General features: G+C 43.0%; 2 protein-coding genes across 2 annotated transcripts; one reads left to right on the top strand and one right to left on the bottom strand.

Moving 5' to 3' along the window:
* The first annotated feature begins 7,310 nt into the window (after positions 1 to 7,310).
* LOC147628675 (uncharacterized) lies at positions 7,311 to 8,323 on the top strand. Its single transcript, XM_086814220.1, has one exon. The coding sequence runs from the start codon at positions 7,324 to 7,326 to the stop codon at positions 7,972 to 7,974; it is 651 nt and encodes a 216-aa protein (XP_086670346.1). The 5' UTR covers positions 7,311 to 7,323; the 3' UTR covers positions 7,975 to 8,323.
* A 10,476-nt stretch (positions 8,324 to 18,799) lies between these two features.
* On the bottom strand, positions 18,800 to 48,091 carry LOC147628674 (protein PLASTID MOVEMENT IMPAIRED 1-RELATED 1-like). The gene is made up of 2 exons (XM_086813891.1): positions 44,248 to 48,091; positions 18,800 to 20,142 (listed from the first exon to the last, which is right to left on the bottom strand). The coding sequence occupies exons 1-2, from the start codon at positions 47,127 to 47,129 to the stop codon at positions 19,140 to 19,142; spliced, it is 3,885 nt and encodes a 1,294-aa protein (XP_086670017.1). The 5' UTR covers positions 47,130 to 48,091; the 3' UTR covers positions 18,800 to 19,139.
* Positions 48,092 to 72,089: the final 23,998 nt, after the last annotated feature.

Here is a 72,089-nt window from a genome sequence, read left to right as displayed (position 1 = left end):
GATTAGAGCTAGGCATGGACAAGTAGGAAGAATCTCTCTTTATTTACACCCAGCACCACCATCTTCACACAAGTGGTCGGAATAGAATTCTATTTGGACAGGGCTGTAGACCTAGGCAAGCACCACCTCCATGCACAGGCTCACTTGGAATAGGTATATAGATTGCTAACTATAGCCATTCATGGTGGATAAGTGGCTTGCTTTAAGGTTTGGGATCAAGTGATTCAGACTCTCCATTTGGAAGTCATGGGTAGCCAGGCAAGCACCACCTCCATGCACAGGCTCACTTGGAATAGGTATATAGATTGCTAACTACAGCCATTCATGGATAAGTGGCTTGCTTTAAGGTTTGGGATCAAGTGATTCAGACTCTCCATTTGGAAGTCATGGCCAGGCATAGACAACTCATGCGATTCAGCTCAAAAATGCTTAATTTTTAGCCTTGTACCCTTGCTTATCTTCATTTTTGGAGTGGTCTGTCAGATAGGTCAAATCTTGTTGCAATGAGACACGATTTGATATGCGATATGTCCAACTACTAATCTTCAGTCTTAGCAGTCCACCTGCTATTTTTAGCTAGGCATAAACGAGGAAAAGAGCACGGTTGCCAATTTTCAGCAATTTCCAAATTTGGCAGTTTAAGGTCATACCAAACACAAGCCAAGTACAAGGTCTCTATAACATCAAGAAAAAGTCTGAACTCAAAAAGTCTCTAAGCTGAGAGAAAATGCCATGCGTGGACAACTTTTGATCAAGCGTGGATAACTTCTCCAGACATGGTCAACTTGTACGGCTCATAACTTTTGACTCATAAGTATGATTGGAATGTTCAAGTAGTGAAAAGTTGTCTACTCAAGACGAGCTTTCCATTGATGCAATCACTTTTTCATTCTAAGTTTTTCATCAAAAGTTATTGCAATTTAGGTGGGACTATAACTTTTAATCGACCTTCTACTCATCCTAATTTGCACCCTTTCCTACCCAGTCAAAAACCGGACTTCCCAACCACATTGGAATGCTAAAATATAATATAATAAGCTACTCAAGTATACAACCGATAGAGTTTAGGACTTACTTGATGATGTAGCCATAGATTGGGTGGCCATAATAAAGTCCACAGCAGTTGAGTCTCTAATCTTCTTGTAAGCTTTAGTCGATTCCCTCCCTCATCAATCCATAGACTTGATTGCTATGCAATGTAAATCAACCAAATAAGTAAAATAAGTCTCTAGAAAATAAATCAAGTCCATAGCAGTCGAGGTCTCTAATCTCCTTGTAAGCTTTAGTCGATCCACTCCCTCATCAATCCGTAGACTTGATTACTATGCAATATAAATCAACCAAATAAATAAAATCAGTCTTCAGAAGATAGATGTAGCATATATAGTTGTGTACGTGCTCGTGAACTCCATGAGGATTCACAATAGGGACCTCAAAGGGTATGTTGTATCAAAAAGTGCCTGTGAGAGCACGGAAATATTTACCATTACCCACCACATACTCACCTCATTCGTTTTGAAAATAGGAATGATAGCTTGCAACTATACTAGTCCGTCTTCTTACCACAACCACCAGAGAAGTCCAAGCCACATACGCAGCCACATTTGCTTTACTCTCCACCTCTTCTTTGTTGCCAAATCATCACCTCCAAAGATATGCTATATGGGGCCTAATTGCACCTGTAAGCACCACACTGATACCAAATGCATTAAGCATATATTGTGGATGAAAAATCCATCTTACTCACCACAAAAGATATGCATGCATACATGCGGAATGGGAAAGAGAGACAAAGCTCTCATGACTAAACTTGCAATCTTTTCGTAAGTTAGAGCAGACAAACCTTTACCCAACAATACCTTTTACCGTTCCATTGTCTCCTCCCAGGTGAATCAGCCTTCACACTCAAATTTAAATGTCAAAAGACTTAAGCAAGGGGGTGATCAGCCATGAAACCATATAAGCAAAGCATGCACTTTATTGAAACAATAAGCAGAGAATTCAACTCAATACCCAATTATAACAATCCCAATCCAATTGCTTACGATTCCCCTTTCAAAATGGGTAAAACTAAGATAAATCAAACACTCTGCTTTCTTTGCATAATATAACAGTGAAGTAAAAATTGTCCCACTATGAAAAATCCTAAGCTAAAATGCAAATCAAATATAAAGCTAAAGGTGCCTAGAGTACCACTAATTATATCAATAATCCTACTTAAGAGTCTAACGGTGTTTACAAAATCGAATTTCGAGTCTGGGAGCTCAAGTGCTTAATTAATTTATATATTAGTTTGTAAAATATATTAAAATACTTCTAATGCAATGCTAGTGATTAAAATTTTTAATTTTTGATTTAACAAAGAGATTAAAGATTAATTAGATCTATGTTAATTCATTGTATAGAACTTACAGAAAAATAAACAAATCTTATGAAAAAACACCTGATAAACATAAATCCTAACACACATTATCTCGAGAAACATCAAATCAAATAAAAAACACTAAATCAAACAACAAAAACAAAAAACAACTCACTCTAATCCATGAGTGAACCAACCTTATCCCCTTTTATCCTCTTCTCCCACTCATTGTATTTTCACACAGTGAGCTCACAGAATCGAAAAAATACTTGGACAAGTATCTAAAGCTGCCACATGCTAGGATAACAACCATATTCCCGAGCACCCTATTTACCAAATGCTTAAGAAATCAAAGAGAAATGCATTATACACACACACTCCGGTAGATCAAACTTAAGGTTTAGGTTTACCGATTAATGTATCATGGGGTTAGGATTGTACCCGTATTCAGTCTCTTGACTAAGGACAAGTCCCTCTCTGCAGGAAGATAAGAGGTGGAGAAGAAAGCTCTCAAGTTCACACTCACTCTCTCACTCACATGAGATAGAGGAAAGAAGAAGCAGCAAGAGCTCTCAATTCTCACATAAGGGAAGTGCCCATTCTCATTAAATGAGTTATCCTTTATACAAACTTAATAAGTGACCAAGCACCTGGGCACGGGTGGCCATTGAGTAAATCTATAATCTAGTGTGTGCTAGACTACTAGTATACATGTGAACTTGATGCCAACATTACACTTAGCTCGGTCACATTTTGTTTACATCGTGTGTGGCTTATTAAAGAGAAAAAATCATAAGTTGTGCATTATGTGCAAAAAACCACTCAAGCAAGAAAAATTAAAAGAGACCCAAATTAATAAACCTTTGATGCTTCCAAAAAAATTCAATAGGGCCGGTCAAAATTGTCTGCCTAGTTAACCGCCATAAATGGGGTTAATACTACCATAAAGGATTTTTATGAAACCATACAATACATGTATATATTATCACATTTTTAACATGATGGACTAGAAGAGATGTTGGGAAAATAGCCTAAAAAGGTTTGGATCGCTATAGACTTGACCCTAAAGGACGAAACCGAATTAATAAAGTTAATCGAGGAATACTAAGATGTGTTCTCTTAGAGTTTCATATCAATGACCTCTATCATCAATCCCAGTTCTTGGTCCTTGCAAATTTTGCAAGATAAAGGCTATCAATGAGCTTGAGTTTGTATAGTGGTTTTTGAAATTTGGTTTACATGGAGGGGCTGGTTTTGAATTCCAAATTAGGGGGTGTAAGAGGTTTTTTCCCAAAAAGGCAAGTGGGAGGCAAAGTCAACTCTTTCTGAGACCCTCTTACACATGTCATAAATGCCCCCCAAAAGTGGATTCTAGCCAACTCGCAAGGCATCTTCACAAAATGAATACACATTAGCCACTAATGAGTTGTGGAAAAAAATTGATTAAGAGTTAATCTAAGATTAATTCTTTCAATAACTTTTTTTCTTTTTAGATTAATTAAGAGTGCTAATTAACCTTTAATTACTAATTGATTTACACAATTAAGCATATGTTTGGATTAAGCAATGAATTGCTAAGGCATGTGAATTGCCTAATGTGTGAATTAACTAATAATTCTCTTATGCAAAAGAAAGCGTGTGATTATTGGGTGCAATAATGCATCAACATGTACTCTATGCACTCTTAATCTCTTTTTCTAAGCTCACATTAACACAAATACCACTAAAACTTCTAATTTTTAGGTTTTTGCACTCTTTATTCTCACTTATCAGTGTTCTGATGCAAAAAACCAGTCCAGTCATCATCACCAGTGAAATTAGTAAGAATTAATTATTTTTATTATTTTCTTTGATGATCACTCTAATGTGCTCAAATACAACAAAAAAACGAATTGGAAGTGTCAAAATTAGTATCTAAAGTCTTTGTGAAAAATACAACAGAGAACAAACTTTCACTAAAATGCTTCCTAATGCTTAATGGAATTCAAATGATGCATTCTAAGCCTAGATTAATCTATGAGGATACTAATTTAACCATTTAAATCAATCTAAACAGAACAAAAACAACAAATTAAGCAAAAAATAAAGGTAAAACACATTCTTTACAAAACAAAAAAGAGTGTAAAAAACAACCAAAATCTCATACAACCAACTAGTATGGTTGGTGAGATTATATAGGTGATATATGCCACCAATGGTTTATAGGCAGCAATGTACTAGAGGCATGGCATAGTTATAACACCAACTATGGTTTACAAGCTATGTACTAGGGGTATGGCATAGTTATAGCACCAGCTATGGTTTACAAGCTATGTACTAGGAGTATGGCATAGTTCAATCTTTGCATGTTATAGTAGGAGAGTGCTTTCCCTTAAAGTATATACTCTTACCTCTTTAGTTTATGGTTATAGGAAAGAGAAGAAAATCTAGCCATCCATCTCTCTTGTGTGCTTAGCTACTCGTGTATGTGTGTATTTGCTTGCAAAAGGAGCATAAGCTCTCCCTCTCCCCTACATCCTTCTCATGGTATCAAAGCGCCAGTTCGTGTGAAGAGCTCAAGAGGCAAGCAAAGGAAGTGATACATGGGTAAGAGTAATCCCATCTCTTTTCCTCTTTGGTTTTGGAGTAACACCTTTGGGTAGCTATGAGAGCTATAGACAAACAAGGAAGCTCGGGGAGTTCACTATATGTAAACCCTCTGTATCATGTGCGTTCAAGGCCTACTTTAAAAATCCCTTATCTATGAATTTTTCATAAATATAACACACCCTTTTTCTATTCAACATGTGAATACCCCTTTAAATAGTACCCTTATGTATGTAAGCAATGTGTGAAAAAGGGGATTTTAAAATCCCTTCAGCTGTTGAACCCACTTGCTACACTTACATATTTATGAGTGCCCCCTCCGAGAAGGGAAGTCACTATCTCAAATTTATGCTTCTTCCTAGGTGAAGGAAGAAGACCCTGTTGTTCATAGTTAACTTTGTTTTACACATTTCAAGGTGTCTCGGGCCTATTTTAGCTTTGTAAGTTTTTGCCAGCGCACTTTGAGAAAGTGTCAATTTTGATTGTGTATGCCTAATTTTTGGTTCAAAGAAAAGCTCCTACAAAAATTTGGTTATAGGATGTCTGTGCAGAGATTCTAAGATTTATAGCTTGTTGTTGGATGTATGTTTTTGTGATTGTTCCATGTACAGTTACATATACAGACAATGCCTGCGTTGAAGATTATAAAGTTTGCTATAAATCAAAGCCCAAATGAAGTCATGTGAAGCCTAAAATCCATGTCTGAATAAAGCCCAAATGAAATCATGTGAAGCCTAAAATCCATGTTTGAATCCTAATTTTTCAATGCAATTTGGTGCAAAATGTATATCAAACTATGGAGAATGGTGCAAAAAAAAAACATTTTAATCTTTAGTTTTATATGTTCACTACAATGTTTGCCTAGCACCTTGCACATGACCTTGGTACCCTTTTTTTTAAAAATGTCTAGCCTTGGGCCTAAGATCTTCCCATAGTTACCATTTTTCACCACCCATAGATGCCTTCCCATATGCGTTTATTTATTCGCTCATAGGCAATGCCGCTGAGGAAGCACCATGTGGGGTTTTGAACCCAAGACCTCTTAGTCCTAGATGACCTTGGTACCTTGTAAAATGCATGTTAATCAAAATATTGATAGTAATAGCCATTGCTTTTTTTTACTCGAATGTGTTGCTATAAGATAATCAGAGTCCCCCAAGACCCTTGCTAACCCTTTTAGTGACTTTTTCCTCGATTGCATGGTGTTAGACTTCTCTTTGTTTTGTTGGATGTTGTCTTTCTCCTAATGTGTCTACTCTGTAAATAAAATCATCTCGCTCAATTTAGAAAGAGGAAGACAAAAATAAAACGATACATATTATTTATTTGTGATGATAAAAATTCCAAAATTGAGAGAAACATATTAAAAGAGTCATTTATTACATTTTCATGTGATTACAATACCATTATTCCTCTTTTTACACAAAGGAATATATTCCAACATGTGGATGTTCTCCTCGTTGTCACTATCATCACCTTCACTATCTATAATAATGTTATTCTCTTTCACTATATCTTTACTAGGTGTATGTGTTTGCTCTTCCTCGATTATTGCAGTTGTTAATGAAGCGCCAATTCTCCACCTACCGCCGTTGCTCCCATCTTCATTTGGCCAAGTGAGTGGTGCCGTTCTCTTCCCACTATAGTGCCTGGAGACCATGACATTTCCTCCTTGCCCTCTGTGCTACTCGATGTAGCACAAGCCTTTGAAAAAGCCCCTTCATCGCCTTCTAAAGAGGCCACTTCAATGTGTACAGACCATGTCCTTTTCTCCTTGCCCAATGTCGTTCTCCTCAACAACATTGCCAAAATTTTCATTGCCTTAGAGGAGAGAGGGAGAGAGGGGGAGAAAAAATCATGAAAAATAAATGAATGCAGAGATGTAACTACCTCGAAGAGGAGCGAACGTTTGGTATAGGCCAGTTGATTTTGGTGGATTAAAATTCAAGATAAAATTATAATCAAATCTAAGTTGCGAATCAAAACCTTGTTAGTTCCCAACAACTTGGAAAAAAAAAAGCATCTCCTTCACCCATTAATCCATTTTTTTTCACTTGTTCTTTGTAGGCCCCATGTGAATATGCAACCTACATTAAGGGATTATTGAATAGGTAATTATGTGTGAACATGTATGTAGCCTTACCTTAATTTCAGTGTATGTAACCTTACCTATATTAAGTTAAGGGATTATTGAATAGGTAATTATGTGTGAACATGTATGTAGGCTTACCAAAAATTTAAGTGTCGTTTGTTCATCTGGGCGGTTGGTGAAAGGGGAGCCGTTGAGATGACCGTTAGGATCGTGTGGATTAGAATTTCGAATTATAAAAGCATTCCATTCTACTGCCATGGAAGAGCACAAGCAGAAACCCGCTATGTTGTCTTCTTGCCAGAAAGGCACAGACCACCATCAGGTGGTGCACCTGATACACTGGCTCAACTACCTCCTTTTCATGGCTGCACTGGTCTCTATGGTGCTCATTTTAGAGATCCGCAGGCCCCCCACTCCATGGGGGTGGAGCTTCATCCTGGTGGCCATCATGTCCATGCTCTCCGCGACCGCTGCCCGCCTCTCGAGCTTTGACCACACTGCCCACTTCTTCATCCACCTCTTCCTCATCTTCTCCTCCCTAGCAGGACAGGGGGCCTCGTTCCTCGTGCTCTTTGCCCGCACAGATCTCAACTTGCAGTACCTAAACTCTCATAAGAGCATTCCCTGTAGCCGGATCTTGCTGAAATCTGATGCTGTACTCTTCATCTGTATGTTCTGCATCCAATTAGGGGTGCTGATGCTCGCCTGCGCAGCATATAACTGTAATTTTGACGACGATTATGTGGATTTGGAGGCAAGCAAGAGGAAGAGTAGGCTTGCAAAGGTGCAGCAGGAGGCGGCCTCCACAGGGAGGGCGGAGAGCAGTGAGAAAGATGCTACCGAGGAGATGAAGAGAAAGATGGGTGACAAGTACGGCCAATGGGCTGCAGAAGGAGGGCAGTTCTCAACAAAAGAAGTGAGTGAATTTTTATGAGGGGTTTCTGGCCCAGTTTGCACTCAAAGGGAATGAGGCCAATGGTTCAGAAAAGGATCACAAGAGATTCTCTCCGTCTCTTTTTGCCGCCAAGACCACCGTTGATGTGCCATACCACAACTGTGCTACGCATGCATGTGTAGTTATGGTATGGCACATGCAGGTCTGTTCTCATACATCCATGTATGTGCGTGTATGATGTCTGGGATGCCACTCTTCGTCATCATCGTCGTCTTCTTTCTACTTTGAACTTTTTTGGCCATTTTTTTTTTGTATCTAGAGAAAAGAGGCAGATCAAGATGATGTAAAAATATGAAGACCTTTTCAATACTAGCCCTGCTTTCTTTATTTTTGGCATTTCGTCGTCGTCACACTTCATCGGCGTTTCATTCTTGGTACAACCATACTAACCAAAAGATTATATACTTGGTAGGCATGCGCTCTCTGCGCTCTTGCTTCAACTGAAAAAATATTATACTTGGTAGCTGGGTATGACATTATGTTAGTGGTAAGGCATGAGAAAAGAGATTACACTTGGTAGGCCTGCTTGTTCATACTTGCTTCAAATGAAAAAAGATTATACTTGGTAGTTGGGTACAACCATACTAAACAGATTGCCTCCTTAGAAGTGTATTGTTAGGGTATGAACAGGCATAAGAAAAAAGATTATATTTGGTAGGCCTGCCTGTTCATACTTGCTTCAAATGAAAAAAGATTATACTTCGTAGCTGGGTACAACCATACTAACCAGATTGCCTCAAGTGCACTCATGATGGAGTACCACATGCACTCAAGGGAGTACCACCATAGCCATAGAAGCATAGAGCTCCAAGAAAATATGATTTGATTAGTCAAAAGTGATTAATGCCCCTAGTTACAATATTCACTTATATACTTGCCCACCTTTCCACACTCATTAATGTTGGGCCTCATACTTGCCCGGCCATATCCATGCCCATGAGCCTCTCCTTATGTACAAACTCAAGCCCCTTTCATTACAAACCATCCCCACCCAAAGGTTTCGTCCACGAAACCATGTATACAATAATGTATGGGTTGTATGAATTCTTCTTGACTTCGCTCATCATGAATGTAGAAGTACATTTGTTGCAATTCTAAAAATGTCTTACACAAGGAAACTCCACATAGAGCTGTTCACTTATTTGATGCACATATGGACTGCCCTCCATGATATCCATAATTATGCCCACGGAGTCTTATTGAACTTGATTGATGAGTAGTGAAGTATACCAATGACCATGGCTATCCATACACTAAATTTACAGCAATGGCATCCTTCATATCATCATCCAAATCCACACAAATAGCTGTCCAAAGACACCGAACAGCTATACCACTTCATCCACTTTGATTCATTGCTTGTAGAAGCTCCGGATAGTCTTTCATGAAGCCTTCGGACTGCCAAGAAGCTTCTTCATTAGGCAAGCCTCTCCACTCCACAAGTTACTCAACAATAGACCGATTATGAAGGTGTCTTTTCCTCATTCCAATCACCTTCTCCGCCACATATTGAATCATTCCCTCTTCATCCATTGGAGGCAATTCATCAATCAATTCCAATTGAGGCCCCACATACTTCTTCAAATGTGACACATGAAACACATTGTGGATCCTTGTGGTAGAAGGTAACAACAATTGATAGGCTACTTCACCAATTCTTGTTTTGTGTCTTAGCCATGTTCTCCTTGCACCTTTGCAATATTGCACACATCTTCTCAATCTCTTCTTTGGCTTGAGGATTCACCTTTTCCTCATTGAATGTAATTCTTGTTTTGTGTCTTAGCCATGTTCTCCTTGCACCTTTGCAATATTGCACACATCTTCTCAATCTCTTCTTTGGCTTGTGTCTTAGCCATGTTCTCCTTGCACCTTTGCAATATTGCACACATCTTCTCAATCTCTTCTTTGGCTTGAGGATTCACCTTTTCCTCATTGAAGGTACATGCACCTTATACCGATACATGGCTTCAAATGGAGACATACCAATACTCATGTGATAGGTATTGTTATGGGCAATATTCAACTAAGTACAGCCATTTATCCCATGAAGATTGGGTGTCATAACAATACTCATGTGATAGGTATTGTTATGGGCAATATTCAACTAAGTGTAGCCATTTATCCCATGAAGATTGGGTGTCATAACAATAGTGTCTCAAATAGATTTCGAGCCACTTGTTCACCCTCTTGGTTTGGCCATCCATTTGTGGATGATAGGCTGTACTTGGAGTGAGTGTGATCCCCATGGAATCAAAGACACACTTCCAAAAATGGCTCATAAACTTGACATCCCTATCACTCCACCACTTGATTTGGCATTTCATGCAACCTAAACACATGCTCCATAAATTGTTGAGCCACCATAGAAGCTACATATTACTCATTTGTGGGTATGAAATGAGCCGCCTTTGTTAATCTATCCACTACCACATAGATGCTATTCCACCCTTGCTTAGTAGTGGGCAGCCCAGTAATGAAATCCATGGCTATGTAGGTCCAATTTCCTTCCGGAATAGGCAATGGTTGCAACAATCCTCCTGGCAATTGATTTGGATCCTTGTTTTGTTGGCAAGGCAAACACTTTTGCACATAATCATGCACATCCTTCCAAAGTCCTTTCCAAAAGAAACTCTTCCGTATCTAATCATAGGTTTTGAACACTCCCAAATGACCCGCCATTGGTGAAGAGTGCATCTCTTGTAGAATTTTCAGCTTGAAGGATGAGTGAGGAACCAAATAGACCTTTCCTTTTCATACCAAAGCAACCCATTGCGCACCTCAAAATGTGGATATTCATCACATAACCCTTGCTGTAATTTCTGAAACATTGGACCAGCCATGTCATCCACCAAATACTCCTCTTGTATCTCATGAATCCAATCATAATGCACCTCCGAAATAGCATGTATAGTGTAAGCCCACATCCTAGAAAGTGCATCCACCAAAACATTATCCTTTTCCCGCCGTGTAAGAGATCTCGAAATCATAACTTTGCAAGGTAGCAAGCCATCTCTTTTGCTTGGGAGAGAGGTTTTGTTGGGTGAGGAAAAATTGGAGTACTCGATGATCGGTCCTTACTTTGAAATGGCCACCATACAAATAGTGATGCCACTTCTTTATGGCATGCAAAATGGCCAACATTTCTTGATCATAAACATGAAGCTCCCTCTCCTTCTTGGTGAGCTAAAAAATAGAAAGAATTAGTACAACAAATAAGTAGTAGTGGTAGGGCATGAGAAAAAAGATTGTACTTGGTAGGCCTACTTGTTCATACTTGCGTCAAATGAAAAAAAAGATTGTACTTGGTAGGCCTACTTGTTCATACTGGGGGGGGAGAGGGCGGGGGGGGGGGTTGTTGGTGGCGGAGAGGAGAGTGCTCTTGCTTCAAATAAAGAAAAATTATACTTGGTAGGGTAGGCCTGCCTGTTCATCCTTGGATTTCCCTCGGAGAGAACAATACTTGCTTCAAATGAAAAGATTATACTTGGTAGGCCTGCCTGTTCATACTTGGTAGCTGGGTACAAAACGATTGCCCATGGAGAGAACGATACTTGCTACTTGGTAGGCCGGCCTTGGTAGCTGGGTACAAACCAGATAGCCCTTGGAGAGAGCAATACTTGCTTCAAATGAAAAAAGATTATACTTGGTAGGCCTGCCTGTTCATACTTGGTAGCTGGGTACAAACCAGATTGCCCTTGGAGAGAGCAATACTTGCTTCAAATGAAAAGGATTGTACTTGGTAGGCCTGCCTGTTCATACTTGGTAGCTGGGTACAACCATACTAACCAAATTGCCCTTCTCGAGAGTCCTTAAGAAGTGTAATGTTAGGGTTTGACATTCTTTTAGTGGTAGGACTAGGGCATGAGAAAAAAGATTACGCTAGATAGAGCTCATCAAAGGCTGCTGGGCCCTTCGACATTCGATATCGGCTTCCACCAACCATTCATTTCCCTTGTGCCTTCGATTATACTTGGTAGGCCTGCCTGTTCATACTTGGTAGCTGGGTACAAACCAGATTGCCCCTGAAGAGAGCAATACTTGCTTCAAATGAAAAAAGATTATACTTGGTAGGCCTACCTGTTCATACTTGGTAGCTGGGTACAACCATACTAACCAGATTGCCCTTGGAGAGAGTCCTCAGAAGTGTAATGTTAAGGTAAAGATTATACTTGGTACGCCTGCCTGTTCATACTTGGTAACTGGGTACGAACCAGATTGCCCTTGGAGAGAGCAATACTTGCTTCAAATGAAAAAAGATTATACTTGGCAGGCCTGCCTGTGCATACTTGGTAGCTGGGTACAAACCAGATTGCCCTCGGAGAGAATCCGTAGAAGTGTAACGTTAGGGTATGACATTATGTTAGTGGTAGGGCATGAGAAAATATGGCTTAGGATCTGCATTTGATCTTGAATGTGCAGTTGATGCTAGAGCATACTAAACAAGGATGAAATCCACCTTCAATTATTTAAGGCAGCCATATATATCAGTAGATGTTTTGTCAACCTCATGGGGGAGTGAAGATGATATTACATGTGTGCAATACTTGCTTGTCACGTGCACCCCGCACTTGGATGCCACGTGGACATATCCATATCTGAACAAGAAGGTGCAGGACCTGGAGTGGAAACTAGTCCCATGTGACCCCAGTCCAGGACAAGTCAGCCAGGGTTCCATTTTAAGCGACCAAGGTCAGGTGTGCATTGTCTTGCACATGAAGCAATGCCAGTCCATACTGTGAATCTCCCTCTGGAATGATGTTAGATGATCTGAGTGTTGGGTTTGCAACAGACACCAGGCATTTGTAGAAGCATGTAGGATTGGATGTAGAAGGGGTCCTGCCCTTAGGGCTACCCCAGAAGAGAGTATCATACTCTTGACATGGGCATTGGATAGCTAGGCCACCCAAGAAGGTCCAGGAAGGCCCTAGGCCTTGCCCACCAGCCCATAGAGGGGCTGGGCAGGCTGTCAGCCAGCCCAAGAGGCTTGGCCACGCAGCTGACAGGTCTTAGAGACCTTCAGCCAGTCAGCCAAGCCTGGGTGCTGCCCAGCCTGGACAGCAAGAACAGGGCAGCCAGAAACGGCAGTGTGAAAGCAGTGCCTTATTTTAGCAGCAGGCTGACCCAGTAGAACCAGCCGACCAGCAACAGAAATGGGTATAAATACCTCAGCCAGAATTCAGTCATTCTATCTCATAATTCACAAAGTGGCTTGTGTATTCCAAGGGCCAGGACAGCTGAGGGGAGTGCTCAGACAAGGTGCAAAGTGCAGGTCAAGAACGAGTCTTTATTTACAGATTTACATCATTCTAATAAAGCAAATACACCATTGGTGGTGGGGGCCCTACATAGGGTATTCGGGACCCAATACTGTATTCACTTCTCCCTCTCTCTCTCTCTCTCTCTCTCTCTCTCTCTCTCTCTCTCTTTTTGCACATCTCTCTATGTTGTGCTTTATTTTCATCACAAACAATTGCTGAATTTTGAGCATTGAAGATACTGATTCTTCCACCGAGCTTCAACATGTTTCTGCCCCAGAATAGTTGGTATGATGATGACTGTAGGGAGCTCAGAGCCCAGCTACAGAGAGAGGTGGCCACAGGTGTTACTACATATAGACAGTCACGCATCATCTTCTGATCCCTCATTTGGCGGAAGTAGAGAGCATTCTTAGCTCGGTTGGAGAGAGACATCTCTCAGTTGTTTTTGAGTCAGGATTCTGGGGAGGCCTGGAGATTGCTTAGAGTGCACCCCCCGCCTCCGGCCATTACCTCTCCAGATACATGGGGCGAGAATGCAGCCTCCCTCTACACAGTACCAGAGCAGCCACCACTACCGAACCCTCCAGAGCCTTGTCCACCCACTTCTACCTTCTTCACAGCAGAGATGGTGAGGAGGACCATCAACAGATTGCATACAGGGAGGGCACAGGATCATGAGGGCATTGTAGCCGAGCATTTCATACATGCTAGAGATATGATTGCAGACTTGCTAGCTCTCATGTTTAATAGAGCCATGTGTGAGGGGTTTCCTCGGACTTGGAGTACTTCCACGATTGTGCCGGTACTCAAGTCTGGAGATCCGAGCCTGCCGACTAACTACCGCACCATTATGATTGGTCACTTGCTGGCCAAGCTATATGCCTCTACTCTTGAGCATGAGTTGAGCAGATGGGCAGAGAGACAAGGGGTCCGAGCTCAGGGACAGGCCGGTTTCAGGAGGAGATTCTCTACTTTGGATCATATCTTTACCCTCAGGGCTATCATTTTGGAGGGCAGAGCACATGACTGTGGCTTTGAGGATTTCCACAAGGCCTTTGACACAGTGCCCAGAGCTAGACTGATGCGTAGGCTGCAAGACTTGGGGGTTCCATGTGAGCTCATTTGTGGTATTATGGCACTTTATGAGACAGTAGTTGGGCAGGTGCGGACTTCAGAGGGTCTCTCCCAGCCAATACACTCCACTATAGGGGTGAAACAGGGCTGCCCACTCTCTCCGACTCTATTTGGACTATACATTGATGAGATCTGTGATTATATTGGGACACGAGGGGACAGAGGAGCCCAGTTGGCTGGCACTTGGATACCTCTGCTCTTATATGCTGATGATATTGTGCTTATAGCAGACTCACCAGAGGGTATGCAGAGGCACTTGGATACTTTACATGCTTATGCACAGGACAGTGGGCTCTCGGTTAACCTTGGTAAGATAAAGGTTATGGTGTTTAACACTACAGCTCAGTAGGTCTGGAGATCAGCGCCTATTTTCACATATGGGCAGGAGACAGTGGAGTATGTTGACTCATACACATATCTTGGAGTGGTGTTCACTGGGCCCACATTTTCCATGAGAGGGGCAGCAGAGGCCAGATTGACTAGAGGATATGCAGCACTAGGAGGTCTAGAGAGGATGTGCTCACAGGTACAGTTTCAGGAGCCACGCACTAAGCTGTGGCTTTTTGACACGTTGGTCACATCGGCTATGCTATATGGAGTACAGATCTGGGGGCCTAGCCTAGATCGTCACAGTCGATCAGGACGCACATACAATGGATGGAGATCGATGGAGAGATCACTTGTGTCCATGATCTCCAGGATGATTCGGGCTAAGGCCTCAGTACCCCATGAGATTATCCGAGCCGAGATGGGAGCACCACCGGTCATAGTAGAGGCTCTTTCCAGATCAGTGTCCTTCATTGATAGCACCTGGGAGCTTCCCCGGCACCGGTATGCACGACTTGCTTTAGAGTCCTCTCATTAGCTAGCCATGGAGGGAGACACTTCATGTTGGTATGCGTAGATAGCATCCTGGTTTGAGCTCCACGGGTTCCGCTTAGACAGACTTCCACCCTTCCAGTACTCTCTAGAGGCACCCTCTCTCACCTTGACACATTCTGAGATTAGTAATCAGACAGGACCTCATTCAGTTGGACACTAGGAGGACATGGCTAGAGCCCTCACAGGAGTTAGGGACGAAGATGGCTTTCTATAGAGGCCATTTTCTCCGCACCACTGAGGATAGCTTTATACTTAGACCGAGCTACAAGGATACCCATCTGTCTCATGGATTGAGGTGCGCCATTGGGCAGATCCGCACCTCTTCACATCAGTTAGAGATAGAGACAGGCAGATTTAGAGACATACCTCCAGAGGACAGGATATGTCAGATTTGTTGGATAGAGCCAGAGGCGGAGGAGCACTACATCTGTCGCTGCACAGCATATTATGAGATTCGAGGGCGCTACCATTGCCTTTTCAGAGAGGGATTTGGACCACTGGCTAGAGTCATGGACTATTGTGATCAGCGATGCTTGGGTTTTTATCTCCTAGAGATCCGCAGGCTCAGAGAGTCCATTATGAGGAGCAGACGCCCGACTGGCAGGGAGTCCACACAAAGACAGATCACTGACTTCTTCAGAGGGACTACCCGGGAGGAGACACAGCCGACAGCCCAACAGTGGGCACCCCGTGGGACTCTAGTTGAGAGAGCTATCCAGTTGGGCAAATCCAGACGCCCGAGGGTTCGCGGATCCTTACATTAGAGACAATGCCTACACCGAAGGATTCAGAGCATCATTGCGAGGCATCAGGCTCGTCCGACCAGGCATCTCACTATGGCAGATATCCAGGCCATCCGGCAGAGACCCATGCTAGAGCTCCTAGGATGATTACCACTCCAGCCATATACTGTTGTACTCATTGTCACTTTTGTACTCCCCCATATTCATGTATTCATGTATCCATGTACTCATGTACCCCATTTTGTCTAGTAGCATTAGCTTCCCACTCTCCCTAGTTGCTGCTTCCGGATGCTCCCTACTGATGTATTGTAGGGCTAGATACTTACCTTCAGTCGTTTCTTTTCTTTTCCAGATAGTGTATCAGATGTCATATGGTTGTAACTTTGGTCTCATAGGTCACTTTGGCCTTTTGAAGACGTTAATATAACATTTCATTTCATTTCACTCTCTCTCTCTATTTCTACACATCTCTCTCATGTTGTGTGTTATCTTCGTCGCGAACGATTGCTGAATTCTGAGCATTGAAGTTACCGATTCTTCCACCGAGCTTCTGCATGTTACATTGCTTTAAATGAAAAAAGATTGTACTTGGTAGGCCTGCCTGTTCATACTTGGTAGCTGGGTACAACCATACTAACCAGATTGCCCTTGGAGAGAGTCATTGGAAGTGTAATGTTAGGGTATGACATTATGTTAGTGGTAGGGCATGAGAATATGGCATAGGATCTACATTTGATCTTGATTGTGCAGTTGATGCTAGAGCATATTGAACAAGGATGAAATCCACCTCCAATTATTGATTGTGCAGTTGATGCTAGCAGCTAGAGCATACTGAACAAGAATGAAATCCACCTCCAATTATTTTAGGCAGCCATATAGTTAGGTATCTTGTGAAACCTCATGGGGGAGTGAGGATGAAATTATATGCCTTAAAAACAGATGGTACAAGGGATCTTGGTTGCTGAGCATATTCGATAGAGTGAGCAACCCCTATGTGAACTTTTGTCTAATGCGTGCACACTCTACTCATGTAATAGTACCTTGGTGAAGTAAAGTACCTGTGTGACCAAGGCATTGAATAGATACAATTTGAGATGACTGCATTTGTTGTCAAATGTGTAGTAGCTAGCCTACCTCAATACTACCTGCATTGTTGAGCATATATGCCACGGATTTTATGGAATTTCAATGCCGAAATATTCAAGTGCTCAACTACCTCAGACTCTTTCCCAAGCTATTTGATAAGTGGGCATAACATGGGCTGAACAGTCTTGGCAATCATTCCCCATACTGCACTTGCAGGATCCAAGACATGCATCAGTTTTAGTAAATCCTTAAAGCTAAATGTAAAGAGGACCCCACATCATCCACACGAGTAACAAAAAAACAGACCCCCCACCATCCACACGAGTAACAAAAATAAATATTGTCCATGTGTAGGTCCATCGATATCTTTCTATAATGCAAAGGCCGTTATCATCATGTGTAGGTCCATTGATACCTCCTTCTATCATGCAAAGGCTGTTATCATCATTTCTAACTCCCATACAAAGCCCAAACAGTGTAATCATCATTTCTAACGCCCATACAAAGCCCAAACAGTGTAGGAGAGAGTGTACATAGCTCGTAACATTTCATGAGCTTAGAACCGTTTCATAGAGGGGGGGCCATTTCTATTTTGTGACCGTGCAGCACCACAAGCTTTTCCATTCTCCTCCATAAGCTCTTACAAGGAATCAATAAAAGGCCATTTTACTCAGAGATGGCAGCATATCACCACACCAAGACTCTAAACCATGGAGATAGCATCACATACAACCACTGGAGAGCCCAACCACATTTCATAGGCCTAATCATCCTCTCCAATAAAAAAGATTTCAAAGGAGGTACAACATGATGGATTAGCTTTGGTTCAAAACTCAGGACTACACGAAGGAAGCTATACCACTAGTTTAGCACTTACATCTCGAGCATCCAGAACCAGACAGCCACAAGGATGATAGCCACAACGAATGGGGCAAAGGAGACTTGGGATACTCTTATTCTTTCTTTTTCCTTCTTGTTGCAGATCCACAAATGAAAGGGCATGCCCTGCTTTGTAGGGTTTTTTAATCCAAGTCACTGCGAAATGGAGCAGTGCACTGGATGGTGGATTTAGCTCGAAGAGCACTGGATGCAGATTTAGCTTGGAGAGCACTAGCTGCCTCTCAAAGAATTCATGAGCTCTGATCCACATTGCACGACCTTGCTTGATGCGAGCACACACACACACACGCATACCCTCCTACACCTGGACTCAACACCGCCCTTCACAAGCTAGCATCACATCCAACCATCGGTTTGAAATATCTAGCAGTGTTTAAGGAATGGGCCCCTAAGAAGCCCACAAGTAGTGTTTAATGGGCAGGGTTTGAAATATCTAGCAGTGTTTAAGGAATGGGCCCCTAAGAAGCCCACAAGCATTTCACATATATAAATCAAATAAATTCTGGAGGTACACCATGTATTAGCTTTGGTGAAAAGCTCAGAACTACATGAAGCTGTATCATGATTCACAAGTTTAATACTTATCTCAAGGCTGCAGAACCGGATAGCCAAATTGCATGTCCTCTAAACTTCATAGTCACTTTGGGGGAGGAAGGCAACCAGAATGCTTCCTTGACCACCCTTATGTAGTAGGTACAAGGCCTAAATTACTTTTTATGCAACAAGGCATAATCATTCTGTCATATGGCAAAAGCTTGAGGCAACAATATTAACTGACTAAATGCTCCTATTTGCCATTGATTTGTGAATGCAAAAAGTTAACAATATCTATCAAAAAACAAAGCAAGCTACAGTTTGTTCAAGTGAGGTTTCCATAGTGAACCTGTACATCAATCTAAATGATCCTCTCACATATATCATACAAATAGATCCAAACTGAGACAAAAGCATGGGGGAGCCTGCTTTTGTCTCCTAATGTCACAGAAAGGCAAGTAATATAGAGTTAACTAGACCATCATTCTAAAGCCACCTCAGCTCCAAAACCGTAGTAGGCTCTATGGCTTTGCAGAAGTCATGATCCCAAAGCTTTTAAACAAATGGTATTCTGACTGTCACATCATCTCCCTCTGCTTAATTGATATTACTTCGTCCTTAAACTCTGGTTCTCATAAATAACATCTGGATTTCTGATATGGGGGTTCTGCTTCATTAAATCTTTCCATTTGTTCCCGCTACCAAGTAGTTGGGCAGATAGGCTCCATAGAGAGTCACCTTGCTTGACTTTACTTTTGCCCGAAACTGATCTCGTAACTGCCTTCGGCTTTGACATCCCATTAGCCAGAAGCCACCGAGTAGCCGCCCGTAGCTGCCTCTGGCTTCCCCATCCTGGTCTTCTATTGTCCTGAGATGCCTTCAATCCAGCCATGTGTACTCCTGTTATCTTGAACTGTGACTCGGGTTGGTTATCTGCTGCTCCTGCTCCACTGGTCTTTCCTACTGTCGGTGTCATGACCCGTTCTGCCTGCACAAATGCTATCATAGGGACACCAATAGCCTCATTGTTCCTTAAGGGATCGCGAAGCTGAACAAGCATCGCTATGGTCAGTGTATTTCCCATGCACCCCCATTGGGCACCCTTGCTGTTGGGGTCCAACCTCTTACTTTCACCATCATGAACTGCATGATGAGCAGCCATGATTGCCAATGTATCCTTGCTGTTTTCAGCTTCGTTATACAATCCTGCATCCAGAAGCATCCATTCGTCTAAAGTAATAGCCATGTCCATCAGACCCTTCCCACCACCAGCAGTTTGAGCTGGGACTTTGGCTCCCTTTAGCAAATGCACACCCGTTACACCCTTCAATGGTCTTGTGTTACCCTGCCTTGACACATCCTCCCCACCACCTTGTCCTTCCATTGAGAAGGCATTCAAAGCATATGGAGCATCTTCCTCTGTCATACCTGCTTGAATCTTCAAGCCATCCATGGCTAAGGCTTCAATCTGCTGCATTGCCATGGGGGCCAGATTTTCCAGAGAAATATATGCTTCCTTGTTCTCACTGGTAAGTGAACCAAGCTGTTGACTGGTCTTTGTAGATTCTTTTGTGATAGGCTTAAGCCTAAAAGAAGCCCCCAACACACCCCTACACATCCAAAGAGGACAAAAAGACCAGTTTTCAGACAAAGGACTGCAGCATAGAAGCATGAATAACGCACATAGTCTACCCTAACTTCTATAAACTCCTAAGAAACTCATTTTTTTAAGATCACAAGAAGACCACCACATTGTCGCCAGTATTCTAACTTACATAATGCCTGTATTAGCTATCTTGAGATGTTGCCAGCCCACTACCAGCACCCTGTAGAATGCATGCCCTGCTGTGTGCCAGACCTTGTAGACCTTGGCCATTGGATAGAAACTATGGGGTATTGGTTCTATTGAGAAGAACTTGAGAATTGAAGTTGTCAAAGGAGGAAAATGTTGTGGTTTGCAGGTTGGGTACCAACTAATAGCACCATATAGAAGTACAAGTTGTTGGGATTCAGAGCTTTATGTGTGTAAATCAGCCCTTTGCAAGTGTGTGTGTGGACCTCCTCTTAGTGTGTGTAAGTGTGCCTATGTGTGAGCAACCTCCAAAGGCTACATATTATGTGCGTGTATGTAGTAAGCAGTGATTGAGTCAAAAGATAAGGCTCTAAGCCTATAAAAGCATTGTACTTGGTGAAGCTTCACATCATTAATCTAATTAACCATTGATTCGTGCAACACTCTGAGCTTCGTCATCGTCACCTCTCCCTCACTACCTCTGCACACACTCGCAGCATGGATAACTTCCGTCCACCTTAGGCACACCTTTAAACCCTAACCCTAATCTCTACACAAGTAAAGACTACTAGCAAAGGGGTACAGTCTAAGAAGAGGGTTAACTTTGATGGGACAACTGCACTGGTGACTAAAGCAACAATACTTAGGACTGCTTTGTATTTGGCTGCACAACCCATGTGTTTCATCTCTTGAAGAAGAGAATACCTGGAACAATTACTGTCGCCATCTTGGCTACAAACACTATAACATCAACCCACTTAGGAAAGATTAAAAAAGAAAAGACATACAGAAAAATAGAACAGATCATGAAAATCTAAGTTATTTAGACACTTACAAAATGCTCAATTTCTTTTTCTTTCCCAAAGCCCACATGGCATATTAGCTTAAGTGATTTAAGAATGAATGTGCATAGGAAAAAACAACATGCTAAGCCAGGCAAAGAGAGAAATAAATTTTTTTTTCTGCCTCAAACTGCAAGTACTCGGGCCCTACAGATCTGCTGTTGAATAGCTGAGTTTTGGGCTAGTTCTATTTCCCCCAAGAAAGAATCCATCTATGGTGGCGGCGGTGTCGGTGGCCAGCAGAACTGGGCGGCGGCAGTTTCTGAGACAATCCTGCTGTGGCACAGGCGCAAGGAGGAGATGATGGCCGTGCAGAGGCACAAGGTGGTGGAGAAGATAATGAAGATGTTCTTCCCAAAGTTCCGTCTATTAAGGGCATGATGCAGAGTACAACCCTCAATAGAGGTAGGTACAAATGGTCCACAATGCATGCTAACTGCGGAAGACTTAAGCGATGATTGATGCTAACCTAAAACACTGATTAATACTGATCAAGATGACGAAATCACAGTATGTTGCGATGAATATAAAATGATGTTCACATATCTCAAATAAGATCTGCTCGTTCATAATCGTGCATGACCACTCATGCATATGCAAAAGGTTACTGGCTACTCTCCATGTGAAAACGCACATGAGAACTGCTATCTTCTCTAATCCAGACAATTCTGCCCCTAATCTTGCCTAAGAGGTGGTTGCAAGTAAAATCCATGTCTATGTGGTACTCCCAGATGTGATGCACATGACATCCCCTCTTGCTAAACTTGGAGCACTAGGGCACATGATGCAACTTTGATCCATGCTCCTTGCATCTTGTCCATTGGTAGGCTATGGCTCTGCTCCAAATGCACATGCTCGATCGCCAATAGAAAAACTATTGAATCTACTACCTTAAGAACCACAGCATCATTGATGGCCTTATCCTCCTCCTCACTGAGCTCGGAGAGGCTATCCTATAGCTCTTCAAAAACTAGCATCCTCCTCCGTAGAAAATTCCGAGAGATCCTCGAGCTCTGGCATCTCAAAAACTAGTTCAGGCTCGAGCAACTTCTGATCTTCAGAGAGATTCATGTGGTGGCTCTGACTCTATTGCAACCGACATTAGCACTGCCTAAAGATCCTCCATCGGTCTACACTCCATACTTAGGGAAGCAGTCTCCTATGCCACTTCGGTCCTGGAAACTCTCAGTCACCCAATGAAACTCCCTCCTGATCAGCATCAACTTTGGGTGAACCCTCCACGTGCTTGCCTTGTCTACAGGCTTTGTGGGCTTTGTGGTTCACCACATCTCGTGCTTGGATCTCTCTGACATTTAACCGACTTATATTCCCACATCTCCCATAGATCTTATGCCACTCTAATTCTCGCAAGATGGAAAACATATCTCTGATCATCCACTCCCAAGCCTCCATAACTCACGCCAGGAATAGGTCCCATATTCCAAGTCTACCATGTTTCCTTGGAGAAGAAAACACACAACTTGATGGGCTCAGCTTGGCCTGATCTACATGCAAAACTATTGCTATGTAAACCCTATGCAGGCAACCCTAGCGCACATGTACAAAACTGAGTGAGATGCAAAAATGCAAACCCAATTTTGGCTGCCTACTCGAAAACACAAACCCTAATTTTCTTGCATGCACCATCTACAAATCCTAATGTAGAAAATGCTTTGATACCGATGTAACATGCGTGTTAACAGTGGAAGACTTAGGCGATGAGGCATAGTCACATGGGTCGGGGGACGGGGAAGGGTTTGGGGAACGCCTAGAGGCAGGGAATGGGGACAGGGGGTGGGATGGTACACAAAAAATGCATCAATATATTCATCAAATGTTAAGTATTTATATTACATTTGAGTACTTTGAAAGAAAGCACACAAAACACAATACAACTGCCGAGACTCACGGCTGAAGCATAGTGCCATAGTCTACTATCTCTAGAATGCAGATACTAGAAAATAAACCATGTCTACATAAATATAGCTTGGGTAGAGGGCCCTAAAGGCTGAGCTGCACATGTGACATCCAAGGTTGAAGCCTACGGCGTTGCGCTAATCAATCAGAATCCATACTGAAGGAAATATTGGCCTCATTGTCGTGAGCATCAATCTCTGTGACCTCAACCTGCTCATTCTCCTTCTCTTGTTGCTACTCCCACTCCACAAAAGGATCAGCTTTTGCAATCACCCCCTTGCCCAACATACGCAAGATGGCACTTACAAAAACCAAATCACGGGCTTTTTCTACACCAAGGCAGTTTCTCTTCTTTGATGCAATGTGACTATAGGAGCTCCTCAGTTGCTCCAAACAAGAGGAGCTCACAGCCTGGCTGACAACGCGAATAGCCAATTGCTGTAACTCTGGTCCATCTAATCTATAACTCTGTATATATACACCAATAAATCCCGGAATACTGAATGACAAGTGTGGGGGGGGAAGGGGCCATTTTATATGGCCCTAGGCCGTTGATCGGCCAGCACTAAAACAGCCGACAGCAGCCCATGACCGGATCAAGCCCAGTCAGCTAGTATATGGGCAGTCGGCCAGGGCAGAACAGCATGTCAGGTCTGAGACCATCAGTCGGCCAGCAAATGGAGGTAGCCGACTGCCCTCCCACACCCAAGAAAAAATGGGAAAAATACATGGAAGTGAGGAAAAATGGGGACACACCAAAACTGGGCGGGCACACCCACAACAAAGGCCCTGAAATAGAGTACAGACAGGAGATGAGTGCTAACACCCCCTCTCAGCTCCTGGATCTGGAACCAATCCCAATGAGCTAGAGTGCCGCCGGAACATAGCCTGAGTAGAGAATTCGTGAAGAGGTCCGCCGTATTGTCCTTCGTCGAACAATAAAGAAGCAAGATGTCACCAGCCAAGATCTTCTCACGAACAAAGTGATATTGTATCTCTATGTGCTTGGTCCCGGCATGAAAGACCAAGTTCCGAGCAATAGCAATGCAGCTCTGGTTATCGCACTGGATGACCGTGGGCTCCTTTTGTGATAACCCAATCTCGCCAAGCAACCTCCGCAGCCATGCAACCTCACAAGCAGCCCGGTACTTTGTCTCTGTCGATGACAAGGCGATAGTTGGCTGCCTCATGCTGCTCCACGAAACCTTTCCTGAGCCGAGGGGAAAATTGTAGCCTGATGTGGACCTCCTCCCCAATCTGAGTCACTCCAACCTTCGTGTCACCTCCAGCGGTGTAGAAGAGTCCAAGATCCTTCGTACCCTGCAGATACCGCAAGATCTGCAATCCTGCGTCCCAATGAGACTTCAACGACGTCTGCATGAATGAGCTCAACAACCCCACAGGAAAGCTCAAGTCCAATCTGGTGTTCAGCAACCAAATCAATGAACCAACCAACTTCCGATAAAGAGAGGCATCAACTGGCTCACAAGGATCATTCACTCTAGCATACTGTAGCGTGAGTCCTGGAAGAAACGGCATGGGAATGGAACCTACAAGGTCGAACAAAGGTGGAAACATTAAGCATATGCATATAGATATTAAGGAAGCAACAAAAGGGGCCATGTATGCGGTTAAAGCAACCAATTATGGGGCTGGAAGCTGATCTTTTGAAGATTGATGCAGCGGGTATGGGACCGTTGTGTCGGCATGGTACTCACATATCAGATAAACATAGAAGAGCAAAGAATGCCAAGCTGAATCATTTGGGAATACATATATATATATCAAGCGGGATTGTATACGATTTTGTTAAGAAGAGGTAACCTTTGCATTTTTGCTCCAGCTTGCAGTAGTTGTGGTTGGGTTTTGCTTCTCAAAGGCCTAGAATGTGGATCAGTTTGCCAAAAAGGCTGAGAGCTTTGTAAGAGATCGATGATGACAAATTGGTCAATGAGCCTTCCGTTTACAGCTTGCGGTTGTACTCTGCACTCATAAACTGGTCAATAAGCCTTCTATTTGCATCTGTGACCCTGTGCCTGCTGCTAAACTCTCTCAAGTATTGTCGAACCTTGGTGTTACTGCAAGCCAAAATCTCTTTGGTTCTCTTCAGACTTGATATGTTTGCTTTTGACATTGACTTCACTTGTACTTGTCAAAGTAAGTATTGCACACAAACTTGTTAAATTTGCAATCATAACTGTTTCCTAAAAGCTCTTCTCATGCTTACAACTGTTTCCTAATAGCTTTTCTTTATAAGAACATCAATATGCATCTAACCTAGCAGCGTCGATGCCAGGCTGCTGAGCATAACCCTTAGCCACAAGTCTGGCTTTGTGTTTGTCCGCCGACTCATCTGACGTATACTTGGTCTTAAAGACCCACTTGACATCAATGACAGACCGTTTCGACGGCCTCGGTACCAACTCCCAAGTGTTATTCTTCTCAATGGCATCCAATTCCACCTGCATGGCTTTCCTCCAAGTATCATGTGCAAGGGCTTCCTTGATGGAAATGGGCTCTTTGTCCCGCATGATACGAGACATCAAAGCATAGTTTACTTGTAAAAGCTCCACTGAATGACTTTTATCCACGAACTCTGTGCGATCTTTGAGGTTCGTCCTCTGTGGTCCATTCAGAGGGAAGCTTCGTGACACCTCACTCTCAAAGGGTGTCCACCAACCACCTGGGTACTCGAACAGAACGCGGAGCCTCCTGCTGCTGCGGGCTCAACCTCCTCAACGGACTGAGGCTATCCAGCTGGAACAATAGACTGGAAATCATCATCAGAATCTTCTGGGTCGCCAAGAAGTGGCGGCTCATCAACAATGGAAACAGGGACATGCTCATCAAAGACCACCTGACGAGAACCTCATTCCTCTCTGGATCATACAACCTGTATCCCTTGGAAAGAGAGTTATATCCCACAAAGAAAAGCTTTTGGGACTTTGAGTCAAGCTTGTTAGAAGTCATCTCCTGTCTTTATTGAGACACCAGGGCCTCTGTTGTGGGTGTGCCCGCCCTTGTAGATGTTCTCATTTTTCCTCTCTTCGTATTTTTCTCCCATTTTTTTCCATTTTTCTATGGCTTGGGTGGCAGCCCTGAGGTGGCAAGATGTCTTAGCATGTAGCCAATTGCAGTTGTATGCGTATACTGATGCTGGCCGACTGTGTGGACACTTTCTTGGTGCTGGCTGACTGATTTATCACTAATCGTGGTGGACATGCTCCTGTCGGCTGCCTTTGGAGCAAGCCGACTGCTACTTGGGGGCCATATAAAATGGCCCCACAGCCCTTGCCACATTTGTGTCTTGTATCTTATATTGTATTCGAGATCTTCTTGTGTATACATAGTAGAGTTATACGTCTCTCTCTCCATTACTGTCTATTTTTTGCACTTGCTCTTGTGTTTCCAGATTTTGTCATCGTCTCCACTGCGTATTCTGACATGGTATCAGAGCCCTAGGCTCTTGATAGTTCTTGGGATTTGTGTGAGCAAGAGGGGGACTGTTGTGTTGCTGATTGGTGGACTGTTAGGGACTGTTTGGGAAGAGGAGAAGCAAGAGGACGGCGGGCTGATTTGCTGGACAGCCACTTGCAGTTGTAAGTTCTTCTTTGTTCCCACCCACCCACCCTTTTTCAGATTACATCCCCGCAATGGCAGATTTGTTAGAGATGGCCGAGAGGCATGTGAAGATCCCTACACTTCCCACCTTCCCGGTGGACCGTCAGTTGGACGGGAACAACTACGACATATGGAAGGTTATGATGGAATCTGTTCTGGAGTCTTACGACCTTGCTGATTTCATCGTTGTTGGGGTTCCACGGCCGGAAGTAGAGGAAGGGGAGTTACCGTCGATCCGTAAGGACCGGGAGGCACAGGCACAGTTGTGGGATCATGTCAACGCCAGGGTCCGTTCATTTATCTTCCTCAACTGCACATCGCAGGTAATCAATTATGTAAAGCATATGATGCTGGCCAGAGGTATATGGCAACATTTGGCTTCTCTTTACAACAGGGTATCGCCCATGAAGAGGATTTCCTTGGAAGTATAGATGTGTTATGAGCCCTGCAAAGTCGTCGGCGATACGGGAGCATATTAACAAGCTGAAGGCTCTTCAGCAGGAAGTTCTTTAGGCTGGGAAGGAGATATCATCAGAGGACATGGCCATAACGTTACTGTCGCACTTGCCTTCTCAGTACTCAGCATTTTACTCGTCTTTGATTACCAGTGGCAGGCTCAGCACCATCACGTGGGAGGAGCTTGTACCCATGGTCTTGGACCTAGAGGAATAATTCACGAACCCTCCACAGGGCGGAGGTTCGGAGGCCTTAACTGGCCAACGGTCGAAAGGCCGTAACACGGGCAAAGGGAAGGCTTCATCGAAGAAGTCTTCTGAGAAGAAGTCCGACGCTGACCGCGAGAAACTAAAGGCAAAGAGGACCTGTAATGATTCTGGCGAGAAAGGCCACTATTGGAGGCAGTGTCCCAAGCGAAAGACCGAGAAGGGTGAAGATTCCTCAGCAGCAATCATGAAGACTCCGGCTTTTGTGCACTTGGAGGTGATGGACACTCTTCAGGCAGGGAGGAGGTTAGAGGACTCGCCGCAACGGATACTCACGAGTGGATTCTAGACAGTGGTGCTTCCAGGCACATGACTCCTTCCTGTTCTTCAGATTTACAGGATCTCTGCAGGTATTCTGGTCACATTCTTACTGCGGATACATCCACTATCCCAGTTCACTGTGAGGGCAGGTTGGAGATAGTTCCCGATGGCAGAGGGGGAAAGCATTCCTCCCAGGTGTTGTATGTTCCGTCACATGGTTTTCATCTGTTGTCAGTGCATCAGGTTTGCAAGACTGGTGTACGGGTGGAGTTTGATGAGCATTTTGTTGCTCTCTGCGTCGGGACAAGGCAACAGGCCAAGTGGTTTGGGAAGGCGGGGTGGAGAATGGAGTTTACAAGCTTTCAACACTCTCTCCCAGGTCCTCAGGTTTGTGATGAGTGGTAGTCTGGTAATGGCCACTTAAGTGTGGATATGCTGCAAGTGCAGGCTTTCCGGGACCAGATGGAGGATAGCTTGCAAGTTGATGGCAGCAGTTGGCAAGAACTTTCCAGTACTGATATTGGTGGTTCTTGTGTTCGTTAGTCAAAGGAAACTGAACATGTAACTTATGCTCTCATGTCTTGTAGCATTCGGGACAAAGAAATTCTTGTAGATGAGGATGTTCTTTCCACGGAGACCTCTCGGAAAGCCAGGCAGGTGGCAGTTGATTACTTGCAGAAGGAGGTGGATTCTCCAGGCTTTGTGGTTCCGGATTCAGAGGGGGTGGTTGACAGGTTTCAGAAGACCTTCTGTGGACTTCAGCAGGTTTCGAGGACTTGGCTTCCCACCGTAACAGGTGTTGATCCTTGCAAGCAGTGTGATGCCTCTTTGACGCGGAAGCAGAATGGTTCATTGATTTGGTTGATGGATACCAGATTGGACGGGAGCTTCCTGATGAGGAAGTTGAGTTCATGGTTGCAGATGACTCTTTGGGAGGCAGGATTGCGTATCTTGTGGTTTCTGCAACATGCAAAGGATCATGGACTCTTTTACACAGGAGGGGGATTGATGGATGGAGTTCGACTCCAGGGGTTGCATGGCCGGATTGGGCTTCCATTGGAGGAAACCACGGTCATCCAAAGGCACTTTGTTCGTGCAGTCGTACGCATGAGCAAGTCGAGTGAGAAGCAGAAAAAAAGAAAAAGCACGTTTTTTTTTCGTGAACGAGAGAGAGAGAAGGAGAGCAAGCGTGTGAGAGGTAGTGTTTGGTGGGTGTAGCATATGGTGCATGGGCTTACGTAGCCAGGCAGGCCAGGCCCACGTTGGCGCCTAGGCCAGGCGGGTTGGTGCCCAGGCCAGGCCCACGTAGGCGCCTAGGCCAGGCGGGCAGGCGCCCAGGCCCGGCCGACAGGCACCCAAGCCCACACTGCCAACGGCCATGATGCCCAGGCCCATGCCGCCTAGGCAGGCGGACAGACGTCCAGGCCTACGCCACCATGTGGCCAGGCTGGCGCAGGCGCAACCTGCCGTGAAGGCACCCGCAGAAACGAAGGTGAAGCTGGTGGCGCTATTCCCGGTGGGACCTGAAAAAAAAAAAAAGCAAAACAGCAAACGTATGCGCCCAGCCCGATTCGGCACTTTGCTTTTTTGTTTTTTATTAAACTTTTTTTTACAAAAGTTGAGGGTCCCTAAGGTTCAATGTGTTTTTTTTCTTTTTTTTAAGAAAATAAAATTATATATATATACATATATACATATATATACATATATACATATATACATATATATACATATATATATATATATGTATATATGTATATATATATATATATATATATATATATATATATATATATATATATATGTATATATGTATATATGTATATATGTATATATATGTATATATATGTATATATGTATATATGTATATATATGTATATATGTATATATGTATATATATGTATATATATGTATATATGTATATATACATATATATGTATATATACATATATACATATATATATGTATATATGTATATATACATATATATACATATATACATATATATATGTATATATGTATATATACATATATATACATATATACATATATACATATATATATGTATGTATATATGTATATATACATATATATACATATATATATATATATATGTATATATGTATGTATATATATATATATATGTATATATACATATATACATATATATACATATATACATATATACATATATATACATATATACATATACATATATATACATATATATACATATATACATATATACATATATATACATATATACATATACATATATATACATATATACATATACATATATATATATATATATATATAAACACAAAAGCAAAAGCTAAAGATAGCTTTTGGGGGCTTTTAGTTTTTTTGGAAACCTTTATAAACCCCCTTACGTGGACTTCTTGCCACACATCTCTCAAGTTTTCGAGCTCTCAAGTTCCCTTGCACTTTCATTGTGCAAAGATTGAATTTTCTCTCCACTTACCCTCTTCACGATGTCGATCCAAGAATCGGAGTTGGAGCCCCTTGTGGAACGCGAATGCTTGCCAGTTACGGAAGGTGATGCCGATCTTTTTGACGATTTTGTGTCAAAATCAGATTTCCAAGAGTTCAAAGTAGCTCTCGAAGCTTCTTCGACGGAACGTCAGGCACAAATCGCAGCCCAGATGCATGCTTTGCAGAACTCCATCGCTCTCTTGACCACTACCCTCTCTACTTTCTCGGGTATGGATACCTTGGCTTCAGCTTTAGGCCCCAACATTCCGGAACCGTTCGGGGGCGAGCAAAAGCAGCGCACCAAGGAGATCGTGGACACTTGGCTACATAAGTGGCAAGTTTACTTTCAGTTTCATCCATATGATGATGGAAAGAAGATACAGTTAGCAGCAAGTTTCCTGTCCGGCAAAGCTTTGCTTTGGTGGAAGGAACTCAACCCTAAGCCAACGACTTGGGCACAATTCGAAGACCTCTTCAAGAGATGTTGTTGCCCGGTTTTCAGCTTTGACCATGAGCTCACAGCACCTCACTTATGAGGTCTACCTCCACAAGTTTCGTGACTTGCAGATGAAAGCTACAAATATGGATTCCACTACTCTTTTGGGGTTTTTCGTAGCTGGTTTACCAGACTATCTATGATGATACAATGGTCTCTTCCAAGTCGAAACCCGTTACCAAGCAGAGGAACAAGCATAAAAGAAAGTTCTCCGCACCTATGGCTAACACGACTGAAGGAAAGTCTTCGGACCAACCTTCGAAGAATTCAAGTTCGACACCAGCGAAGAAGAAACAACTCCTTAGGGCTTTAAAGCTCAAGAAGGAAGGACGTTTTATCTGCGAAGAAAAAGGACACATGCGTAACGAGTGCCCAAAGCAAAAGGGTACCAAGACGAACGCAGGACCCAAGCCAAAGGCAGCTAACCAGTTGTCTTTGACAGGTATGTCAATTACTGTACTTTCTGGCCCTAGTACTTGTTCTGATTGTCTGTTCAATTCTAAAGTATTTAGCTTGCATGATCTTCTCCGAGTTTATGGAGAAGTGAATGGCCATAAGATTCACATTCTTCTACACCCTGGCAACTCACACAACTTTGTTAATTACAAACTTGTGCAGAAATTGAGTCTTGATACGACACCCAGCGATCATACCTATGAGGTACGCCTACCTGCAGGAAGGCAAGTATGGGATCGAAAGATGGAGATGCTTCCAATCCAGATTTAGGACTACAAAGATACTCTGGAATGCTATGTAATGCATCTAGAAAATGTAGACTTGTTATTAGGGATTGAGTAGTTTAAGACTCTTCAAGTCCAGATAGATTGGTCTAGTCATATTGTAAATGAATTAAGTGTGTTTGAAAGCAAAGAATTACAGAAGATACTTGATTCGTTTCAAGACGTATTTCCTAAGGAACTGCCATCGGGTTTACCACCTGAACGGGCAATAGATCATCGTATTGACTTGATCCCTGGTGCTCATCCTGTCAGTATTCCACCTTACAGGATGAGCCAAGCCGAGGAAGATGAGTTGGCTAAACAACTCGAAGATTACTTGAGGATGGGCCAGATCCGTCCAAGTAAATCACCTTGGGGTGCACCTGTGTTGCTTCGAAGAAAGAAGGACAATACCTGGAGAATGTGTATAGATTACAAAAGATTGAACAAGCTGACCATTAAGAACCGTTATCCTCTCCCTAGATCAGATGACCTGACTGACCGGTTAGCAGGAGCGAAATATTTCACAAAGATAGATTTACGTACTGGCTATCACCAAATATGTATTCATGAAAGGCCTGTCGAAAGAACCGCCTTTCGGACTAGGTATGGCCATTACGAGTTTCTCGTATTATCTTTTGGGTTAACCAATGCTCCAGCCACTTTCCAGCAAATGATGAACGATCTTTTTCGTGAACATTTGGAAAATTTGTGGTGGTGTTCCTGGATGATTTTGATATATAGTCGTACTCTTGAGGATCATGTCAGACACCTCACGATTGTCTTATCTATTTTAAGACAGAATCGACTATATGCTAAGTTAAGTAAATGTGAATTCTTTATGACCGAAATCATTTACTTGGGACACAATTGGATATGGCCTTCAGACTTTTGAAAGATAAAGTCAAGGAAGCACCTATCTTAGCATTGCCTGATCCTAGTCGGCCTTATGTTATTGAAACTGATGCCAGTGACTATGCTATCGGGGCTGCTCTATTTCAAGATGGTAGACCGGTTGCTTTTGAAAGTAAAAAGCTAGACGACACTCAATCTCGTTGGCCAACCCTTGAGAAGGAGCTTTATGCTGTGATTCATGCTCTCAAGGTTTGGAGACATTATTTATATGGCTCCAAGTTTGTGTAATTGATTGATCATCAGTCAATCAAGTATGTGTGTGATGCGAATGATTTGCGAGAAAGGAAAGCTCGTTGGGCGGAGTTAATGCAAGATTTTGATTTTGAGATCTGTTATCGGAAAGGGTCCATGAATAGTGTTGGAGATGCGCTTAGTCGAATTAGAGAGGTGAATACTTTGTCGTTCACCGAGATTTCTACTGACTTATTTCAATCATTGAGAGGGCTTTGCAGGACTGATAGTTATTTTGGTCCATTTTCGCAGAAGATCCAGGACGGGAGCTCATTGATTGACCAAGACTCAATGACTGAGCAGTCTACCATTCACGCTGCAGGAGGCCAGTGGATGATTCGGAATGGTTTACTATTCCGTAATGACAAAATTTGTGTACCACAGATCCCGGACATTAGGTCCAAGATTCTTAAGGAGTGTCGCGACGCCCCTTCTGCTGAACACCCTGGGGTACACAGGACACTATCGTTAGTGAAACACACTTTTTATTGGCCAAAGATGAAAGGGTATGTAGAAGATTATGTTCTCAAGTGTCAAATTTGTCAGGCAAATAAAGCTGAACGCTTTAGACAGGCTGGGTTGTTGCATCCTTTGCAAATCCCAGGTAATAAATGGGAAAGTATTTCCATGGATTTTATTACCGGATTGCCAAGAACACATCAAGGCCACGATTCTATTTGGGTTGTGGTAGATCGCTTGAAAAATTTGGCTAGATTTTTACCGACCCGAAAGACTATTACAGCTACGCAATTAGCACGGCAGTTTATCGAGCAATTGTTTAGACTGTACGGGTTACCGCAGGACATAGTCAGTGATTACGAGTGATTTTTGGAAACTTGTTTTTGAGAAGTTGGAAACAACTTTGAATTTGAGTTCCTCTGATCATCCTCAATCTGATGGCCAGACTGAAAGAGTGAGTCAGATTTTGGAGGATATGCTTCGAGCATATGTATCCAAAAGATAGAGTTCATGGGAGGATTATCTTCCTATGTTAGAATTTGCATATAACAGTACTAAGCATACGAGTACAGGGTTTAGTCCTTTCATGCTTATGTATGGTTCTCAACCTAGATCACCTGTTACAATAGGATTCTCAGGACTTCAGCATGATGCAGCACGTAATTTTTTGCAAGATATGCAGGAAATGTTACAAGTTGCGAAGGAATCTATTAGAAGTGCTAAAGACCGAGACAGGTTTTATTCTAATAGACATCGTTCACCCAGAGAGTTCTCTGAAGGAACGACGGTGTATTTGCGAGTTCCAAAAGATTCCGAGACTTTACGGACAGGTAGATCTCCGAAATTATCCCCTAGATACTGTGGACCATTTCGTATTACACGACGAATTGGTTCAGTTGCATGCCTTCTCATGTGAAAGTTCATCCTGTATTTCATGTCAATAGACTTAAGGAAGTATTAGGTGGAGCAGATTAGTTAGTTACTCCTCAAGAAATTATAGATGTCGAGGACATGACATTTGTTCCGCATGAACCTGAAAAGATTCTTGGATTTCGTGAAAGAAGATTGCGTAATACGCTTATCACGGAATACAAGATCAAGTGGAAGGATCGTGTTGAGGAGGACGCTACATGGGAGACATTGACTACTCTTCAGAGATATTACCCTAGCTTTTTAGTGAGCTCAGGAGTGAGCTCTTAGAGGAAGGGGAGTATGTCATGTGCACAGTGTGTATCTACCATGTGCTACACACACGCAAGACTAGTTTCGAGGCTTGGGGAAGCTTGGAGCTAGGCAGACAGATTGACGAGCTGAGTTAGGGATATACTAACGGGCGGGCACCCAAGTATGGACGGGCGGGCGCCCAAGTGTGGACGCCCGATGAGACTGGCCAAGAGCCTATAAAAGGGTGGCCAAGGTTAGTTATTGGGATATAGAGAGTCTCGCGAGTTTGTGAGAGCTCTATGGTCTTGGAGCCTGGATCTAGTGCTGACGTGCACCTGCTTTACGCAGCCAAGGCCGGTAGCAATCTCGAGGCCCGCGAGGGCAGCTTCGTGGTGGTATGGGACGTCGCGAGGAGGAGATTGGTCGGCACGTCAACCTAGTTAGCTCAACTCGTGGCTCGGTGGGGACAGCCAAGTCTGTGGGCTTGCCCACGGCTGTCATGGTTGGGAGGTGAGTCAGGCCTGCACTCCCTTGTTTGTTTGTTTGTTTGTTTTGTTTGCAAGATTCGAGTCTCGTACCAAGAACGATCGCGAGGGGATCCGTGGGGATTTGACACATGCTCCTGTCGGCTGCCTTTGGAGCAGGCCGACTGCTACTTTGGGGGCCATATAAAATGGCCCCACAGCCCTTTCCACATTTGTGTCTTGTATCTTGTATTGTATTCGGGATCTTCTTGTGTATACATAGTAGAGTTATACGCCTCTCTTTCCATTGCTGTCTATTTTCTGCACTTGCTCTTGTGTTTCCAAATTTTGTCATCATCTCCGCTACGTATTCTGACAAAGCTTCCCCCTCTGCTTCTTCGGAATGTGAACATATGAATCGCTCCTAAACACACGAAAATTGGAGACATCAGGTTTCCTGCAAAAAGGGAGTCATGTTGGGTACTGAAGTCGTCAGAGAACAGTTGAGGATATGGACAGCCGTAGCTACAGCCTCCCCCCAAAGTGAACGAGGAAGATCACGATGCTCCAACATTGTCCTCGCCATCTCCACGACAATCGTGTTCTTACACTCAACTACTCCATTCTCTGACAGGGAACCTATATTGGCCAGCTCCTGCTTGATGCCATGTTCCACACAAAATCTCATGAAAGCATTGGAAGAAAATTCTCCTCCTTTGTCAGTCCGAAGATTCTTAATCTGCAAGCCAGACTCTTTCTCCACCATCACATGCCACTCCTTGAATCGAGCAAAAGCTTGGTCCTTCTGTGAAAGGAAATAAACCCATGTGAATCTAGAACAATCATCAAGCAGCATAAAGTACAAAGAAGCTCCCAAGGATGCTATCTGCATAGGTCCACACAAGTCAGTGTGTACTAACTCCAAAGGTTTCGAAGCCCGCCTGGAAGCCTGCTTCGGAAAAGATTACCTGTGGTGCTTACCACAAATGCAAGAACTACAACGTCCTTGCCTGCTGCCAACATCTGGCAAGCCAACCACCATCTGGTCCCAGAAAGCTCGCCGCAACGCATCCACATTCAAGTGGCCAAACCGAAAATGCCACAAATCACCAATCTGAGAACCTGTCAAAGAGGAGAGTGCGGAGAGTTTGTATATACCATTCTCCATGCCGCCTTCCCAAACAACCTGGCCAGTCTCGCGGTCCCGTAGAGCAACAGAATGCTCCTCAAACTCCGCCCGGAAGCCAGTCTTGCACACCTCATGAACTGACAACAGATAAAAACCAAGTGCGGGGACGTAAAGAAATGAGAGGAATTCTTTCCCCCTCTGCCATCGGGAATGATCTCCATCCGGCCCTCACTATGTATCGGTATGGTGGAATTGTCGCCAATGAAAATGCGACCTGACTGCCATTTCAGATCCTGAAAGAACTCACGGAAAGAAGTCATGTGCCTGGAAGCACCACTATCAAGAATCCATGCCCGAGTACCCTTGGCGGTGAAGCCAACTGCCTCCTCGCTCGAAGAAGATGAAGCATCGGTGTCCAACATCTCCAAGTGCACAAAGGCGGGAGTCTTTGCAGCTGCAGCTGAAGCCGAAGAATCAGCACTCTTTCCAATCCGCTTAGGACACTTCCTCCAATAGTGGCCTTTCTCGCCAATAGTGGCCACAATCATTACAGGTCCTCTCGGCCTTCAGTTTCTCTCAGTCTGAATCGGGCTTCTTCTCAAAAGACTTCTCCGATGAAGCCTTCCGTTTGCCCTTATTGTTGTTACTACAGCCTTTCGACCGTTGACCAGTTAAGGCCTCAGAACCTCCGCCCTATGGAGGGTTCATGAATCGCTCTTCCTGGTCCAAGACCATGGGCACAAGCTCCTCCCCTATGATGGTGCTGAGTGTGCCACTGGTGATGATCAAAGAAGAGTAAAAGGCTAAGTACTAAGAGGGTAAATGCGACAACATTATTATGGCCATATCCTCTGACGATATCTCTTTCCCTGCCTGGAGAACTTCCTGCTGAAGAGCCTGCAACTTGTTGATGTGCTCCCGCATCGTCGACGACTTTGCAGGATTCATCACCCGCATCTGAACTTCCAAGGAGATTCTCTTCATGGGTGATACCCTGTTGTAGAGAGAAGCCAAATGCTACCAAATACCTCTGCCCAGTGTCATATGCTTTATGTGATTGATCACTTGTGGTGTGTAATTGAGGAAGATGAAAGAACGGACTCTAGCATTAACACAATCCCATAACTGTGCTTGTGCCTCCCGTTCCTTCAGAATAGAGGGTAACTCCCCTTCTTCCAACTCCGGCCGTGGAAGCCCAACAACAATGAAATCATATGCCGTAGTTGTTCCCGTCCAACTGGCGGTCCACAGAGCACGTGGGGAGTGTCGGGATCTTCACGTGCTTCTCAGCCATCTCAAGCAAATATGCCATCTCAAGGGTTCACAAGGTCTTGTGAAGGGAGCGTGGGTGGGAAAAAAGAAGAAGAAGAGGCTGCAAATAGAATGCAAGGTGGCTGTCCAACGATGATGGCCGCCTTCTACCCGATCTCCAAGTCCCGTACAGCCCAAAACAGTCTCCAATCTGTTGGAATTAGGGTTACAAGAAAGCACACAAAGCTTGGAGAAGAAGAAGCAAGAATGCACACAACACCAAGTGTATTAGATTGTGTCAATGTACAAAAGATCAGTTAGCCCTAGAATGATGGGCATATATACAAGCCGGGGAAAAAAACCTCCTAAAGAGGGAAAAAGTTTCCCGGCGGTCCTAAGTGTGTTCACACACATCACTGCCTATATATATGGCAACAAATCCGCCCTGGGAGTGATGGTGTGAACGAGAGCTGGCACTCATGTATAGAGGAGTGCCATGCCCGAAGTAGATCAATCCACAAAGGGGAGCAAGCCCAAAGCTTTGCGGAAAGCTTCGAACTTCTCACGAGGAAGCGCCTTTGTGAAAAGATCGGCGAGGTTGTCCTGTGTTGGCACATAGGTCAAGCTGATCTCTCCTGCTGAGAGTCTCTCCCTGACATAGTGATAATGCACCTCAATGTGCTTTGTGCGAGCATAAAAAACTGGGTTTCTCGCAACTGCCAATGCGCTCTGACTGTCAGTGAAGATAGAGGTGGCAGACTCCTGTCCAACACCCAAGTCAGCCATAAGCCGTTTGAGCCACACACACTCAACCGTAGCTGTGAAAGCTGCCCTGTACTCAGCTTCACAACTAGAAGTGGCCACAGTACGTTGCATCTTGCTCAACCAAGATATGCATGAGCTACCGAGCATGAAACAAAAACCACTTGTGGACACTCTTGTGTCATAGCAACCAACCCAATCTGAGTCCGAAAAAGCATGTAAATCTGGCAGCAATGATCCCCCCTTGGGATAAAACAACCCAAGATGTATGGTGCCACTCAAGTAGCGAAAGATGCGTTTAACTGCCTTCCAATGCTGAGACCCTGGGCTATGCATAAACCTGCTCACCTGTGAGACTGCAAACTGAACGTCTGGCCTCGTAATGCATACATAAATGAGGCAACCAACAGCTGTCTGATAGAGTGTGATATCAAAGTGATCTCCAGCATCATGAAGACTCAACTTCAAACCTGTCTCCATTGAAGTAGCAATAGGCTTGCAGTCTTCAAGGCCAAATCTCCGCAACAATGTCTCAATATACTTTGTCTGACACAAAGCAATACCTCCATCACACTGCTTAAATTGTATCCCCAAATAATGATGCAAATGCCCCAAATCTGACATCTCAAAAGAGGCATTCAAATCAGCCTTAAAATCAGCAATATGACTCTCATTTGGTCCTGTGAGCAGCATGTCATCGACATAGAGAGCAATGATTAGATGTACATCATCCACATGTTTAACATACAAAGTGCTTTCTGTTGGACTATTCTGAAAACCATGTGCAGTCAAATATGCATGTATCTTTTCATACCAAGCTCGTGGAGCTTGCTTTAAACCATATAAAGCCTTTTTCAACCTGCACACTTTGTTTTCCTGCCCTCTTTGAACAAAACCACGAGGCTGCGATACATACACCTCCTCATGCAAATCTCCATTCAAGAACGCAGTCTTTATGTCCAACTGATGTACATTCCAACCATTATGAGCTGCCAATGCACAAATGCTACGAATGGTAGTCATACGACAAGTGGGAGCAAAGGTCTCATCAAAATCAATGCCCTTTTCTTGAGCATAACCCTTTGCAACAAGTCTAGCCTTATAGCGATCAACACTGCCATCTGGCTTTCGTTTCAATTTAAAAACCCACTTACATCCAATGGCCTTTTTACCAATAGGCAAATCACACAAAGACCATGTACCATTCTTCATTATAGCATCATATTCACTTTGCATTGCAGCCAACCAATTTTCTGAATTTTGTGCCTCATCAAATGAAAGAGGTTCTTCCTCTTCACACATACTAGACAGAGCCAAAGCATAACAATCTGATGCATAAGAGGCATGCTGAAAACCTGAACGAGTACGACTAGTCATAGGTGCATCAATCTTACTATCACGCAAGGTTTGCACCAGCCATTTAGGCATATTTCTAGCCTGCTCATTTTCAGCTCGATCCTCATGAATTACATCCTGTAAATCTGCATCAGAAATAGGCTCATCTATGATGTCATTTGAAATCTGCATAGGCTGAATATTTGCCTCATTAGGACTTACATTTGAATTCCCACCTGTAAAGAGAGGCAACAACGTATCAAATACATCCCGTGAGCTCACACCTGTCTCTTTGGTACATGATAACAAGGGCTGCACAGCATCTTCCACAAAAACAACATCTCGACTAATCAAGATACGCTTTGACTGTGGATGATACAATCTGTAACCCTTGCTTTCAGCACTGTAACCAACAAAAATGCATTTGACAGCCTTATCATCCAATTTTCTGCGTTGTTGCACAGGCACTAAAGCATAGGCCAAGCAACCAAAGACACGCAAGTGACCAATAGAAGGCTTCCTGCCATGTCAAGCTTCGTATGGAGTAATAGACTGCAAGGCCTTAGTGAGACACCTGTTGAGTACATATGCAGCACACATGACAGCCTCAAGCCAAAACGCATGTGGCAAAGCTTGGCTCTTGACCATACATCGTGCCATCTCCATAAGTGACCTGTTCTTCCTCTCAGCAACACCATTTTGCTGAGAGGTATACGGCACTGTACATTGGTGTTTTATCCCACGACTAGCCAGAAATGCATCAAACTCTTTAGACATGTACTCCCTCCCTCGATCAGAACGGAGGGTGCCCACAGTACAATTGGATACATTTTCAACCATAAGCATAAACTGTTTGAAGCACAAAAACACTTCGGACTTTGCCTTCAGTGGATATACCCATGCATGCCTTGAGTAATCATCAATGAAAGTCACGAAGTACAAGTGTTTACCAAATGACGGAGTTTGCATAGGCCCACATACATCACTATGTACAAGCTGCAATTTGCGAGTGGCCCGCACAGAACCATCCTTTGGAAACGCAGAACGTTGCATTTTGCCCAAAATACAGCCTTCACAAACATGTTTCAATGGTGCCTCAAGAGGGGACAATGAAGCAACCATATCAAATTTCTGCAAACGCAGCAAACTAGCAAAGTTCAGATGACCAAAACGAGCATGCCATAGTTTTGCATCTGAAACTGCCTTTTCATCAGAAATTGCATTTGCTGAATCTTCCACACACTTGTCATAAGAATTGAGCCTATACAGCCCACGAAACAAGATGCCACATACAATAATCGTATCACCAGAAGTCAAATCAGGAACAGTACATCTGTCATCCACAAATTTGACTACAAGTCCAAGTCTAACAAGCGCAGAGACAGACAATAGATTCTTCTTTATCCCTGGCACATACAAAGCATCTGAAAGTGTGAAAGCGCTTGAATTTGCAACAGTAAGCATAATTTTACCAATGCCCTTCACTGGGTAAGAAGCATTATTGGCACATGTGACAGTATTCCCATTAGGGACAGCCTCAAGAGAAGTGAACATATCACGATGCGAGGTAATGTGCTTTGTAGCACCACTGTCAAAATACCATACATGAGAGTCAACAGAAACTGCCAAACATGCATCATGTACAGATGGGTCATACTGGCAATACACGCTAAACGCCCATTCTGTATCCTGCACAACATTTGCAGAATCTGCATTTGTAGAAGCATCCGCTATTGTGGCTACATTTGACTCTTTCTTCTTTGCCTCTTTAGCCTTTAGCTTAGGGCAATTCTTAATGACATGATCATTTGCCTTACAATAGTTGCACCTGGTCTTTTTCTTGCCTTTATCAAGAGCCTTCTCAGACTTATTGTTGTTACCTGTGGAAGGAGAAGAAGTTGCAGACCTACTAATAAGAGAAGAAACAGTGGAAGGGGCTGTCTTACCACTTCTTCTCTGCTGCTGCTGGGCAGCAATAAATGCTTGATCAACTGCACGCTGCCTGGCCCTGTTTTGCTTGGACTGCGCTTCTTGCAAGAGCTTGTTGACTAAAGTATCATACTTGACAGCATCAGGTCTGTCCTCAGCAAGAAGTCTCCACATGGAAGCAAAAGTCTGATATGTCTCAGGTAAAGCATCAAGAACAGTCTGCACAAGAGAATGATCAGGAATAATCTCACCTGCAGAAATCAACTGTTCTTTGAGATCTTTGATCTCAGCAAGAAAAACATTCATGTCATCATCTTCCTGCATAATCTTTAATTCTAGCTCTTTACGCAGGTAAGAGATTTTTGCCTCGTTACGACCTGCATACAAACCAGCTAGAATATCCCAAGCCTGTTTTGCTGTTTTAGCTGAACGAATATGTGGGGTGATGTTACGTTTGACAGAAAGTGCAATCAAGGCATGAGCCTGCGCATCTTTACCATCCCAACGAGCTTGTTCAGCAGTGGGTAAAACAGCAGCAACAGTAGAGCTGCTAGATCCTGCAACATCCTCAACAGATCCTACATCCACAGAACCTGGACGTACATCCATACCCTGCACAATGTTCCACACTCCTTTTGCAACCAAAACATGCTGCATCATGTATGCCCAAAGTGGGTAGTTGTTGTCTCCATCCAGTTTGTCTTCAGAGCAGACAACATGCGAAATACATCATTGTTGTTATCAGCCATGGCCACTGACTGAAATTGATGCAAAAGCTACCTGTAATGAAGCAAAGACTGAACAGAAGACAACTTGTGCTATGTAGCACGGTCCACAATAAAACACGTATGCCTGTTTTGCAGAAAACTGCACTGTCGAAATTTCTGCAGAAAATGACGAAAACACCTGTGCAGAACTTGAAATGCAAAAACGGAGCCCGAAACGACCTCAGCTGCAAATTCTGAGAACGCCAAGCCCTACGGGCTTATTTGCAGAGTATAGGGATCTGCAAGCGCTCGTGAAAACTCACCTCAATCGGAGAACGTGAGTCGGAGGGTGCTGGCGGCGTAGCCCTGGGAGCCGATGCCTGCTCTGATACCAATTGTTGGAATTAGGGTTGCAGGAAAGCACACAAAGCTTGGAGAAGAAGAAGCAAGAATGCACACAACACCAAGTGTATTAGATTGTGTCAATGTACAAAAGATCAGTTAGCCCTAGAATGATGGGCGTATATACAAGCCGGGGAAAAAAACCTCCTAAAGAGGGAAAAAGTGCCCCGGCGGTCCTAAGTGTGTTCACACACATCACTGCCTATATATATGGCAACACAATCAGCACCTAAATCAGCAAACCCTCGATGTCCTACTATCTCCAAGCTTCAAGCCACCTAGGGCTTTGATACCATGTCAGAATGCACAACGGAAATGAAGACAACTGTTGAAGAGAGCAATACACAGATGCAAGAGAGAGAAGCTAGTGTAACTCTGCTATATATACACCAATAAATCCCGGAATATGACAAGTGTGGGGGGACAAAGGGCCATTTTATATGGCCCCAGGCTGCTGGTTGGCCAGCACTAAAACAGCCGACAGCAGCCCATGACCTGATGAAGCCTAGTCGGCCAGTATATGGGCAGTCGGCCAGGGCAGAACAGCATGTCGGCGGGTCTGAGACCATCAGTCGGCCAGCAAATGGAGGTAGCCGACTGCCCTCCCACACCCAGAAAAAAATGGGAGAAATACATGGAAGTGAGGAAAAATTGGGACACACCAAAACTGGGCGGGCACACCCACATTAGAGGCCCTGACAGTGTACAGACGAGATGACTGCTGGCTGTTTCCCCTGCCAGCTCCTGGCAGAGCTTAGGCTGGGGCTGCTTTGGGGAGATTAATAAATATACACAGGAAATTCGCTCAAGAGTAAACAACCATAAATCTAGCATAAATCAGCAGCTTCAAATGCACCACCAATGCAGCCAGAAAGGCTGCAAAGGTCAGGCCAAAAACACTTGCACTCGGATGCCTGAATGTAGGGGAAAGGGGCTGCTTTAGCAGGCCATTCCCTTGTTACGATTGAAGAGAGTCTGCCCACCCTGTTTTGAGTGGCCAACAGCCTGCCCATCTCTGACCACCCCGTCCAGTCAGCTATGCCCACACTGCCCATTCTGCTGTTCTCTACCTGGGTCGCATGTCTAGTTCTCCAGCTATGGATATGCCACAAGCAATATGCTGTGGGAGCATGACGTAAGACAACTACAGATAGATGCTGTTTATTCTTCTTGTCCCATGGCTAGTCCTCCAATTGAGTACAGCATTATTGCAGCTAGATGGGCAGAAATGTAGCTGGGAGGCTAAATCTCGTTGGTGCAATGCTCTAGTCATTAAAAAGGTAGCTTGAATGTGGCATGCCTGATTGAATCTCACTTTTGAAATTGGGGCTTGGTGAAGATATATGGGTTAATAAATATGAGACCAGCCATGTGACATCTTATCCCTGCACCTCCAAAATCCAGGGAATCAACTGACACTAATCACAATGCCATGAATTATATTCCAGTGTTCTCTTTCTCAGCTTCATGTTCAATGCATGGTGACAGGTTTCTTTGTATCATATAGTACTATACAGTACGAAATGTTCTGAACATTTACAGTAAAAACATCAATGTATAAGTTCTTGGTGCACTGCCCAGTTCCCTCAAATGTAGGCAGGTGCACCCCTACATGTGTCCATGAAGCTAATTCCCACCATGCAAAAACTTGAACAGGTTTAGTGACCCAGGTTCAGACCAAGAGACTGGGCAGTGGCCGCAAGGAGGAGGCCTACATAAAGCTGCAGGCTGTATTTGGGCAGCTTGTGGCCCTGGGCACATAGGACTGCAGAAGGCCATTGCAAGACGAACACTGGCCAGCAGCAGCATCCAGCCTGGTTGGCATAAGGCCCCTTGCCTCCATCTGATTTCCTCACCTATCCTCCAGCTCCCCAAGCAATGCAAGCAGCCTCCCCTTCCTCTCCAACAAGTTCCCATTCGACCCATTTAAGCTCCTCTTTCCTAGGTGCAGATACCGCCTTAACTATCTTTACCTTTTCTGTGTGCACATTACATGTTTACACCACATATTTTTTTTCAAATGCACTACTGAAGCCAGACCAATCGAAACCCAAAAAAGAAAAAAAAAATCATAATAGAAGCACACATGAGCTCCATGTACCTAATCCTAGTTGATTTTCCCACGGCCAGTCCTTCCATCGCAATCTGCTCTACTGACATGCCCATTAGCTCCTCCAAAGGCATGGCTGTCATTGCTTGAAGAGCCATGTTCTCTATCCCCATAGAAGCCATGTTACGCAGAACATCAACGGTCCCTGAACCCATTTCAGCAGGCAGGACGATCGGTTTAGACACTTGCATCACTAGCTTTCCACTGCATTTTTCGGACTGAAAATGCAAAGGACTCATGGATCTCAAGGTGCCTCCATCTTTAACAGTGATAGTAGCACCTAAGCCCCTCCCAAGAGGTTCAGGCTCCTGCTTCTTAGGTGTGTTCTTTGGTACTGCCTTCTCTTTCAGACTCCATTCCTGCATAAAAACTTCAGTCTCTACATCTTCTAGCGTTTTTGATTTGGTTCCCTTGGTGTTGCTCTGCATATTTAGAGCAGCTTTATGATATTTTTTTGACTCTGCTTCTCCTATCATGGAGGAGGTTTCCTCGTCTTTGTTGCGAGAGCTCCTAGGAGACGCTTTGTTTGTTGCAGAGGCAGTACCTGGTCTCTTGGAAGGAGAGCTAGAGGCCCAACTATTTGCAGATCCCAGACCTGGATCAACAGAAGCATTGTCCAGCAAATGTTCTGGGACATTTGGAAGGTTTAAATCGAGACCAAAACCCCCTCCCAGGAGAGCCTCTTGCTCAAACTGCTTCAACAATTGGGCACGTGGAGAATCAGGCTCACTGTCTGATTTCCTGCCTGAATAATTGTCCCCTGATTCCAGCATGTGTAAGAACTCCCCTGCAACAAGATCAACTTCTTGATCTAGGTTATCATTGAGCACATTCTGCTTTGCTTCCACCATGCCACTGCCTTTGGTGCCAATGGTGTCAGCTTCTTTGCTTGCTCCTTCGGCATTTTCTGTATTCTTCACTTGCTTATGAGCTGCATGACCACTTTCACCAAGCTTTTCTTCCATCTCTGCCATTCCCTCGAATATCTCTAGATGAGCCCGTTCCTTGGCACTGGTTCCTTGCAAAAGTGACTCCAGTGTTTTCATCACCATCTGGTAAGTCACGGTCTCTTTCCGCTCACCATCCTGTGAATCCATGGTGGCTGTCTCACGATCATGCACCACTTTCTCTGCCTCCGTGTTTCCCTGTACCAATTCTAGCTGTGAAATCTTCACACTCTCTGGTTTCTCTTCCGTATGATCCTCTGTGGGTTCCTCCTCCCTTACTTCTTCCTCTTTTCTATAAGCTTTGACCGCTTCATCAATCTCCACACCTTGGTCCACAACCATAAAATCCTTTTCATTTTCAGAAGCATCATCTTCCGGTTCTGCATCTCCTATGTCACTTTCAACATTATTGATTTCAGCAGATTGCCCAGGGGTTGAAGGAGCCAGGTCCTGATCGGTCTGAGATGAGCTTCTCAACCTGGGTTCCAAGTTATCAACAGCATTGAATGCATCCTGAGAAGAAGCTGCTGGCATCCCAAACTGTGAACTGATGACTGGGTAGTGTTGCACCTCTGCTGGATGCTGCCCTCTGACCTCTCTTGCAGCTTCTAAGGTAGAAGGCTCATCCAAATTCAGGTGGTCCATTGCAAGGTCATCATTATAGTCATTGCCTGGCTCTGAGACACTTGGAGAGTGGTTACTATATGCATTGGCCGTCCTGGTTCGTGGAGTTCCGTGAGCTGAATTTGGAAGACTGTAAGAGGTTTGCATCGATGATGAACGACGATGAGAAGAGCCTTGGAACTTGGATGCCAGACCGCTAGATTTTGCGAAATCTTTGTCAAGAACCTCATAATTGAAGGTGATTACCAGTTTCCCTCCTTTAGCCTTACCTGAGAGGTCCAAGCTAGTGTTCCAACTGTTCCCTTTCTCCGGCTCGGCTTTCTTCTCATCCATAGTATCAGGAAGCAGACGGCTAAGATCAAGCTGGTGCTTTCCAAGGTCTAGTTCTTCAACATCTGGAGCCACTACAGACACAAAAAAGGCCTTGGACATGAACTTCATGGTGTTGGACTGACCTTTGCTGCCATATACAGTGCATTTCATGAAGAGAGTCTCTTCAAACTCCGCAACGCCTTGAAACACTCGGCTGGGCATGGTCTGTACTGCACCTTCTTTAGTCTCCACCTTCCTCATATGCACACATAGACGAAGGCCATTCATAGCTAAGGGTAGCCCCTTGATTGCATGAACATATGCAGAAAATACACAAAGAAACCGCTGCCTGCCAATGTGAGAAAGGGCACGGAGGGGCTTCCAATTCCAGAAACTCTTTTTCTTGTCCCCAGAGGAGTCCATCTTGGAGCTAAGATCAGGAGCATCATCAGGCCAGTCAAATTCTTCAGAGGCAAATGTGTCTGGGCTTTTGATTTGTTGCAGCTGGGGAGAGGCGTGCCGGTCTGGGCGGGAACGAATGTCTGATTTCTCCTTCCCCCAAGAGGGCAAAGGATGGGATGGAAGGGTGGAGGAAGTGAAACGAGGACGGGAGTTTGTGGCTGCAGGTTTCTGATCGAAGGTGGCAGGGATCTGAGCTGTGGACATGGAGTGCCGCAAGACAGCGAGATCCTGGGAGGAGGCCAAGCCGAGGAGGGGAATGGCGGAGGCATCCTTGCTGGGCTCATAGGAGGAGAAGCGTCGCGCAGGAAGGGTCTCTCTCCGAGAAAGAGGCTTCTTAGGAGATGGAGAGGTGGAACCTTTCTCTTGACCTTGAGGCTGAGTATCGCCGGGCTGATCAGGAAAGGCTTTCTGCTGCGCCTGTGCCTGGTACAACGCCTGGCTCAATGCCTCCAGCTCATCTAGCAGCTGTCCACCACGCTGACTGCTGCTCTGCGTCGATGGACGCACCCTTTGAGGTGAGTTCAACATCTCTCTCCCTCTCTTTCTCCCTCCCTCTCCCTCTCTCTCTCTCTCTCTCTCTCTCTCTCAACCTTGCCAATCTCTAGATGTGCTTAATGCTGTGATAGACCAAAGAGCCATACATTGATGTATGGATAAAATGCGGTGAGTTGGCTAATACAAAATACATGCTATAGCATCGGCTACCATGCGAAATTTTGGATCGCGTTATGGCTACACATGGAGGATCACATGTCCATCCATTGACTGTTCTGCACCTTCACTCCTTCAGTATGAGCCCCAGCTCTATTGATTCCGAAAAGCCAGTTATCATGTGCAACTGGTTACCTCTTGTGATTAAGGTCTAAGAAACCTTTCCTAAGCTCCTGCTTGCAATATTGGAGACGTAGGTTTGCTAAAGAAATCCTTGCACACTCCTGCTGAGCATCTACGACAGGAATCCAATTGAGGTTTTTACAAAATTAAGCTAACCAAAACAGTTGATTAGTGCCGGTATCTGTTTCTTCACCATTCACTCTGCAACCCAAACAAACTCCTGCTGACTGCTAGGCCAGCTTTCCAACATCCACATCCTTAAGTAAACTCTGGCTTTCAGCAGTTGACAGAAATGATAGATCAGAGGAAAAGCACTAGCCGCTGGAATTTAACCAGCATCCAAGGGACAGCCTTTTTCACACTACACGGGGGTTATCGTATCGGCTGACATGGCGCCCGGATGTCCACGAGCTTTCTATGATTTCGTCCGCCCTACCCCGTCGTTTGTCATTTTCTTTCCTTGGGCCTTATCTCTTGCTTCTCCTTATGTATTGCAGTAGCCTCATGTTTTAATGCATCATCATGCATGGTGCCCCATTTTAATCGAGATTGAATATCCACTAACATGAACTAGGAGTCCATCTTTGTGCTTTATTACCTAGGACTGCACTAAAGATGGCCTCGAGTATCAACTCTAGAGTCCAACACCCACCATTACATTCCTCAACAATATTATGCACCTTTATATCAGTGTTCACAAAAACTTTTTTTCCTAAAAAATCACCTATTTATAGCCTTAAAATTTTGAAGATTTTTCTTAAGAATAGGTATATTTTGGAGCTACAGAATATGTGCCTTAAATTATTGGAGATTTTTTTAAATTGTAGGTGAAACGAAAATATTACAAGTCCAGTGTACTGCAAATTTTTTGTGAACACAACTTTAGAAAGAGTGAGAGATGTGCAACTCGTGGTTGGTATTTTCCAAGTTCATTGATATTTTGCAAGTCTTGAATCAAGTACTTATATCACCATAACTATCATAATGCATCACATCATTGTGTCTTTGTTGAAAAGCTTGACACCCTTCAATCAATCAATCAATCAAGTGGCCTTTAAAAACTCAATGGTCACATGAAAACCCATCTCCTTTGCCAACTCAAATCATTCATGGGGTGTTGGCCAAGTTGTGAGAACTATTTTCACAATTTAAGGAAGTGTTTATATGTAGTCATAATAGAGCCATCGACTTTAAAAAAGAAGTATACACTCAAACAATTGATGTAAAACCCCTTTAGATCTCAAGTTTACATATGATTGTTTTCCAATACAAGTTTTGATCACAAGTTTACATATAAGAAAGTTTAGAGTTAGCATACATCCTTATTTTTCCCAAGTGTCTTTATGAGATTGTAATGACAAAACTTGCTTTGAAGATTACAAAAAGAGAGGTCATGTAAAATAAAAGTATAACTTTGAAATTCTAAATATAAACACATGAAGGTTGCAGCATGTTTGTAAACACTAGTATTATACTAAACACATTTTTTTAATCAATAATAATTATATTGATTATATATAAACTTAAAACAAACGTCCATGTATTCTGAAATACAACAAAGTCAAGTGAAGAAAAAAACATGTACTGCCCTATAGACCTCTACACAGCTCTTTACAAAGAAAATCCCATCTCTCCTCCTCCATCAAGAAACTAGAGTGCTCCCAAGATATGTGATAGTCCAGCAAAATGTAGGCCTCCATCATTGCTTTAGTAGTGCAGCCCCTAGGAGACTGTTTCTCCCACATACCCCCCTTCGTAGACCATATCTTCACTGTGGGTCTGGTCCCACTAGGTTTTCTATGAAAGCAACAAAAGTCTGATCCATCTGTTTTTCTTTAAGGTACCATCTCTAAGTTATGGGGCCAAATATGGGGAGTCTCTTTTTCCTCTCCCAATATCTCACCTGCAGCATACAAGTCAACAGTTATTAGGAGCTCACTCCCAGTATGATTGAAACTTCATCCAAACCAGGGCAGAAGTTAGATGATGTTCCTCTGATGTAGATTCAGTAATAGCAAATCTAGCTTATTACATCTTAGCTTATTCATATTGCATACAGACCAACACATGTGCAAACATTTATGCATTAAATCTAACTCTTGCATACCAATACTTGAGGACTTCAGAAAGACAATGGCATTCCTAGTGGACCAGATTCCCACAGGACACATGCTCTGATGATGTTAAATAACTGCCCAACGTGTTCATCATTGATTGCCAATTTACCCAGAATCCAATCCCCCCAGGATGATTGAATGCCCAAATTCTTCTCAGTCCATTTAGAGATCTTTGACCAGGTCCCTCTAATTGCAGGGCAGTGCCAAAAGGCATGTTTACCATCCTCAATAGATGATCTACACCTGTGGGGCAGACACCGCTAGAAATACTTTTCTTTTGAAGTTTAGAACCAATTAGAAGGTCCCACATACCCACCTTCTACATAAACACCTGGAACTTCTTCGGAACTTGGCTCTCAGAGAAGTTTCCACCTCTTCATCCAAGAAGCAGGGCTCCAACTGACTTTCCAAATTCAATTGCAATAATCCACATTGACATCCCCATATCTCATCAAGGAATACAAATCTCTGGTTTTGCCATCCTTTAGCTTGACACCATTAAGCCAAGACCAATCTTTGATCCAAACTGAATCATCAGCAGTAGAGCACAACTCCCTTTGGATTAGATCAAGTACCTGAATTATCAGCAGTAGAGCACAACTCCCTTTGGATTAGATCAAGTACCTGAATTATCAAGTCTCTCTCCCTACCAGACAGCTAAAATTCCCAAGTTATGTGATCCACATCTTTCCACCCTATCATATCCCAATCCCAACAATCATTCAAGTATCTAAGGCATTTATTATTAAGCCTAACTTGGCTAAGAAGATGTCAAGTAAGGCCAAAGGGGGTTTAAATTTATGTGTCCACCAAATTCCTAAGCTGAGCATAGAATTGCCATTCATCATCCATCCCCCATCCCAAGTCATAAGGCCCAAGCACTCTTTCCATATCTTTGCATAGCATTTTACAAACTGCTAAATCAGGAACCTTAAGAGGGGCAAAAGAAAAGAGTTTATCCTTCCAACCCAGATCCACCCATTTACCTTTAGCCAAAACCTTAGAGGACTCAACTAATTTTCCCTCATCATTAATGCCCAAGGAGTAGCCTGAAGCAGATATTTAGGAAGCATCAAGGCAGTCCTTGCAATACAGTGAGTAGGCATATGAAGAATACCAATACCACCTTTATCTTTTGGAACTGTCACGTTGTCCCAAGCTAACCAAGCAAAGGCTCTTTTGGTTGCTTTACCATTCCTCCATAAGAAGTCTCTAACAGGCCCTATAATTTTCTTCCAATGACCCTTGCCAAATCCAGCACTGGGCATAAGAACATAATGTAAGCATTCAATACTGAGTTATAGATATCAACCCTGTTATAAAAGGGAACTCTAATGCCCTCTCATTTCCTTAATTTTTCCAATAATCTGTTTATTGCCCAATCCATCACCTGCTTATTAGTTACCCCCACTCCAAAGGGGATTCCCAATAGCCTGACAATTTGGACCCTTTGCACCACCTCACAACCCCACCTTTGCATATAAAAATCATTATCTTCAATCAAACTGATGATTCTGGATTTCTGAATATTGCATTTAGAGCCAGAGGCAATAGCAAATTCCTAGACCATATCCAGAGCCATCCTAACATTATTGTTCTCAGCTCTTAGAAAAAATAGAGAGTGATCATCAAAACATTGTATAACCAATTGAGCATTATATCTAAGTTTTAACCCAGTAATATTCCCATCTGTGCCAGCCTTCTCTAAGGATACCACCAAAGGATGAGAAGCAATAGCAAACAAAGGGGGGCCAAAGGACATCCTTGTCTCATTGATTTGTTAATCTCAAACCCACCTACAACCCTTCCATTCAACAGCACATTGGAGTATCCACCCCAAGAGAGGGTATAGATGCAAGTTGCTATTTTGGACCCAAAGCCAAGCTTTTCCATAACTCTTGCCACAAAAGACCGATGGATCCTTTCATATGCTTTTTCTAAGTCAAGTTGAAGCATGATACATTTTTGTTGAGTTTTGATAGCCACCTCTCTTCCTAACAATGCAGCATAGATATTATCATATATTGACCTCCCCTTGATAAAACCATGTTGCTTTTTAGACACAACTTCTTACAACACTAGAGTAATTCTAAGAGCAATCACTTTGGCCAAAATTTTGTAAATCACAGTTAACAAGATGATGGGTCTCTAGTGACCAAATCTATTGCAGGCAGTTTGCTTTGGAATAAGTTTCACCAGCCCTTCTTTGAAGTCTTTATCCATATTTCCTATGCTAAAAGCTTTTCTACAAGCTTCACCCATAATATCCTTCAAAGAAGGCCAAAATGCTATGAAGAATTCTGTGGAGAGTCCATCCCAACTTGGAGCTTTGTCCCTCCCCAACTTAGCAAGACATAACAGCATTCCTCAACATCCACATCCATTTCAAGCCATCTTGCTTTGTTAGGATCCACATTTTGGCTAACTAGTCCCAATAACCTATCTTCATCTTGAAACCTCGTCAAGGAGCACTCTTCCTTCAGACTAAGAGTAGAGCCCATAAATTTAACCCATTTCCTAGCTAGGGTATTCATATCATTCAAGGGAAGACCATCTCCATCCAAAATGCTCCCCATAACCTGTCTATAACTCCTTCCTTTTGAGAGTTTTAATAGGCTGCTAATCAGGATTTCTTTTGTTATTAAAAAGTTTCCAATTAGACCATTTATCCTCCTCTTTGGCACACCTATCATCCTCATCCTTGAGGCCAGCTTGACACTTGAAATACAAGATGGTTTCCTCAGCATTTAGTCCACTTGTTTGCCTCTTAATGTGAAGTTTCTCTAGCTGAGCAACCCATTTCCTTCTTTCACATCTCTTCTCCTTAGCTCTCAATTTACCCACAGCTCTAATAATCCCTTGCATCTCATTGGCAAACTGCCTCCAAGCACCTTCTACCCCCCCCTCTCCTTTTCAATTTGCTAATTGCTTCTTCCATATATTCCACAAAGAGAGGATCCTTGAGGAGTGGATTATTAACTCTCAGTTTCCTTGTGGGGTAGTGAGAAAGATCAGAGTCAGCCACATCATTTATCTTCTAGCACCACTTCATAGGCAAGTGATCAGAGAGAACAGAGCTGCAATTAACAAAGACTCTCAAAGTGTGGGGTACCCAAGAAGTTTGTTGGCAAAAAAAAACCCTGTAAATTAAATATTGAAGGCTGAAATAGGTATGGCCGGGGTTATCTCTAAGTCCCCGAAATGCCAATTATCCTTAAGGGCTGACCCTCTTCTTAAGTCCTCCCATTTACCCTTCTCCTTCCCTAAGAGGATAGTACTACCACCACATCTATCCACAACCTTTTCCACCCATATTGATATCTCCTAGGACAATGCAAGGAACTTGGATATTTAAATTAGCAATCCAATTCCACATATCACTCCTAATCTTGTGATTGTGAGCCCTACACGATAATCCATATTCTTTCCCTATTTACCAAAATCCTGCCATTAGGATGGTTAGCAATAACACTAGGATTAAGATCACCCCTAACTAAGGTCATTACCCCACTATAGCCCAAATTAACACCCCTTTACAAAACCACCCATTCTCTAAATCTATCCTTTATAGGTATTTTTCCAAATAGGTTATGTTCCTGAATGGAAAAAAACAAAAAGTCCCATGATTTCACTAGCCCCCAAAATGAAGCGTTCTTTTTTTTAATCTTTAATCCCTTTGACATTCCATGTACATCTAGAGAACTCTGAATAGTTACTCATGAAAGAGCAGTTTCTGGAACCATCTCAACCTCCTCCTCGCTCATCATAATATTCTGCTCATTTTAGATGCCTTTCCAAGCTTCCTCAACAATAAAGTCAAATCTTTGTTCAGACGAAGGGCGGCTATCGTTATTAAGTGGACTGAAAGGATTAGAATGTTAGGCGAGACTCATACTCCCATGAGAATCCAACGTTCTACCCTCTACCCCTGGGTTAGGTCGGGCCTTCCTAGCTTCTTTCTTAGCTTGTCTAACACTGGGACTTCCCTTTAACCCTAACCCATTCACCCTCCAAAGCACCTTCACCAGTCTCATTCACCACCTCTTTTCCTTTCTCCTCGTTTTTATGACTCTCAGCGGAAGCTTTAGCTCTATCCACTCCACTCATGCTACCTTCCTTCGCCTCCTCCCCTTTTGCCTCAATCTGATCCAGGAATTTTTTTGTAATATGGAGTGCACCAAACTTCAGACCTAATTCCATGATACCCAATTGCCCTAGATCCACATCCATTGACTTCGGGGTTTCAATGGCGGTATTATAGGTGGTGATGCAAACACTGTTACCTTGCCTACCACCTACCTCATCATTAGGGATATACAGCACCGACCCAAGAGTCTGAGCAATATCATGCTAGGCTGGCTTGAGTCAACAAGGGGGAAGACTGACCACCTCAACCCAAACCAGACATGCATTCTACAAGCTAGGGAGGTGGCTTCAAGAAAGTATCTTGCATGATAGCATAGTCTCCAAGGTCTTCTATTTGGGAAAAGGCTTCTTCAATGTCCTCTTTGTGAAGGGTCAATCTGTCTCTCTGAGTTATTTGCTAAAGGTCCGTTGTTTTTTGGTCAATGTCTAGTGCATGTTTTTCCTTTTGCTTACGGGTCAAAAGGAAAAACATGCACTAGACATTGACCAAAAAACAACAGACCTTTAGCAAATAACTCAGAGACAGATTGACCCTTTACAAAGAGGACATTGAAGAAGCCTTTTCCCAAATAAAAGACCTTGGAGACTATGCTATCATGTAGGATACTTTCTCGAAGCCACCTCCCTAGCTCCACTTTAGACGGGGGTTTACGAGGGCAAAAGATAAAAACGCTGCACATTGAGAACAGACCGACATGGCTTCTAATTAAGTCTAGATTAAGTTCAAACATACCTTGGTTTTCACTTGAGAGCATAGCCTATCGTTCAACCAGTCAGGCACACATTTCTTCTTGGAATATTCAACCTTCGCTTCTTCTCTATGCCTCTTCATCTCCTCCTCAGAATCGAGATCCCAATCCCTCCATCCAGTCGAACCCTCCTCATCTCCCTAGTGCCACAAACTAGTTGGCTTAACCATGCAGTCGTCTCGTCGACCACCAATCAATGTATGGGTTGCATGTGGGTGCCAATGTGTGCAAAGAGGTAAATCACCACTAATCCACTCGCCAATTCTACATGCTTAAGATTGAATTAAATATTTCCTTCTTGTTATTCTCTCTATCATAGTTCCATAGAGTTGTGTCACGTGTACACCTATGCCATGGCATAATCTCAGCATATTTCCTGCTTTAGGATGGCATTTTAGAGTAGTCTAGGGCATTAGCAAGGCTAGTATATGGTCTTATGAGTAGTCGACAACATTATGGCCATTGTCGATAGCATGAACAACATCAAGGCCATACGTGTGAACATGAGACAACATTTAATGCTGATTTCCATGGAGTCATGGACATATAATAGGCCGCCAATCTTTCATCTGGCCGACTAGCTCTACCAAGGCCTATATAAGCATTAGACATCGTTTGTAGAAAGCATCTCTTCCCCCCTTTGGGATAAGGTCTTCATGACATTGTAGGTATAGTAGAAGTGCATCAGCCACCTTTTGGCCAGGCCAAAGGCCTTGTGAAGCTGTAAAGTCATACATCTTTGTGTAACATAGTAGTATACTAAATACCAACAGCCATCTCTCTCTCTTCTTTGTCTAATCATTTCATTAGCTATAGGTGTTCCTTAATCAAGCTTAGGGATGGATCATAGAAGAATGCTTCAGCACATGCAACATTGGTATTAGAGCATTCACACCATGTAGTGTCGTAAGAAGGTGTATATATCCATCCGAAGAATGCAGTCAGGGTAGTAGATGGAGTGGTCTGCAATAGGCAAAGTTGGAGGAAAGCATCGTCTAGGAGTATGTACTCAAAACCAATACATCAGTTAGCTCTCGGATCAGTTTCAAAGGCCTAGCAATAGGCATGATCAGTTCTAACCAGTGACTCGCCCCGCTGCTATTGTGTTAAGGGAAAGCGATAGTAGGCATGGGGATAGCATTGGAATAGATGCTCAGTTCTTCATTAAGACTTAAAGTGGATGGTGTCAAAGTCCGTCAAGTTTGTCACAATAAATCAAAGTCAGTAGTCTAGGGAGGATGGAAGGATGACAGAGTATCCAGCCCATCATCAAGTTTAGTAGGAGGGGATGTCACATCCACACCCATGCCATGGTAGGAGGGGATGTCACATCCACACCCATGGTAGGAGGGGATGTCACATCCACGCCATGCCATGGTAGGAGGGGAAGTCACATCCACACCCATGCCATGGTATAATCTCAACATATTCCTTGGTTCAAAACAACAACTTAGAGTAGTTTAGGGAATTAATGGTCTTATGAGAAATTGAAAGCATTATGGGCACTATCGACAGCATGAACAACATCAAGGCCATACGTGTGAACATGAGACAACATTTAATGCCGATTTCCATCAAGTTGTGGATGTATAAACAAGCCAACATACCTTCATCTGCCTGACCAGTTCTACCAAGGCCTATATAAGCATTAGATATCATCTGTAGAAAGCATCTCTTCCCTCCTTTGGGATTAGGTAATCATGTAGGTAGTAGAAGTGCATCAGCCACATTTTGGCCCCAGTAGGCCAAAGGCCTTTGTAACATAGTAATATACTAAATACCAACGGCCATCTCTCTCTCTCTCTCTTTTGTGTCTAATCATTTCATTAAGGATGTATAGGTGTTCCATAATCAAGCTTAGGGCTGGTCACAAAAGAAGGCTTATGCACAGCGTACAACAAGTTGATAGTTCTCCAGCTCTTTTGTGGAGTTTGAGACTTCTCCAACTCTCTATCATTGTTTGATGGAGTTTTAAACTTCTTTAGCTCTTCTTTGAGCTCTTGTTTATGGAATAATTTGTACGAAGTTTTAATCATAGCGTTGAGATCAAGCCACATATGGAGTGTGTAAAATAAATTCATAGAGATTATCTTGCATAGTATTGTAAGCTTTCCTACTTGGGGCCTCTTTTTTGAGTAATTTGAAGCTTAGGAATGGAAATGAAATAGTCTCTTGAGTGGAAGAGATTAGGAATGGAAATGAAATGGTCTCTTGAGTGGAAGAGATTAGGAATGGAAATGAAATGGTCTCTTGAGTGGAAGAGATTAGGAATGGAAATGAAATAGTCTCTTGAGTGGAAGAGATTAGCATAGAGAGCAAGCATGAAACTACTTTAATGAAGGGTATGGATTGAAGAATGGGAATGAGAATTTGGTAGTATGAGTCTCAATGGGAGAGCAATCTCGCATCAAGCATTCCATTTAGTAGCATGAGATGGGATGATGCACAAGCAAGAGTTTCCCTTGTAGATTAAAGCTTGATACATATTTTGGTAGTATGAGTCCCTACGGGAGAGCAATCTCACATTAAGCATGAGATAGGACTATGCACAAGCAAGTATTTCTCTTATAGATTGAAGTTTGAGACATAGTATAATAAGAAAGGATTAACTTCTCAAAAGTATCTTTTTAGTGACTTCCTACTCTACATTCACCTTCTCCTCCACATCAACTTTTCTCTATGTAATGGCGTGATGCTCCATAATGAATTCCCATAGAATCCTTCCAACATCTTTCACATATCTTTCATAGATCTTTTGTATGCCCAAGTCCACTCTCTTCCCACACACCTTCCATCCCTATTTTACTAAACAACTTAAGTTGCCAAATAAGATAAAGAATAAAACCTTCTCATCTCATATCCAAGATTCTCCAAAAAGTCTTGCGAGAACTTTTTTAGGCAAATTCCCATGGAAGAAGTAACCAACAATTCAACCTAGGTGGCAAGGAATGAAAATGTGAATGGAAATAAGTTGAATTATAGTGTTGTCACAAGCAGGGCTCTTCTAGGTGATAAGTGGAAGAAAGAGCAATTGTATGTCCAATGAACGAGGCCTTATCCAAGCCATTCCATAATAATAGTAAGTGGAAGAAAGAGAAATTGGTATGTCCAATAAGCCAGGCCTTATCAAAGCCTTTCCATAATAATGTAGCCTTGCACTCACACATAGTGAACCCTTCGAAATAAAATTATGCTCAACAAAGACTAGGTTGACAACCATGTAAATCATCTCAAAAATATATTCATACACCTGAGATCAAGTTTGATGATCCTTCCATATGAAGAATAAATCATTTAGATTGTCTCATATAGAGATCTTTTTATACATCCTTTACTCGTGTCCATTTTAGAGGTGTCTTTGAATGTCCAATTGATGTCAAATCATAAGCAATGATTTGTGATTTCCCCCCCTTTATATACCTCCATCTAAGTGGTCTTACTCACTCTTTTTTGGTTTATAGAGTTATTACGTTGTTAGAGAGTCACCAAGCACATGAGACACATCTAAGAGGTAAGCTACACTCAATGTGTGAAGGGAGCCAAAGTTATAAGTTAGTTAAGTCACCCAGTGAATTTTTTTATAAGGATAATAATATCTTGGAGTTAGCTTCTTAAAATTTTTCATGAGAGAGGGTACTAGCTTTGGCCTTACTTTTAAGAATATCATTTCACCTTCTTTGAATTTGCATGGATGACTCCTCTTGCGGCAAAGTGCTTTTGACAATCTTAAGCCGCACGAAGACATATTTTAATATCCTTTGTTTGTCTTTCAATTTCATCAAGCATTTATCTAGAAGATCTCAATCCTAGAAATTGGATCTGATGAAAAAGTGGAGTAACACACTCTTGTCTATATAAAGCTTGGGATGGAGACCTAATAATAGATACGTGATGAATACTATTATATGCAAATTCCACTAGTGACCACAAGTGAAGTTAGTGTATGCAATACACTAACTTCAGCCCTAGAAATTGGATCTGATAAAGAAATTCAAGTGCAACACACTCTTGTCCATATAAAGCTTGGGATGGATACCTACCAATAGATACATGCTGAGTACTATTATATGGAAATTCCACTAAGTGAAGTTAGTGTATGCAATCCATCCTCACTTAGTTTACCCTCTCCTTTTATCTATCAATTTTTAGATGATATATGTTACTCATATTCAAAGTGGTGCCGATAAATTTAAAGAAAACTTGTGAGAATCATTAAGTGAAGTCGGTATCCTATTCAAGTCAAAAGCTTACTTTAGCCTTGCCAAAGCATGTGTCATTGGTCTTATCTTTGAGCTGCAAACGCAACTTTCCTATGTGGGTGCACGAGCTAGTTTATCACATCCTCACTCCAGCGTTACACCAGAATGCTCCTTTGCCAATGGGGTGAATGGAGAGCTCTCTACGCCTAGATAGAGGTAAAAAGAGATCGTCCTTCACGATAGTCCTTGGTCTTATCTTTAAGCTGCAAATGCAACTTCCCTATGTGGGTGCACAGCTAGTCTACTATCATGTCCTCACTCCAGTGTTACACCAGAATGCTCCTTTGGCAATTGTTAATGTCCAATCAAGACCCGGCACTTGCGTGGTTTTGGACCACCTAGTTGGATCCGGAGGAGACGCGACTAATACTATTGTGCCTAACAATATAAGCCAACGCTAGCGCGTCGCGCCACTAATTTTCCTAGGTTAAGGAAGTTAGTTGAAATAGGGTCACAATTAGTTCTTGCATCTAGAGAGATTCTTAGCATGGCTCCTAATCCTGTCACTAGAAGGGAGTCACTTCTGGACAGGATTGACTGTGCGGACACACACACAAGTAAAAAGACATGTTTAACACAGAAAGCACTGACACAACTTAAGAGTCAATTGGAATTACACAACACAGAGCATGAAGAACTATAGCGACAATCATTGTATTCCTCAATAAGGCCTAGCACGTATAATTCCACCTACCCTCTCTCTCTACTCTCCTTTTCTTTTACATTCGCCTAGGTACTACCTGCTGGCAAGAACAGTTACAAGGTTTTTACCAAAAAAGATCTAGAGTTGTTACCCAACAGATATGCTTGGCGGCAGTCCACTGCTGGGGTGGCCACTAACACTTGGTAGATGTTGTGCAAGCAGCAGCGAAGCCCACACGATTTCCTATTTTGGCCTCAGATTGCTTCCATCCTCTGAAAATTCAAAAAACTTCATTTTTGGAATCTGGATCTGATTCCTAAGGCCTATTCCATCCCCCTTTTTCCAGTCCTTCTTCAGTTGGCAAGACCCCCAGAGACAAATTTAATTGGTTTGTCCAGGACATACATGGGCTTGTAAGCCCTCCTCTTGCTGCTTACTCTTGCATGGCCAATCTCTATCCTTTCATCCACCCTCTAGAACTGCGCTTCAATGGGCTTAGCGTAGGGGTACTTCTTCTTGGTCCTTTTCATTGCCTTGATGGCCATCCATGCAGCAAAAGCATGTGGCTTCGTTAGCTTTGGGAGGATGGCATCGTTTTCGAATATTGTCTGCTCAAGCTCTCTTGTCAAGCTCTCTTGGCCTCCTTCTTCCTCCTTGGCTCCACTTCCACCCATAGGGTGATCTGCCTGTTGGTTCTGGACTGAGGTTGAATCTTTCTCTTTCAACTAGGAGACTCCGTTGGTGAGGGGCACTGGCAGTCTTGCTCAATGGATGAGCAATTGCCTCCTCACCCAAGTCCGCAAGTCATAAGATACCACCACTTCCCCAAACAGCCCAGGATCCGGATGAGTGGATTCTCCTATGTGCTCACTCCCCTGCTTGTTGTGAGTTAATCTGTCCTTGATTCTACAGATTTTCTTCCAATTGGTTCATAAATCGTGCAATCTCATTCCAGTTGGATGGCTACACTTCTCTTTCTTGTTTAGTATCCTGGATATCAAACTCCTCATGTGCTTGAGGGCTGTCTCCTTGCAAAATTCTAAGCCTCCTTGCTTCCTCTCTTCCTAGAACCTATGCTGCATTTCCTCCTTTTCTGCATTCTCTCTTTTTGCCCACTCTTGGAAGTCTTCAATCATTTTTTCTTTATTTCGCGCTTATATGGCATGGGATTTTCTCATTGCATCCATCTATTCCTGCTTCTTTTTTAGATCGACATGAGCTATTGTCAAGAGCAACGTTCAGCTCATTAACCGTCAATTTGCCCCCTTTTGCTCTTGTGACCCTTGTTCCAACTGTTCTTACCTTCTTCTTTAGGGCTTTTATCATCTCCCCATCTTGTCTTTGTTGCTCCTTATATTCTTCCACCAACCCTTTGTACTCTTCAATCTGGGCCCTTAGGGCGGCCTCATCATTTGCTCTTTCTTCTAGCCTTTTAGTTGCTGCCCAAACATGCTCTCGCAGCTCATCATCAGGGATTATGTCCATTGATGTTCTTTTGTAGATTACCATTTCCTTCCCTTTCCCCTCAGAGTGCTTAATTGGTTTCTTGCCACTCTCTTTCAAAAGCATGAACCTCTTTTTCTAGCCCTCTACCTATGTTTCTAGCTGTTTGATCCTTGCTTGCAGCTCCTTTTCTGTACTAGTCTCTCCCCTGTTGTGTCATGCCTCCATGCCCTTATGGCTGTCTCCAGCAGTCCCCATAGCTCCCATTAGTTGTGTTCTTGCTGGTTTTGTAGTGCTTGGATTTCCTCCATCTAGGTCACTTCTGTCCTTCTTCTTTTTAGCTCCTCCTGTAGCGGTGCTTGTTGGCTTCTTAACTCTTGAATGGTGGCCTCCTTTTGCCTCACTTCAACATGTAGTGTGGTTATCTCCTTGGCCCCATTCATCATATGCCTTTGTAGATAGTTTAGGCTCCCTGTACCTAGCTTGCATAAATACTTTCCGAAAAAATGGTAGGACATGGTTTAGAGGGCTTTGCTTGTGCTTGCTCAAGGTCGATGGGCTCCGTCACCATGATGTCCTTTTATTCTTGACCCATGTGTGGAGGTCCTTGGGCAGTGCTCTCCTGTTGTATCTGCAAACATTGTGTTGAGGGGGCTTCCTGCCTGCTGTTCCTCGAGCCTTTGCGAGAGGATGGACTTCCTGATCCCACCAAAAAAGTCCTCCTTGAGCTCTCTACTACTCTTTTCCTCTGCTTCCATCTTTCCTTTCTTCTCCTTCTTCTTTTCACCAAATTTGAATGCCTTTTTTCTTTCGGACAACATCTATTCTGAACTCCCTTCTTCTTGGGGCTTTGCAGAGCAGTTTCCTCCTCATGATCCAAGCTTTTTTTGTGACCTGCTCCTTCCTTCTTCACCTTTTCCTCTTCCCTGTCTATGTTTTGAACAATGCAGCTATGTAAGGCCCAATCTTTGTCTTTGTGTTTGGGCGGCTGACCTTGCCAATATGATCCTTGATGTTGTTATATAGACCCTCCACCCATGCCACTTTAGTTCTTGCTTTTGCAGCCTTCACTAGTCTATATGCTTTTCTTGACATGTAGTTTGGCTTGTGGGTGAGATTGATCATCTCTTCCACAAAGTGCATATGCTTTTGTCGGTCCTCATCTGGTGTCCCTGTGATTTTGAATTCTTTTGATTTTTCTTCTAGAGGACCAAAATCCTTCACAAGATCATTGTTATATGTTGCCTTGATCTTGCCCTCGCCTTCTATTGTCACTTTGAACACCTCGGCCACGGTGAGGGGATCAAAGGCCCTCTTCTCCCCTGACGGGAGTGTAATTGTATCGGTCTTCTACATCTTCTCTAGCTGCTCTGCTACTTTGTAGTTCTGTTGGAGCGCTTCCCATGGCAGCTCCATGAACTCTTTGAGGCCCATCCTGTCCAGCCATTGTGCATGTTTGACCACCTCCTTGTATACCATGGACGACAGGGGCTCAAACTCCAGCACCATATCTTCTTCTTCGAGAACACTGTGATGGCTTGGGAGAAGGCAAAGAAATGAGCAGGGTTTGGCAGGAAGAGAGTTGAGAGCAGGAAGAGGGGGTAGCTTTGAAAGTTGATTTGGAAACTATGCGTTTGATGGAGAGGCATTCAACCGTTGTCGGGAGGTATGCCCTTCCCAAAGGTGGCCATAATTGCATCATCTTTCCATGATTTCCCCAAATCTCCCTCATGTTTCGACCATCATTCCCTTCTGCACTCTTTTTGAGGTCATTAATGGCCTTTACATGTCCGTGCTCCCCTTTTTATGGTGGCATCCTCGACTTTCCCGTTTGCGCCACGTTGTTGCCGCCTTCTCAGTATCTTTACACACCGTTATCATATTTACACATGGTCAAATTAATTTTGGGCTATATTGTTTGGAATTTTTAAAATCTTTAGAATCCTATTCTTCTTCCTGATTTGGACACGAATTCTGTTTCATTAATCACTTCTGGATTAGGATTTTGATTCTCTTCTTCCTGATCTGGACACGAATTCTGTTTCATTAATCACTTTTGGATTAGGATTTTGATTCTCTTATGGACTCTTTCTCCCTTCAGCTAGCATCTTTCCATAGTAGGGCTTCAACCTATATCCATTTACCAACTTCTTGAGTATTTCACCATCTAGACTTACCAGCTCAAAAGTTCATGTCCCCAGCTTCCTGACAATTTTGTATTGGCCCGTTCATCTCATTTTCAATTTTTCTAGGTGGGGTGCCATTTTTTATGTAAATAGTAGTACTACATCTCCTTCATCAAAGATCCTGAACCTTGTGTTTCTATCTACCTACAGCTTTCTTCTCTTATGTACAATCTTTGTTGTCTAGGTGCTCTTCTTTCATCAAGTTTTAGGAGCTATTCAATCTTGTGCATCTTTGATTCTTCCTCCAGAGAGAGCCTTTCAGCCATTGTTATCCTAAGACTCTATGTCAGGAACTCCATGGGCACTACTACTTCTAGTCCATAAACCTGACTGAATGGTGTAAGTCATGTTGCATTCTTATAAACTATCCGGAATGCCCATAATGTCGAGTGCAGTTTCGTGTCCCAATCGTTCTTGTTCTCACTTATTGTCTTGATCAGGATTCCCTTGAGGATCTTGTTGGTGTACTCTGCTTGCCCATTGGCTTGTGGGTAGTAGTAGACTGTTGACTTCTTGTGTATCATGTGCTGTTCCGTTGGTTTCTTGATCACTTCATTGATGAAGTGGGTCCCTTGATCATTGACTATCTCTATAGGGCATCCGAATCTTGTCATTATGGTTTCAGAAAGAAACTTTGTCATAGATGATGTCTTGTAGTTTCTAAGGGCCTTGGCCTATACCAATTTTGTGCACTAATCACCAAAATGTATTTGTTTCATGTCCTGTGAGTTGGTTTGAATGGGCCGATGAATTCCAAACCCCATTTCTAGAATGCCTCAGGCATTTTGTCTGCATTGCTTGGTTGCCCCATCCTTTGGTATACATGATGTCACACTCTTTTGAGAACTTATGCACATCTTTTAATGCAGTTGGCCACTACTTAGAATATCTTCTGTCTTGTGACTTATATGAAAAAATGCCCACTACTTACACCTTGAAGTGGTTTTGCTAACAAGGCCTGCTGCTCGTGCTCGAGGACACATCTCCTGATAATCTGGTCGATGCCCATTTTGTATATAGCTGCCCAACCACTACCATGAATGACTTACTCCGCGAAGAGTCAACTTCTTCCTCTGATCTTTGGACATGTACTCAGGAAAGAACATGTCTGACATGAATTGTAGCATTTCGTCATACCAGCAGCTGGTCCTTTCTCCTATGAGGAAAAGATGTGCATTTGGGAAATCGTCTTCCACCCCGTTCGGTTCTTCTCTTGTTTCCAGTTGTGAGACAAGAAGCCACTGCATGCTTGTTACTAGGGGTGTGCCTTATGTTGAACTGAAATTCCTACAACAAGAGCATCCATCTTGCCAACTTTCCTGCCAAGTCTGGTTTGTTTATTAAGTATAAGAGAGCTTTATAATCTACATGAAACTCAAACATCTTACCCAGCACAAGTAGTGCCTGAACTTCTTGATGCAGTAGATCATTCCTAATGACTCTTTCTCTATGGTGGAGTAGTTCTTTTTCGGTTTGGAGAATCTCCTGCTTGCATAGTACACTGGTCTGTACCATCCCTCTTGTGCTTCCTGCATCACGGCACTACCAACGGCTACATCTGAGGCATCGACAAAAACACATGGAACTCTTTCACATTATCCTGAGTGTCCTCTTCCTCCTTACACATGCTTTCCTTATTGACTATCACCTCAGGATGAGCTACTAGGATCTATTGGTCACACCTTTGCACAATCCTTTCTATGTCCACTTCAAACAGGGAAAGTAGATCTAAATTCTCCTTCAAGATCTTCTCTTCTTCATCATCTTCTACCCCTTCTAGGTAGTTCAGGCCTTCTGCATGCATTCGTCGGTTTCCTTTGCTTAACCTGTCTCTTCTTACCACCGAGATGCAGACCTTCTTTTTTCCTCTTTTGATAATGGTCTCTTTCTGGAACTGCTGCCTTTCTCCTTGCTAGTGGGCTCATCTTGATCTCCACATGTTCTTTCTTCTTCCTAATTTGCTTCTTTCTCTCGTTCTTGACTTCCCCTTGTCAGTTTTCCACTCCGAATGTTCTCTATATTTTCTTTTTCTTCTTTCCTTATGATGCTTCTGCTACTCTGGGCTACAATTGTCTCCAGTTGGCATTTTTACGTCCTTCCTCTGGTTGCTCTGGTCATAGACTTTCTACTGTCTTGCCCGCTGCTCTGGCCTTTGCCCTTGTTCTGGTTTGGCATTCCTACCCATCGGCATCTTGACAAGTCCTTGTGATCTTGTTCACGGCCATCACTTCTGGTGGCTTTGTCCTTCCTTCTCTATGGTTTATTTTTACCATATTCATAGGTGCATCATTTCCTACTGTTTGCCTCCCTTACTAGCCTTTTTTCCTACAGTTCCTACTGATGGTGCTCAAATATGGGGTGATCATTCTGCCTATGGCCCAGGCCATTGTAATAGAAACATGCCCCTCTTGGACCGAATCTTCCTCCTCCCCTAAATCTTCCACCTCCTCTTTTATATGGTTTGTTGATTTGAGGTCCTGTGTGACTTGGTTAACAGTGGAAGCTTGTTACTGGTGCCTTTCCACCACCCTTGGGTTCTTGTTCTGTATGTTATAGTAACGTCATGTCTCTGCAGAGTGATTGTCCCTTCCACAGATTGTGCACACTTGCTGCGTGCCTCTTAACTGGAACTCCTCTTTTGTGTGCGCTTGATTGTTGCACCTCGTGCCCAGACATCCGATATGAGTCTGGATCTTGTGTTGTCTTCGGCAATCTTGGCTAGGGCGGCCCTTATTTCTTCCTAAACTTTCTCTGCTTGCTTCCTGCCTTTCTTTTTCTAGGCTTCCGCTCTTCAGCATCCAACTCCTGACTGGATTTTGACTCTGAGGTATCTTCTCCAAAATTAGATTTCGAGGTTTCTTCCTCTTGTCCTTCTTTTTCTTCTTGGAGTCTTTGTTTGTTTGCTTCAGGACTCCTTATGCTCTGGTGGCTCCTGCTACCACTTGTTCGAAGGTTAGGGCTTCCAAGTCGTATGAGTTTATTGCCATCTAGAGCTTCTCCCTTTTTCCTCTCATAAACCACTGGCTCAATGTGGCTAGAGCAAGATAGTTGGGCTAGTCTAGGCGCATCAACATTGCTCTAAATTCGACCGCGTAGTCTTCTGTTGGCCTCTTTTTCAGGGTCATCCTTTATAGCTTTTCTAGCACTTCCCTTATGGTCTTGTCTTTCCTGAATCTCTTTAGGAAAGCCTTCTTTAGCTCCTCAAATGTCTAGAAGTTCTCTAGTCCGTACTGGGCATACCAGCTGGTGGCTTTGCTCCTCAACGTTATGGCAAAATACTCCGTCTTTTGCCCCAACGGAGATCTTTTTGCCTGGAATGTGGTTTCAAAACTAAAGATGTGGGCATCTGGATTCTCCTCACTCTTGCCTTTGAGTTTTGGGTATTTGAGAGATATCTTGCCCCCAACTGTCGATTCTTCCCCTCCCTAAGCTTCCAGCCTCCTGTTTGGGCAATCTTCTTCCTGATTCCTTAGCGGTTCCGAAATTGTTCTTTCTTGCTGCTGTGGATTCATGTCTTATTCTCCTCATGATTTTCTTCCTGATTTCTTTGTTGTTTCAAAATCAGTCTTTCTAGCTGCTGTGGAATTCCGTTTGCTAATCTTCTTGGTTAGCATAGAGGATGTGCAGTGGTGCTTCTTGTTCTATGGCTTCAGCTTGTCTACCGCATTTTCCTGTTTGATCTTCGTTTGTTCTCCATTTTTTTTCCATTGTGCTCTTATGCCCCTGGTTAGCATTCATGACCCTAGTTAGTGTGTGCTTTCTTTTTGGGCTTCTTTTGGCCAGTTTACCCTACTGATTGTGTAGGACTTCACCTATACTAGCCTCTATCTCTCTACTCCCTACCTGGCATGTCGTTCCCCTGTAGGATCGCCAAAAGTGTTAGTGTCTGGTCGATACTCGACACTAGTGGTTTCGAACCACCTAGTCGGCTCCGAAGGAGACACGACTAATACTACTGTGCCCAACAAGATAAGCCAATGCTAGCGCGTCAAGCAACCGATTTGCCTAGGTTAAGGGAGTTAGTTGAAATAGGACCGCAATTAGTTCCTGCATCTAGAGAGATTCTTAGCATGGCTCCTAATCTTGTCTCTAGAAGGGAATCACTTTTAACATAGAACGCATGACACAACTTAAGAGTCAATTAGAATTACACAACACAGAGCATGAAGAACTACACCGACAATCACTGCATTCCTCACAGTAAGGCCTAAACCGTATAATGCCACCCACCCTCTCTCTTTACTCTCCTTTTCTTTTACATTCGCTTGGGTACTACTTGTTGGTAAGAACAGTTACAAGGTTATTACAAGAAAAGATCCAGAGCTTTTGCCCAACGGATATGCTCGGCATGGTAGTCCACTAATAGGGTGGCCGCTAACACCAATGGGGTGAAGGGAGAGCTCTTTATGCCTAGATAGTGGTAAAAAGAGATCGTCCTTCATGATGGTTCTCTCTCACAAAAGGTGGGGGAAAAAGAAGCTCATAGAAGAGGGAAACCTACAAGCAAACCTATTTAAGTAAGCATCCATCTTGCATGCATGAATGTAATAGCATACAATCAATGTCATACCATACAATAGTATACAAGCAAGAAGAGAGACAAAGGGTAGCTCACAAGTAAACTATTGCAAGAAAGAAGAGAGATGAAGGGGAGCTCACAAGTAAACTATTGCAAGGGAATGATTGTGTATTTCTTAATGTCAAAAAAGACTTATATACAAGTGACCAATTTTCAAACTAGGCCAACCAAACTTAAAAATGGTGTGGTCTCTATTACTAGTCTTAAGCAATTATATACACTAAATCCTTAGATTTTCCCTATTTGACATTAAGCTCAAGGTAAGGCCGCTTTAGATGTTCCAGTGTCGTCTTACAAAAGATAAGTGCCCGTTCAAGCGAGTAAGATGGCAAAGCACCTTATGATAGGTTAGGCAGGTGAAACCATGTTAACCTAAGGAGTGGTTAATAGAGTGATTAACATACCCCTTCCTAATGGTGACTTCATCCTCGTATCACCCAAGTTGGTGTGGCGAAGTTGCTACCAAGGTGGAAGGGTGTGGATGGTTGCGGATATGCCATGAAGTTGGCATGTGAGGTTAAATGGTATGATTCAGGATCGATCCGTATAAAAGGTATAGACAATGTAGAAATTATTCATAAGAGGCCTCCTTTTGTTATGGAAATCTCTAAGAATCTTTACAATTTGGTAGTTATTGGTAAAAGTATCCGCACCCTGTGATTGGTAAAATGAGTACTTGGACCACCCTTAAATGATTTGCATAGGTAGATGGTGGTCTTCTTAGCACGACATGATATTATACTCCAAGCTTATAGCATGATGCCTAGAGATTAAGCTTCTTGATGGCGGATATGTCAGCCAGGGTGAGGTTTTATTGGTGTTAAATCGGAGTCAAAGCAAAGGATATATGCATGGAAGCTCGTTGGAGGTTTCCTATGTAGTGATGTGCATGGGCAATGGGAAAAAGGTGTGCATGGGTGTGTTAAATTGGAGCCAAAACAAAGGATACATGCATGGAAGCTCGTTGGAGGTTCCTATGAAGTGATGTGCATGGGCAATGGGAAAAAGGTGTGCCTGTGTGTGTGCACTTCTCTGAACAAAGACTTATCCAACTCATTGCTTTCTTTGAGTCTCTGTTTCTTTTTCTGACATTTAATTGACATCCCTTTTCTTAGGGAGTCATTATTACATTGGTTGTGGCATGGCCACCGACTTTGCGTATGGCTATGCCCACCACTACATTGGATTTGGGTAGCCTCTTTGGGGCCACGGAAGGTTCGCTGATTTGAGGAAGGTCTAGGCGATGGGTTGTACCATAGAGCAAGCGTGCGGTTGCCATGGTCCCCACATCCAAAAATGTACCTGGATGCTTGTTAGTGATGAATCTCAACACCACAGGTTTATGAAAGAATAATGCCCATGTATATATTACAGGTGGTGTGCATGGGCATTGGGCAAAAGCTGGAAAACTCCAACATTCTACTTTCTTTGACACTTATTCATTTGTTTTCTTCGACTCTTACACATGGTTGGAGATAGGGGATTGAGTGTTGATGTGTAGCAAGACGAGGATGGTTGATAAGGTGGATGTGAATGAGGTTGGGTTATCCATGAGAATGGAAGAATTTAGGACACCTGGTATGGTCTGTACGTTGGTAAACCATGAGCCCAGACATGGCTGAATGGATTCGAGGCACTTTTTGACTCTCTTTTTGAAGTGTTAGTGGTTCTTGGCTCAATTAAGCATAGTGATGTCAACGGAAAAAAGTGAAATAGAGCATGCATGACTTTGAGGTGAAATGTTGGATTGTCGGCCAATGCCCTGACCTTGGTGTGCGACTTTGCATTGACCTAGGTATCTCTACCTTGTTTGATTAGCATGTTGGTGGGCATGTTTTGCGTCTTGGAGGGACATATAGAGCCTGGTTGATTCTTGGGCTTTTGTTGCTTCAATTGCATTGTCGTCTAAAGCGTTGAGATGCGAAAATGGTGGTGTCAAGCCTTGATGGGATGTAGGATCCATAGGGGGATGAAGAAGTGTGCGTAAGTACCTCATTTATATGCATTTAGAGTGATCATGGTCAAATTTGAGGTTGCCCGGGTATTAGAGATGTGAAAAGGCATAAGTGAGTGGTGTGAAGGGGCCCTTGATTTTCATGTGAAATGAGGGTAGTTGCATCAAGAAAGGAGTCGTGGAGAAGAATTGAGGAGATTTGGTTGAGTGCCTGGATTTGGTTGCACTTGGATGCAAAACACTTGATCTCATTCCAACCTTGATATGTGAAAAGCATTTTTCTGCCATATGTACTAACAATTTTCGAGAGATGTGGTTCAACTGATTTCTTACTTTTCAAACCATTGTCCATCTATGTTAGCATTAATCTCTTACCTAATTATCACTAATTCTATACATGTTACATAATTATAGACTAATCAGAGAGATTAGGGAGAGGGTTTGAATGTTTTTTTATCTTACAAGAGCATTGGTAATGCCATTTTCCTCAACCGTGCATCAAAAACAAGCGTTTAGTGGGGTAATCTTCTTTGTTAATGTTTAAAATAGCATTAATTAAGGGATATTAAGTGTTAGCACGCAATTAGTGAAACCCTTTCTATCAATGATACATTATATCAAAGTGCATTGAATTCCTAAGTTTCATCAATATCTAATCATGTTTAGTTGAGTATTTAAGCAATTTACTAAATCAAGACAGAATATCAAATTACAAAGTAAGTATATTTTTTAATAATTATAATGGAAATGTGAGTTGAAAAAAAGAAAGAAAATGTTAAAGGAAGCTTAACCTTAAGTTTTGGTATTATTTGGAGTATAATTATGAATTATAAATGAATTATGAAAATCTAGTTTGCTTAAGTATTTCAAGACACCATGTTAATTAATGAGTTAATGGCTATGAAGTGGATCAGTGGTGGGTGAGTCAAAAAATATTTTATTAGTATTAAAAATTTAAAGATTATTAGAGCGCCTGTTTGCGAATGAAAATTAGGGGTTTACTTATTTCTTAGATCGTTTAATAATTTTTTTGATAAATATAAATCATTATTTCTTAGAGAGTTATTAATTTTTTGATAAATATAAATAATGGAAACAAAAATGTAAAAATTATAGTAAGTTTTATTGATATGGAGTTTTATTTGGGTAAGGTTTAATTACAAAAAATTATTCTAGAAAAATAATATCTATTTTTCTTTACATTTATGCTATTTTTTAGAAATTAATAATGCTTGGGATGTTGACATACAGGATGTCAGGAAGTGTTTGAAGAAAAAGTTTGAGATGAAGGATTTGGGTGAGCTGCAATATTTTTTGGGCATAGGGGTGGTGAGATCACCACATGGCATTTTGTTATTGTAGAGGGAATATGGCTTGGACATGTTGTCCAGGTATGGTATGGCAGGCTGTAAGCCTGCCAATGGCACTAAAATAGGCTTACAGCCTATTTTAGTGCCATTGGAGAAGAATGCAAAGCTTTTCGCAGATACATCTGAGCTTTTGGAGGACCCCACTACATACAGGCACATAGTGGGTAGCTTGATCTATATGACCATTACTACACTAGACTTGAGTTATGATGTTGGACTTGTGAGTCAGTTTATGTAGGCCCCTAGTGTTATGGTTCAAAAGATCGAGATGAGCGTCCCCTATCAGCATAAAACCGTGCCCTATCATGAGCACTCCTGATAGAATCCCGAGCTTCGGTCAGCATTTCCTACATATCACGCAAGAAATCCCTCGATGTATCAAGCTCGATGTCCTTAAGACCAACATCAATAGGTGCCCTGGGTTAATACCCATACATAAGCACGGACTAAAACCAATAGCCGTATATTTAAAACTGTTATAGGCAAATTCCATCATTGGAATATTTTCCAATATGATGTTATTTTAATGTTCCTAAAGATTTTCAGACTTTGTCAATATTGTGGTCCATTTCGAGTTATGCATCGGATTGGCACGGTTGCATAAGAACTAAAACTACCTCCAATTGTTAGAGTTCATCCAGTCTTTCATATCAATAGATTGAAAGGGAAACTGGGAGGTGAGGATAACAGAGTTACTCCTTAAGAATTCGTTGAAGGCAAAGATTTATTCTATGTTCCACATGAACCTGATATGGTACATGAATTCAGGGAAAGGAAACTTTGTAGTTGACTTATCCTTGAGGTGAAAATTAGGTGAAAAGATAGGGAAATTGAGGATTCGACTTGGGAGTCGGTTGAGATTGTTCAGCACAGTTCTCCTTCTTTTCATTATAAGAGTGCAATGTTTTGAGCGAGGGGAAGTATGTTATATTAACATTATGTGTGCTATGTTATATACACATTATGTGTGCATATACTAGGAGGCTAACCCACATTAGGCTTGTGAGCATGGGAGCATGGGAACAAGCTCTAGTGGAGCATGGGTTAGGACTAACCTTAAGGGTTAAGGTTAGGGTCAGGCATCCAAGGATCACACATGGGAAATAGAAAGTCAAGAGTCACTTGAGGGCCCTCCTATATAATAGGGGCATGGGGCACACTCAAGGGGGCTTGGGGAGCTTGGAGCTTGAGGGCTTGGAGGCTTATGC

The sequence above is a fragment of the Cibotium barometz genome, chromosome 19 (genome assembly GCF_041138505.1).
Source record: "Cibotium barometz isolate CiBa-2024 chromosome 19, ASM4113850v1, whole genome shotgun sequence".
NCBI classification, from domain to species: domain Eukaryota; kingdom Viridiplantae; phylum Streptophyta; class Polypodiopsida; order Cyatheales; family Cibotiaceae; genus Cibotium; species Cibotium barometz.
The sequence above is the reverse complement of the archived record's forward strand: the minus strand, read 5'-3'. Positions and strand labels throughout refer to the sequence as shown.

Bases quoted from the DNA above. Each gene is read 5' to 3' on its own strand.
- LOC147628674 (XM_086813891.1), bottom strand. From the start codon at position 47,129: ATGTTGAACTCACCTCAAAGGGTGCGTCCATCGACGCAGAGCAGCAGT. The intron at 20,143-44,247 runs GTACATGGAGCT...TTGGATGTGTAG, and splicing joins GGAAAATCAACTAGGATTAG to GGGTGTGTTGGGGGCTTCTT.
- LOC147628675 (XM_086814220.1), top strand. From the start codon at position 7,324: ATGTTGTCTTCTTGCCAGAAAGGCACAGACCACCATCAGGTGGTGCAC.